Raw genomic sequence first — 60,948 nt, forward strand, 5'->3', positions numbered from 1 at the left:
AGTGCAGTAAAGGATTAAAGTCATAGTAAATAACCAAGGCAGTGATAAGGCTGTGTGACGTCAGCGAGGGAGAGGAAGTGTCGGTCGTTGTTAGGATTTGAACTCAAGTGATGGTTGGTGTGTGGTTAGTTGGATTAGTGACATATATTAGTGAGAACAATCAAGATGACTATGGGCAATGTCCAACCATATCATTACCTCAGCTGGCGATGGCATCCAGCTGATGTCATCGGAGGACGAAAGAGTCCCGTGAACTTTTTTCTTATTATACACAACATCCTATAGCACATTCGACTTTTTCGACGAGATTCAAACTGATCCTACTCTTTACGAGATTCGAAGCACTTTTATTTTGTCTTTACAATCCATTTAAAGTCCCGAGTAAAGTATCTATTGAGAATTAAGTGAAATGTACTTTTAAACAAATTCTTCTTTGTCATTTTAAAGGAACTCTAAACACCCGCACCTGAAGAGAAATCAGAGAATTAATCAAGAAGTCCTCGTTAGCGGTTGTGCTTTCTGGAAACGTTTCACTATAACACAATGCGGATTAAATTTATATTAAAATGCTGTTATTATTGTCTGTCTTCACCTAGTAAGCTTTACATTACTTCAAACAATCCTTTGTAACTTTAAGGCTCCGTATATGTTGTTACTGAAACAGAAGAAATCGCTGACCAAATTCAGGCAAGAACAGTGCCAAAGGTTTTTAAGCTTCACATTTTTTCGGCCAATCAAGACAAAAGAGTGAAACTACAAGAGGCACTAAATAGGTTTGTGGACGGACAAGTTGTGGAAACCAAGGTGCAGGACTCTGATGTATTGCCTCCTGAGAAGGTAAAATGTTTTGTTATTTTTGAGGACACCCAATAGCTAGTCACCTTTTCAACTGTTTTTTTTTTTAAACTAAAAAAATTATATGTAAATCCCCAGTATCATTTTTGTAGTTATTTTAATTTTAGTACAGCTAAATTAACTGAAGCCTTTTGAATAAATATAGTTTCAAAAGTTGTTCACGAAGTAGAATAAGCTACACTTCATGAAACGTCGACTTAAAATGAATAAATGTCTAAACTTTTTTTTCAAAAGACTGTAAGATACTACACTTCGTGGTATGATATATTATGAAAGCAGGCACAGCAATTCTTATCGACTGAAAGTCAAAGGGTAGCATGTTACTCTTGTTGCCTTTCTGTCCTGGACGACAGCTCATGAAGTTATGCCAGAAACACGACGTGCGACTACTTAAGACAGACACAGGCGATACAGTGAAAGGATTGCCGGAAAATGTTCGTCTGCTGCTGACAGAGCAAAGGTTGATGGTAGAGACGAGAAAAAGAGAACAGCAAGAATCTTTGACTGCAAACCTTGTCCAATGGTACTACGCCAAGGTAAACCTTAGTCTTAACAATTTGTTGCAGTATATATATATTTTGGGTGAGAGCCGAAGATGAAAACAAGATTACTACTTTATCTTATGTGTACACAACAATAAATGGTCGATTAGTTGATACTTGACTATTGGTCACGAAATTAAGAAGAATAAGCAATCGTGGGATGTTTTTTTCCCAAACTCCCGGGTATCAAACAGTATCTTGCAAGGACGGAACAAGCATGGAAATAGAAGGAAAGACTTACCTTGGCTCGGATACACATCTTCATCACCTTCATTCATTTCTTTGATCTTTATTGTTCCTTTCTCGTGAATGACTCTCTCTCCCTCCCTCTGTGTGTGAGTGTGAGAGAGAAAGAGAATACTGTTTTATTCCTCTGTGTGTGTGTGTGTGTGAAAGAGAGAGAGAGAAGAATACTGTTTTATTGCTTGTTTTGTCATCATAATGTAAACAGGGTACAGCCACTGGAACTACACGCATACCATACAGAAGTAGAGAAAACCTGATGATAGAGAGTGCTTATCAGGCAAAGAAGAAATTCGTGGAACTCGTGGATGCCAATGGTACTGTATACATCGTCAACTTCGAGAAAAAGAAGGACTATGCCAAGATGGATCCGACAAACAGTGTCAGAATTATGAGGAAAGAAATGGTTGCAGGTATATTTTATGTCAGAATGAAAGTCAACATTTATATGTACAAACATGTTTGTGTCTTTTAGGCATTAATGAACATAACGCGCTTTTTTTTCTCAAACTATTTTAACTCCATACCCCTCAGATATTTGTTTAAATTCATACTAGAATAGACATAAAGTGCAGTTAACGTGTAAATACAAATATTAATATTCATCTGCCAAGTGTCATGTCAATTTGACATCGGTAATGTTCATGGTAACAGTAAACTAGTCCCGTTTTCGAGTCGCTTAGTTCAAGCGATACATATCACCCAAGAATACTTGCAGGCTGGGTAGTAAACCTTTCTAGCTTAATTATCTTTTTATGTATTTTTTAATTCAATAAATTCAGCATTTAACATAACATTTACTAAACAACACAGACTTGTCATTCAAAGACATTTTTCATTCTTAAAAACACAGGTAGGAAGAAATGGCATGCTGGGGGTGGAAGAGAGATGGGAGGATAGAAGTAGTGAGGACATTCCAGTTTCTACTATTTGTGCTTATAATAAAAGTTGAATGTATGGTTTCCATAGTGATTCCCATAGGTTTACCTTATTACTTAATATACTATGATAAATAATTATCGTTGTTTTTATACATCCTGTTCATATGTTGTGACTATTATTTCACTTAGAGAAATAAATAACTTTCTTGCTTGCAGTTATGCAGTTATCACTACCCTATTACTTCTGGAGATTTATTCTTTAAATTTTCTAAAAACTGTTTAGTTGAGGATAAAAATAATGCTTGTCATCCTTATCATCAGACTGGACCAGCAGTGTCACTTATCTGCCTGAGACATGGGAGCCACATGATGAAGGACACTTTTTCAAGCGAGTGGCTCTTGCGAAAGCATCTCTAGAATACAAAAGTGTAGAGGACAACATGACAGAAACTGCAGGAAGAACCTTCACTGTCTTATCTGTATGTAATACAAACCATAGGAAAAGTTTTCACTAGATTATGTGTAAGTAAAGAAGTAATTGCACTTTTGGCCAGCAGCACAAAGACAAAAAAGTCCTTTCCAACTACTAGCATATTAGCTATTATCTCATTCAGATAAAGGTATTATTATTATTATTATTATTATTATTATTATTATTATTATTATTATTTTGTTAGGAGGAAGACAAAGTTTTTAAGTAAAAAGTCTACTCCAAGCCTCACATGAATTCTAACTGAATAATTAAATGCTTTGTGGACTAGATCGAGCGCATCCAGAACCCGAGATTTGTACAAGCAGTATCTTGCTAAGAAGACCCAAATGAACATTCAGAACAAAGAGATGCCGTTGGAGAAAACCTTGTGGCATGGCACTTCTGCAGACACTGTAGATGACATTAACAACTACGGCTTCAACCGCAGCTTTTGTGGGAAAAATGGTAAAGCTTAGCATCTACATATAAAGCTAGATAGATAAGTTAATATCTATGCAGCCAGAAGGCTGGATATTGAGATAGAAAAGAAATGAATACAGACATCCTTTCGGTTCTAATGATGATGACGATGATCATGTGGTTGTTGTAGGTACTGATTGAAAGTATTAGCACATGGCGCTGCAGGCTCATTAAGCTCATCAAGCATCTTGAAAAGTTGAAAGAAAATTTATTATTCTTGATATGATTTTCCTCAGTTCTTCTCGAAAGTTAAAAAAATTCTTTTAATTCATTTCTAATATTTTGGCAAAACAATTTTATGAGTTTCAATTATTTTGCAGTAAATGTCTGTTCATCACTTTGTTTCTCTTTTTAGAATTATTTTCAGTAAAGGGCTGTTTATCATTTTATTTGTTCCTTTTCTCCAGCTACCAATTACGGACAGGGTGTATATTTCGCCGTCAGGTCCTGTTACTCCATGCACGACACCTACTCCACTCAAGGCTTTGAGGGCAGAAAACACATGTACCAGTGCAAGGTGCTGGTGGGGCACTCCACACAGGGAAGTCCGAGCATGAAAGTATTGCCGAAGCGAGATGGAAAAGTCAGATTTGACTCTGCTACAGACGGAGTATTAAATCCGGAGATGTACATCATCTTCAGCGACACCCAGGCCTACCCAGAGTACCTGGTCACCTTTCAGTGGTAGTCTGTGTCAGACCAGCTCAGACCTCATAGAATGGGATAATGTAGCAATTTTTCACACCCCTAAACTTCATAGGCCAAGGGCTAGGTTAAAATACATGTTTTGTTTATCTGTTATCATTGTAAATACAAAACTGTCGTTGTCTAAGCTGCGTGGGAGGGAGAGATGAGATACCATCAAGAAGTGAATTTGACTCGTTATCAAATGGAATCTCACAGGTAGACATTATAACACCAGTTGATTATTTACAGTTTCATCAGTAGCTTTGCACCCTCTGCTTTTTTTCGCTGGCAGTCAGTGCATTCCAAAACTGAAATGACTGGGCTGGTCCTTCAACATTCCATATCATAGTTCTGAGGTCAGACTAGAGAAAACTGCCAGCAGGCTGGAGTCAAGACAAACCTACAGCATTAAACGGGATTCAAGACTTCAGTTAATACAACTGTATGTGAATAGATCATTATATTAAAATTTAGTATTTTTTTAACCACAGTGTTTCCTCAGCTTTACCATTTGTTTGTCCGCCGCTGCTTCTGTGCCTTTAAAAAAAAAGAAGAATTAATGAGGCTTCTACTATGTCACGTGATCGGTCTTCCACGTCCGATAGACATTCACTGATGTCTGATATAGTGCGAGACATTGCACATCGTGACCTGGAGAGTATATACAGAGAAAATATTTTCTTCTTATCTTAATTTTCACATTAATTCAAATATGTACATGAATCGCTTTAAGTATAGTATTTTATAAGCAGGGGGAGGGAATCTTGTATTCCCTCTGCTGTTCCCCACCCCTCGATTTTGTGCTAGTGATGGACTGCTTTTACAACTCTGGAAACCGTATACTTTTTACTGATATTTTTCATTAAATTTTCTGTTTGGTTGATTGTTTGATTAATAAAGTTATTTTATAGCTTTTCGCAAGTCCACACACACGCGCACGCATGCAAGCAACGCTCGCACATTTTCAGTTATATTTATAAATGCTTTCTCTCATTCTCTTGCAAGAACCAAAGTTTTCAGATGCATCAGGCTTTTCCAGTCCTTTCTCCATTTGATACATCTAAGAGAAGACAACACACCAGTTAGTCGTTTCTTTATTCAGTTCACATCATGACAATCAAACATCACATGATGATTAATACTTTAAGTTTACTGAAACATCGCTTCCATTGACCATCACAAGAGACCAAATTGATGAAACAACTTTAAAATAAATTATCAAAAGACATAACATCATATAGTGAAAGAATAAAATCGAAAAGAATTGCTCTGCAGAAGCAGAGAGTGAGAGAGAGAATAAGTAAGGGAAAGAGTAAAACTTTTACGGACAGGGTGTATATTTCGCTGAACAAAAAAAGCTTTCATACCTTATCACACAGAATAGTCTTATCACTTCATAAATATTGGTGAGAAGTAAAGAGAGTCTGTTCGAGGCCCAGTGAGCTATCAATGGCTTTTCCGCCATGGGCCCAGTAGCAGCTGAGACTTGTACCATACAAACATCACACAATCCAATCACCGGAAGGTGATGAGATACTCCGGGTAGGCTTGGCTATCATGGAAGATGACGTACATCGATGGGTTGAGTTCGTTGTCAGTTGCTGAGTCATACTGGACAAGTTTCCATGCCTTGTCGGCAAGACTTTCAAGCCACCGTACCCGTTTGTTGAGTACCCTACCAGGACCTTGCACTGGTACATGTGTTTTGATCCAGCGTAGTCTCTGGTAGAGTAAGTGTCGTTGCATGGAGTACCAGGAGTTCACGGCGAAATATACACCCAGTCCATAGCGAGTAGCTGAGGAAAATACAGACAAAAGAAACGAACTTTTAATTCCTGAACCTCCTTCCTTTTCGATCTGGAATTTTCGATGCAATAACCGTTCAATCTATTAAAGTTTGGGATATAAAAGTATCCTCATATCAGCTAAGGTAAACTAACCCTTGAGTGATTAAAGAGTGAAATATTAGAGATCACACTTTCCTCGGGGCCTGACTTTTGTGATGTGGTTTTACCTCCTCTATATCTCTCTTTCTGCATTTCCTTTCCCAACCCTCTACAGTGTCAGGTACCTACCCATTCGACAGCTTTGCTTCAACTGCAAGTTCTAGACCGAATTGAACTGATTCTGCCTCAAGTATTCAATGTTTCGGTCTCAAAGTCGAGGGCTTACCATTTTTCCCACAGAAGCCGCGGTCGAAACCGTGAAGGTTAATATTCTCTATGGCGTTTGACGAGGTGCCATGCCACAAGGTTTTCTCTGACTGCATTCCGTTGTTTTGTTTGTCCATTTGTGTTTTTCTAGCAAGATACTGCTTGTACAGCTCAGGATTTTGGATCCGCTCAATCTGAAGCAATGATTAACAATTGTAAAGGAAAATCCAAGATAAATTTACACATTTACAGAAAGATGCATAGCTAAGTTACATTTTATAAGACAGCACATCATGTCAACCTATTGACCTTATCAAAGCCAACTCCCAGTAAGTTAAAGAGCCTCGAGCATATGCAAATTAGCCATTGCCCAGTCACCATGATACATTTTGAAGAAAATTGAAATATTTATCTCTTTCCAAGACCCAGTTAAAACCTGAAACATTCACGGGCTTGTCTCTTATGAATGGAGGAGTTTGTCGCACATATATTTAGTGAAATAAGCGAGCCTTAAAAAGAGTAATTGGCGTTTGAGTTGCACTTCAGTGCTTGCTATGTTAAGTGAGAATGAACTTTTGGTCTCTTGATCTTCTTGACTCTGTCTCCGCCACTGTCAAAATGATTGTATTTGTACAATGCATAACACCATGTGGGAGGCAAGCTCAATAAGATGGCACGAATTCTACAGACGAACCGAAAGTGACCACACAACGAAGAAACAAACTGATGACACCGTCTCAAAGATAAATGAAGTGTAAGTCAGGAAGACCAAAAACAGTACATTTTTAAATACTAAAAACTACTAAACAGTTTGGATAGCTCTGCACACTTCTAAAATTTTTCAATTGCCATCAGATGCACGCATTGGTTGAAGATGTTCGTTTAGCCTGCTACTCACAGAAATGATAGTGGAAGAGGTGCTGAAGGGAATAGGCTGTAGTCTTCATCATGTTGGCTTCTACGCTGTTGTACTCTGGACATCCTTTGACCAGAGGCACGCGCTTGACCAGCTCCGCTTTGTCCTGTGGGTCCCATGTCTCAGGCAGGAAAGAGCAGCTGGCCCAGTCTTGTAGATGATGACAGAAACGATAATCATCATCATCGTCGTCGTCGTCGTCATCGTCGTCGTCGTCATCGTCGTCGTCGTCACGATAATATCACAAGTAAATTTCTAATAAAAGTAATAAAATAAGATGTCCATCTGGAAGATTAAGACTAATCCTACTCTTAAAAGTAGGATTAATCACATGATGTATGGACAATACTGGTCGTTAAGTTGTCGACACCAATGAGCTTTAAGGAAGAAGTGTAAGTTGGAATATAAAATCAACTAAGACTTTGATGTACACCTTTCTTTCCTAAAATCTATCCGCTGTGCTGACAATTACATTTGCTACTTACCAACCATCTTTATGAACGACCGACTTGTGAAATATTATCCGATTTCATGTGTTAATGAGGAAATCGAAGCACTGAAGTGGAAGGTATTTTTATTTTACTAAATCACTATTTTTTACACCTAAGTTTACTAAAAGTTTGTTTTGTTTACCGAGTGTAATTGTCATCATGATAATCTTATGGCTGGTTTAATACCTGGTGAAGAACAGGACCTGAAAAAAAATTAAGTCGAAGGGACAAACAACAGACTTGCCATCTGTTGCCCATCAAACTTGTCTTCCGGACCTGCTACTCTTCGAGAAACGTATCTGGATAGATATATTTTTACATCGCTTTTCTTTAACCTAGTTTTATTATGTGTACTACTGACAACTTAAACTTTATGGTTTGTGAATATACCTGTTTTATGATTGGATCTGACAGATGGACCTTCTAGCAAAGTTTGTTGGTATTTGTTCAAACATTATAACAACATTTAGTCTTGATAACACATTTGACGCACGCAGTCTCGGGTAACACTTTATGGTAGAAGGTATATTGTGTACCTGGCTTTTGCAAGGTAGTCTTTACCTGCTTTAACGTTCCTAATGACTTTGACAGTGTCCGCTGGGTTCACCTTTGAACTGCGTGTCATTTCCTTGAGGTTGACGACGTACACAGTACCATTGGCATGAGCAAACTCAACTGTACCCTCGTTTTTCTGGTAGGCGTCTTCTGTCATCAGATTTTCTCTTTCGTTGAACGGGACACGCCACTTTCCAGTGGCTGTTACCTAGTGACAGGGCAAAAGTATCCTGATTTCATTCTCTTTCTGCCTCCCTCATTTCTTCCGACCTCATTTGAATCTTTCCGATATTTCTGACGTCTGAAAACTTTCATCTTTCCCTACTTATTCAAAAGTTCTAAGGTCGTGTCCCATCAAGTTCTGGTAAAATCTGTCCGTCGGAAAGATTAAGTGCTCTTTTTCTTTACTAGTGTATACTCTAAGCTATTAACTGTGTGAAGCTAGAAGCAAACAAATGTGTCGCAGAGAATATTTACCTCAAGAGTGTACCAACAAACCAGGCCTGCAATCCTGCTGGCTTGCTGTTTGCTTTCTATTTCCTTGAGGATGCTTTGTATCTCCTTTTCCATCAGCTGAACATCTTTCGACATGCCTTTCACGGTTATGACGGTATCCATGCTCACTTCCACCTTATGTTTCTTGCATATTTCCATAAGCTATCAGTCCAACCAAAAAATGGACAAATTATAAAGTAATATCCCGTTTTACTTCATCTTTATTTACCTTTCTTAACAAGAAAACATATATATCTATAAAAAATAATTGTAATTAGCAAATGTCAACGTGAGATATTTTCAGTCGTGTGATTGACATCGTAATAAATTGCAAAACGTATTGGAGACTACAAGTAGAAGTCGACATTTTCTGTTATAATTGTAATGACATAATAAAAATAATTTGTTCTTGATTTTTTTCTATTACACACAAAACAAAACAAAACAATAAAATGTTCTGCAGACCCTTGTCTTTCACGAGCTTTCAAAATTTTCTACCTTGTCATGTGACAGTTTGTCAAAGTCTTTCATCTCTGTTTTACAACGTGTTCATCCACAAAATTAGTCAGTTCCTTGAAGAATTCTTCAATCTTTTCCTGGTTTGCTGCATAGATGTATAGCTTACAGACTTCCTGTGGAACCGGAATCGTATCAATCGAAAATACACCAAAATCTGAAAAATGCGAAGACATAATTATAGCCATCAGTAGGTACAAAAACATAATGTGTTTTTTTTTATATAAATAAACAGAAAACATATACATCTTCCTGACAGTGCGCTATACGTACATCTCTCTCAAGAAAAGATATACTATCTTAGTATCTATTTGATTTGTCCAATCTCTATTTGTTTATTAGAAGTGTTTATGTAAATATATTGTATATAAATCTATAAATATAAAATATTTGTGCTCATTCTAAGCAGCTCTGATGTTTTATGTCGGAAGTTCTTTGGAAGCGTCTTCTAGGAACACTGTCACGTATTTGTGCATTATCTGGACTAAAATTCGTAGAAGTATTTTTTTTCTTTTGGAAAAGATAGAAATATAACTTTAGTTGTCCATCTGGGACTTTAGTGTGTTACCTGTAGCCTCCACGATTTCCGCTGTGAAGTTTTTCGAAATTTCCTCAGCGTGAAGGTCGCCAAACTGTCTGGCTTTATCGTGGGCTTTTGTTTTTTTCCGAGACAGGAAAAAGGGCGATCTACCTGAATGCGAACTTTGTAGGTAATCCTAAGCAGAAACAAGTAAAGTTATGTACTCTACAGCAATGTGGTGGCATTAAACATTTTAAACTACTAACAATTTCACCATAACCCACATCCAACATCTTATTAACAAAGCAGAGTTGTCTAGTGTGTCTGCGTGTCGGTGTATGTGGCGGTGAGTGAGAGAGACAGGAGAGAGAAGATAAGGAAGGAGTGAATCACGGGACGAGTTCACACTCGTGCTCTGGCATCATTATCGTCGTCGTAGTCGTCGTCCTCTCTCTCTCACACACACACATACACACGCACACAGATACAGAGGGAGATAGGTTACATCTCAACACATTAGAATTCGTGGCCAATATGATAGAGATTACGGTTATCCCTAAAATAATATGATTGAGGTGCTTTTAAGGCAGAACAACAGTTCATTTCTCTCGTGCTGACTTACCACACGCTGCTTAGAAGTTTCTTCTGCACCTGTAGGTTTTCCACGAAAAAAAAAAAAAACAGATAAATGAAATGAATCATAACAATGTTGAAAACATTCAAAGATATTTTAGTTGTAGATAGGAGGTATCAGTGACAGTAGCAAAATCACTACCAAATAAGCAGTGACTGCAGCCGTAATGAAAATATTAAAACTTAAAATATGAATCGCAATGACTGATATAGTCAATTGTAAGACTAGCCTAAACAAAGAGTTGCACGAAAAATTGAGTTCAAATTTGACAATAACTTACCATTGTATTCAGCAGACGTCTCTCTACACCATTCCATGTCTAAAGCTGTTTGAAAGTGTTGAACTGTGCTAGAACAATATCAACCAGTCTGACATCCCGGATGCTAGTGTCATGGTTGGCACTGAAGAAAGATCTCACAGCCTCAACTATCACACGAGTTGCTAGCCCAACAGGGTATCCAAAATTCCCAGAGCTGATGCTGGAAAGAGCAATGGAAGTGTAGCGTAACCCAGAAGCCGTCTTCAGACATTCCATTACTGTGTTTCGAAGACATTCTTCTTCCCCATTTGTTGCCTCCCTTATACCGAGGTCCCACAGCGTGGATGATGGACTTGCAGGGAAGCTTCCCTGGTCCTGACACCAGCACATCGCCTTCTGATAGCTTGCCTCTGACTCTTAGAATACGAGAACATTCTTCTTGTATTTCTTGACCACCTGTAAAAAGCATCACACACACAGAGAGGGAACATCCTGTAACACGCGCTTTCAAACTTCTCCACTATAAAAAAGAGTACTTAAAAAATTAATATTCCTGTTAAAGTAATGGTATCTGAATTTCTCAGATTGTTTTACATTTTGATTGTTTACCTGCGTCAGAGCATGACAAACACTGAACTGTGTTCTATTAAGATTTAGGGTAATTAAAATTATATGCTTTCTGTTTTGAGAGGTGTCGATTTTTTTATACAAATATAAAAGTGATGAAGAACTTAGGAAAATAGGTAATTAAACTGTACCAGCCACACATGTTTAATTTTCGAGAAACGTTTCTTGAAGATCAAAGATAGACACGGTTGTCTTAAGTCTCGTAATTTCAGGAAATTTCTGTTTAGTCTCCATAAACTGAGAGATAATTTTAGTTCTGTTATGTGCAGTCTTTACCACTGTTGATAGGGGAGTTTTTATATGTTTATGGGCTTCATTATCATCACACACAGAGAACACGTAGAACAGTCAACTCCCGTTATTCCACGTCACACAAACATTTCTATACAAGGGAGACAGCTTTTTTCTATTTCCTAAGTCAAACGAACTGAAGAATGTTGCCACACACAGTTTTCTCAATATAATATCACCTTTAGCAACGACGTGTCCACCCAGTCCTCCGGCATGATTCATTTCTTCATTGGCTGCATTGACAATGGCGTCAACTGACAGCTGAGTGATGTCTGCTATTACAGCTTTTATGTTAGGGCTGTCACATGGCTGATTCGGCGACATTGTCTGTAGATAGATTACAATAATTTCTATTACAATAAATGCATTTTTGCATCATTCATACTCTACTAAAGGCATAATGTATATCGTATTTTCTAGACGACTTATTTTAACTGGAACAGCTAGCAAAACAAAAAAGATTGTAACAAGATGTCTTGTGTAATGAAATCAGATTCCACTTAGACGAGAGGTCGAAAATTTTCCAATTATCATTACAAGAAATATTTACTTGCATTTGGTCCCAGGAAGACTACTATGGAATCTCAAATTTAGAAAGATTGATGTGTAGACAATTGCCCTGCAAATCTTGTAATCGTGAGTCAGGTTTAATGGGATTCCGATAGTATAAAATAAAAGTAAACAGAAGGACGAACGACAGATGGACTCTAGTGAAGAAGACGTGGCGATGAGCGCGTGGAGGTTACTAGCAATTGATACCCTGTTGTATTCTCACTTTTTCCATTCACCCATCCCTCCATCAATCTGTTGGTACAGACGAGTCCAATTCGAAGCATGACCACTATCTACATTACTAATTATACTTAAAACAGCAGCCCTCATAATGTGGACCATACTTTTGTAAGGAATAACTTGCTAGAAAAACTCTGTTTGCACTGTTATCTTTAAACTGTGAGGTATACTGTCTGAGTACAGTTTATTATTTGCTTACTGTAGGCGTCGTGGACATTCCTTCTGTGACAGCATCTCCGATAGTCCAGGAGCTTTGCACACAGAAAGTTGAAACACTTATATCAAAGCTGTGCAAGCTACAAGAGATGGTTTCTGTACTAGTAGCGATAGCAAATATAGGCAGTGATATAATTAGTGGTTTCTGCAATAATGTAATTAGTGGCTGTTAAGATGTATGTACTAATCAAAAGTCTGCGTTAAAAAAAACTATTGCTAAAACCAGTCTACAATATCATATCCTTCAATTAATATTTTAAACGTAAAACCCTCTATGACCTTTATCATCTCTGTCGCGGCTTCACTTCATATTTAAAAAAATAAGTAGTTATTAACAAAATTAAGTCCGTTATTCGTCTATTTTGAAATGGTTTTTGTTATCTTTGAGACTAAAACAAAATGTTATGTTGGTACCGGATACTCTACTTCCCTGAGAACTTACTGTAAAAATGTCCTTAGAGACTTCCCAGATAGAATTAAAAATTTTATAAACGTTTACGAATGATTGAGAACCTTGTAAATGTTTATAGACTGTTAAAGGGTTTCAGGATTAAACATTATCCAAAGAGATATCAATGTATTTTTTAAAGCAAAATTCCTACAGATTTTCGAGAACACAGCAGGGTTGTCCTAATCAACTGAGTAGGTGAACTGCATAATCCAAAAGAAAGGCAAAAATCTGAAACAAGAGGCTTAAAAATTTTACTAATTTTTACCTTTTTGGGCAAGTAAAAACCTGTTTCTTTCTCCCATTGCGTCTAATGCTGTTTGAAAGTGTTGAACTGTGCTGGTGACAATATCAACCAGTCGGACATCCCGGATGCTAGTGTCATGGTTGGCACTGAAGAAAGATGTCACAGCCTCAACTATCACACGAGTTGCTGCCCCAACGGGATATCCGAAATTTCCAGAGCTGATGGCTGGAAAAGCAATGGAAGTGTAGCGTAAATTAGAAGCAGTCTTCAGACATTCCATCACTGTGTCCCCGAAGACATTCTTCTTCCCCTTTGTTGCCTCCCTTATACCGAGGTCCCACAGCGTGGATGATGGACTTGCAGGGAAGCTTCCCTGGTCCTGACACCAGCACATCGCCTTCTGACAGCTTGCCTTTGACTCTTAGAATACGAGAACATTCTTCTTGTATTTCTTGACCACCTGTAAAAAATATCACACACACAGTTTGAAAGTCTTATTTAAACGTTCTGTATATCGTTGTATCCCTAAAACTAAATAATTAATAAATAATAATAAATAATATCATCAGGAAGATTACATATGTAACACGCGATTTTAAACTTTTAACCATAAAGAATAATACTTTTTAAAATTAATATTTATGTTAATCTAAATGGTACCTGAATTTCTCAGATTGCTTTACATTTTAATTGTGTACAGCGTCAGTGCTCAACAAACACGGAACTTCGTACTGTTATAGTTTAGGGTCATTAAATTGAGTCTTTTTTGTTGTTGTTGATTTTTTTTCGTTTTTTTTTATACAAATAAACAAGTGGCGGAACACTTCGGCAAATATGTGACTCCTAAACTGTGCCAGCCACACATGTTTAATTTTTGAGAAACTTTTATATAGTATAGTTAAGATCAAAGATAGACACGGCTGTCTTATGTCTCTCCGTAATTGAGGCAATCTCTGTTCAGTCTACATGAGCTAGGAAATAGTTTTAGTTGATAACCGGTCGGTTCGACTGGTGCCGATTCGTCTACAGATGTCTGCAGCATAGTGCTATCACTATCAGTGGCATACGACACATACAATACTATATACTACAATACTACAATATAATAGAACAATCCACCAGGAATCGTTTTAGTTCTATGATGTGCAGTCTTTACCCTTGTTTGATATAGCGGCATTTCCTTGCCTAGGGTCTCCACTATAGTCATAAACAGAGCACTCGTATAGCTGTCAACTCCCGTTATTCCATGTCACAAAAATAATTTATGAAGAAGGGAAGACAGCTTTTTTCTATTTCCTAAGTCAAACCAACTTAAGAATGTCGCCACACACAGTTTTCTCAATATAATATCACCTTTTGCAACGACTTGTCCAGCCAGTCCTCCGGCATGATTCATTTCTTCATTGGCTGCATTGACAATGGCGTCAACTGACAGCTGAGTGATGTCTGCTATTACAGCTTTTATGTTAGGGCTGTCACATGGCTGATTCGGCGACATCGTCTGTAGAAAGATTACAATAATTTCTATTATAATAAATGCATTTTTACATCATTGGCACTCCCATTCACCCATCCCTCCATCAATCTGTTGGTACAGACGAGTCGAATTCGAAACATGACCACTATCTACATTACTAATTATAATTACAACAGCAGCCCTCATAATGTGGGCCATACTATTGTAAGGAATAACTTGTTAGAAAAACTCTGTTTGTACTGTTATCTTTAAACTGTGAGATGTACTCTCTGAGTACAGTTATTATTTGCTTACTGTAAGCATTCCTTCTGCTACAGCATCTCCGATAGTCCAGGCAGCTTTGCACACAGAAAGTTGAAAGCACAATTATATCAAAGCTGTTCAAAAAGATATGGTTTCTGTAAGTTCTTAGACTCTCATATACTTTAATAACACATACTTGAAAATAATATATTAGACATAAAAACCTTGTATAAATTTTATCATTATGTGAGAGCAATGTCCCTTCGGCCAACTGACTGGGGGGACAAGCTCTCTGTCGTTTTGTTTTCTCAGTGGATTTACTGGAGTATTGTACCGATCTGTGATGTTTGTTGCTTAGTTCTCCTCTGTTGTTGATTGTTCTTCACTGCTTGTGCTGCGTCGTTTCTTCCAGTCAAAACTTTCATCCACTAACGCCTTCGCTTTACACAAATTATTTGGTGTTTTTATTTAGCAGGATTATGAACCTTCATCATTAACATATAAACTTTTCCGATGTTGTAAACCATGCTTCTTTTCATTGTTTAATTGACGGACTGTGCAGATTGCTACATATCAAGTTGACATCTTAGATGTCTGCGCCTCGTAATGTCGTCTGGTGGTGAGATGTGTCACGTGTCATCCTGCATCCTGCTCTGTCCCTGTGTCTGGTTAGTTGTCGTCTTCACTTCATCAGTACCAGGATTGTGATGTTTTCAAATGTGTTGCTCTATAATGTTTCGTGTGCTGAGTTCGTGGTAACTTCACAGGAAAGGCTGGTGTGGTAAGAAGGAAGACCTGTCACTCAGGGCTTCTGCTAAGGCTAAATTCTTTGGGGTCCCAGGGACCCCTTCTTCAGATTTTTAAGGGGACCCTGTTCATCGCCCAAGTTTGAAGGGGACCCCATTGACGAAAATTAAAGGGGCACTCCAAACTTTTAATGCGTACTGTACGCAATTTTGCGTAAGCAGAAGCCCTGGACACTGCTCGCCACACGTGAGAGACAGCCAAGTGTCTCTACTGACGAGTGTGAAGGTGATGAAGACTGTGGCTTTATCTCAACTGTCTTACCTACTCTTCATATTTTCAAATATAAAATAACTACTAGCAAATTCAGTTTTTTATTCGTCTTATTCGTGTTTTTTATGTTGCGACCAAAACAGAATTACTATGTTGGCAGAGACATATTGTATTTCACTGAAAAAGTCTTTCAAAATATTTTAAAAATGGATATCAATATATTTTCTGGACTAAATTGCTACAGATTTCCAAGAACACAAAGGGTTACCTCACCTAACTACGTAGGTGAACACCCATAATACAAAACTAGGAAAAAAACTTACGAAACAAGAGGTTTTGAAATTTTACTTAAAAATTACCTTGCTGATTAGGAAACAACTTGTTTCTTTTCTGTATTGTGTCTAAAGCTGTTTGAAAATGTCGAACTGTGCTGGTGACAATATCAACCAGTCGGACATCCCGGATGCTAGTGTCATGGTTGGCATCCAAGAAAGATGTCACAGCCTCAACTATCACACGAGTTGCCTCCCTAACAGGGTATCCGAAAATCCCAGAGCTGATGGCTGGAAAAGCAATGGAAGTGTAGCGTAAATCAGAAGCCGTCTTCAGACATTCCATCACTGTGGCCTGAAGACATTCTTCTTCCCCTTTGTTGCCTCCCTTATACCGAGGTCCCACAGCGTGGATGATGGACTTGCAGGGAAGTTCCCTGGTCCTGACACCAGTACATCGCCTTCTGACAGCTTGCCTCTGGTTTTGAGAATGTGATAACACTCTTCCTGTATTTCCTGGCCTCCTGGAACAGGTATTCTGGCATAAACGCTGGCAAATTCAAACTGAGAATATGTTAACTCTCTCTCTCTCTCTCACACACACACACAAAAACAAATATTAAATCAGCATCCCAACTCACGATTTGATGTTACTAAAAATAGTTTGCATTAATAACATTTTTATTGTACTGAATCTATAGCCTTTCCCTCTAAATCGTTTTGAAATATTTTCATCATTAGTCAAGTCTTGATAACCATCTGCAATTTGAAAATCTTGCCTTTTATATGGGATCTGTATAGCACAGAGAGAACTAAAATTATGCAGCCCATTGGCTCCCGACTTGTCATAATTCTGTAACACTTGTTACTTATCAATCCGAGTGCAAGGGAAGAAAGTTTATCCTTTGCCATATGAATGTAAAACTAAGAAAGCTTTTATCCAAGACCATTCACCTTTAGCAACGACTTGTCCGGCCAGACCACCGGCATGGTCCATGAGACTGTTGGCTGCATTGACAACTGCGTCCACCGCCAGCTGAGTGATGTCCCCGGTTACTGCGTACACCTGAGGACTGCCAGACGGTTGGTTTGTAGACAAGGTCTGTAATATAATTGCATTACTTCTTGAACATTAAAATATTATTTCTTGCTGCTTAATGGAGTGTTTTAGATGTGTTCTAATCAGCATGAGATCAGAGAGCTTTTCAAAAAAACTATTAACGTTTGTAATCCTTCATTTTTAAACATCCAAACTGCATCAGCCTATATTTTTTTTTTGTCTTGTCCTCCACCTGAAGAAATTTGGCATAGCACAGGATATTCTAGTCTAGTTTTACCGGCCGGTGATTGCGAGTTTAGTAACATTCTCTGCCACTGTCTGGTAGGGTAGTACCACCCAGAAACAGAGAGATCTACTCGACCGGGTGGTGAGTACATCTAGACGATGTGTGGGTTGTGACTTACCGCCTGTGGGCACAATCACAATCTTCGTCTAGCTGTCTGTTCAGGGTGCCCAAGATAACACTAGATATTTCCACCCGGCCAATGGCCTGTTCTTTCTCATGCCCACCTTAGCTCATTTCAGCATTATACTTGTGAATATATCTTTTTGCAGTCTGTGAGGGTCATGTACATTGTCCGTGGGCGACCAAGCATCCATCCATTTGTGCCTGCTGTCGTGTGTGTTTGGTTGACTGTAACGTGTGGATCATGTCTCGTGAATGCGGGCAGTGTGTAATAAAAAGGGAGTGTGGAAGAGAGCAATCGAGGAAGAGGGGTAGTGTGTATATTTGCATATGTATCTGATAGGCCTGATTATTCTTTCTCTTGTTCATTATCGTCATATTCTGAGTGCAATATCACCTACTCAATAAAAAATTCTTCTTATTATTATTCTTAAAGCCATTCATTACATCGTTGACCGAGCTCTTACCTTAATTTCGCATTTCTCTGGGTGAAGGGACACGACACACTTGCAAGTGCAAGCAATTGCTTCCAGTTCCTTTGTGGTCTTTAGAGCAGCAATGTATCTGACGGTTTCTGGTCTCGTGATCGATTCTTCTTTACAGATGATTTGGTCTGAGAGAGAAATGAATTCCTCTTTCACAAGCTCAACACCTTTGTATGTTCCTCTAATGAGAATACTTCTGTTGTCATCTTGGAGTGTGATATGCACTTTATATTGCGCGAACTTCTGAGCAGTAGGTAAGATCTTCTCTTCCCAGAAAAGGGCCAAATATTTCTGTCGACTTGGCGAAAGTTCGAGTACAGCAGTGTAAATCGTATTTTCGGAGATAAAAGCTCTGATTGCGCCTTTGACAGCAGGCATGAATGTCACAGAAAGATGTGATGAAAATGCTGCTCTTTTGTCTGCTGATTCCAGTAGTCCATGATAGTCTCTGTACAAGCATCTTTTTCTGTGAATCCCATTGGGATTCTTCGAAAGCTCTTGAAGATAGTTTATTAAAAAATAAGATTTCGCTCTTAAATGATGTTTCTATTATGCAAGCAGCGGGGTCAAGCCAATGTTTGTTCAGATTGTAGACCACAATTGCTTCACTGTGACATTCCCATGCTGCAGTCAGTCCATTTGCTTCGAGTTTTTTCATGACTGCTTCATGAGATTTCTCAGTGGCCAGAAGGTCTCGTTGAGCTTGAGGAATACTAGTCACCACCTTTGTAGAGAACGAATGAATGAGATCATACATTCTCACCTGTGCGTCTAGTATCGCCATAGGCTGACCTTGCAGAGTGATTTCTCCGTGTTCCAAGCTGATGTCTACCGTGAGACCCGTATGGAGTGTTCTGATGTCTGAAAGAAAGGACGATGACTTCACGAGTTCAAGGTGATGTTTCCTGACCTTTTTGGTGTCACTTACTTCTAGTTTCTTTAGCTCACACTCTTCCGTTTTGACTTTAATAATGCTTTGGATTTGTTCGAATGCAACTGTCTTAGTGTTGCGTCTTCCCAGCACCACAAAGCTATGCTCTTCTACAAAAGTTAAGATGAGATCACTACAGCTGACTTCAGACTCTTCCACAGCCTTCTTTACATTTTCCCATATTTCTGGATGCACTGCTATTCTCTGAAGTCTGATTGAGTCAAAACAAATCGTCAGCTGCCTCTTGACATTTTCCCTCCATCTCCCAGCCATTAGGTCGACTCTGTACATTGATCCTGTGAGGGTACAGTCCACCCTAAGTACATGTCCCTCTACTGTGGCTTGGCCATGAACCTCTGAAAGACTCTCGTTGAAGCTCTGCAATATGTCGGCGCTGTGTCTGAGAAAACAAACTTTCAGATCGTCTGCTTCTGTCACCTCCACAGGAGGGGGAGGGACAAAGATGTAGGGCTCTGTTCTGCCTCCTGAGGGTCCCAGACATTCCAGATAGAGCGAGACCCGCAGCTCCCGGCCTCCAAGTCTGTGAGTTGCCTTCAGGACGCCCTCAGTTGCTGGGACAGACAGGTGCTCTTTTAGTTAGACAAGTCCATTAATTCTTTATAGTCTGATTAACCAGATAAAGCTGTTTGTTTACTGTTTATTCAATGTTGATTTCTCATTAGTCTTAATCATCATTATCATCATCGTTACATCTTTTTTTACTTCTTGTTTTATTGCTAATAATTTTGCTTATACAGTATCTTAAGATAAGAAGGTATAAGTACTTTTGGCATCTTTGAAGACGACGATAAATTTGTTTTCGTCTGGTGTAGGTTTCACTTCAAGTACTGTACCACCGTTGGCCCGCGGGGTTTCAAAGTAGCAAGATACATGTTCAGGATCTGATTCTGGGCTGAGGTTCTCCACGAGGATGCTGTTAGAGACTGGTACCCTCCACACCCCCAACTGTCTTTCATTCAGTAGCTTTGACTGGCATCGTTTCTTTACTTTTTCGAAATCTGTTTCATATGAATTAGACTATGTACACTCAAAGATCACGAGTTTTGACAAATAATAGTTATAATAGTCTTGTAAAACTGTTTTCCTTGCTCTCTCTCACACACATACACAACTAACCCTCTTTCCCATCCACTTACACTATATAGGCAGCTTTATACTCAACTGCATTATTTGATCTCCCTTAATTGCATACATGAACGGTAATGCTTTTAAAATTGACCGAAGACTTTTTCGAGTTTCTTATTCTTTTATTGATAGATATCTTTAAGGAACATATACCGAACAAATCACCAGCAGCCACGAACCCAACGGTTAATAGTTTTTACTCGCCTATTCTCCTTGTAAAGGTGGCGAGGACATCACCAGGCTCATCACTGTACAGTAGGTTGATGTGAGTCTGTCCAGTGACATTCTCCAGGTAGCTCACAAGCAGTTCTCTACTTACACACGGGGCGACATTTCTGATGAACACTTTGTTTGGGTAGAATGTCGTCGAGCTGCTCTCTTGACAGCTAAGTTGACGGTGTTCGGTCGCTGTTTATTTGAGATTACAATCGCATTTATTATTATATAATAATGGATAACACTATGATATTTCAGAATATTGTTTCTTTTTTCATACAGTGTATCAAAGTCTTTGAAATCAATCCCTTTATTTGTGTGTGTGAGAGAGAGAGAGAGCAAGCAAGACAGAGAGAGAGAGTTTGCCCGGTTTTCATTACACTACGAACGACTCAAGAGCGTCATCAAATTCAAACCCTCAGACATGCGCATTAAGACTTCAAGTGACGTCATGTTGGCACGCACCTGTCGTCAAGACTACCGCTAAATCTGAAGGTTGATGAGGGGAGAGTGTGTTGATTATAGTTATTTATGGTTGAATATAAGGTTACATATTCTACGCCAGTCCGTTCCCAGGTGAGATTGCTGATGTTTAAATGTATTTTTTTCCACTTTGTCTCTGGCAGGACTTTAAGGAGATCGAAAGCGCTATATAATGTTTTAAAAAAGTGAGAAATAAAATAGTACTTACCTTGCTCCTCTTTCTCCATACATTTTCTATCTCCATGTCGAGGGGTTATAAAGCCTCGAAACAAAATCAGACGAGGCAACATTTGCAAGACCTAAGTTAGAAATCCCTGTGGCACGAACAAGCAGACAACTATCCCATGATTACCTTATTTGTAAAGTAAGGAATGTTTTGAAGTTATGATATCCCACTAAAAGTTCGAGAAATGGGTCACGGGTAGGCATCTTCAGTTTGTGATCTGTTCACTGGTGTTCACATTAATATCATTCAACGGCGGCGCCGATGCCAGGAGGAAGTTGACCAATTACGTTTCACTACCTGTTCAAGAGAAATCAAAGTGAGTCTGCCCACAAAAACTAATAAATATAGGAATATACATGTGTTGACTATGTGCTTGCTTTACAGAGCTATTATTAGTAGCAGTCTCACACACACGTATCGTGACATCACTGGTCTTCAGGCTTAAGGTAACTGATATGTGTAGTGTAAGTATTATGACATATCTTGAAACCTTTTGGCACGAGACCAATACCTTGCTTTGTCGACAAGGCTCGACATATAGTTTCATGTGTGTTAACTTCACCTGGGTACCTGTGCATACAACACCTGTGGATTTTTTTTTATATCATAGAGGCAAAAAATTTGAAAGGTATTCTCTCATAGGTGGGCCTGGCACCATTCAATACAAAGACTGTCAGTGTGTAGGAAAAGGTCGCTACTTTGTGTGTGTATGTGTACAGAAGTCTTGGCTTGTAGGTAGCAACGATTGGGTAACTAGTGTGTGCATCCTCCTGGTGAGTTCATACTATGACTTCTAGACGTTTGTGATGTCAGATTTTCTTCCTTTTCCACAACATCTGAGTTTGTTTTTAACATTTTTCATTTGAACTTCAGCAGTTCTAATCAAGTGACCGGTTGTATTTTTTAAAAGATATTAACGTCAGAGTCTGAGTGGAAAAGTCGCCTAGAGAGAGATACAAACCTCCGATAGTACACCACCAGCATGTAGGTTAGAAACAACAGTAAGCTAAGGTTATTAGCTGTAATAGCCTAGTGAAATACTTACTTGTTTATTCCTGCGTCTCGCAAAGCCTGCCATTACCATGGCCTCACAAACGGTTTATAATTCTCGTCAGGTCTCGGTAGTAGGACCAGAGAGGCCATCTATTTCTCCTGACGTAAAACATCGAAATATCTTGGACAGTCACAGGCTTTTCCCTTCTCTTCCTACTTTCGATTCCTTTCATGTACAAATTTAGACCTGTCTGTACAATGGTCGGCTGGTCGGAATACACAAATATAATGAAACCGAAAATACACTATTTGTTGCAGAAGGAGAAACTAATACCTCTGATCGTAATGTGAATAGACTTTGTGTTTATTTCACAAGACCAGAGCAAAAGAAAGAAAACATAAATTAAACGGTCTACTTGTTTAAAATAATTTTCACTGAAGCTTATTCTAGAAATGACTGGACAGTAAAATTAAATCAAATAATGCCGAAGAGACACCATTAGAGATTTTTTTTAAAGCGTAGAAAAACCCCGTTTTAGAAGAAGTTTCTCGAGCACGACTCTTACACAGTGTGTAGGTCGTGTGCGGTGAACCACATTTTATTGCAGACACAAACAAACAAAACTACGGGTCACGTGCTGCTCTGTGTAATCTGATCCAATCAGAATGCATGCAAGCTTTAGTCTGTGTAGATGACATGACTCACGGAACAATAATGAAAGGAATCTCTTTATTCACTGCCCCAGAAAAATTTTCTTCACTGCTGAATTCATTGGTTGTTAGTCTTTACCTAGATATACATATATTTGGTTAAGTGCCTTTGTATCAATTACCAGAAAATTTGCCCATTGAAAAGTAAACGTGTAGAGTGTTCTCTAAATGTTTTGTCCATTCATGAAAATTTGATCATCCATTCATGCAGAAACATATTCGTTTATAATAAATCATATATAAATACTCTCATAAGTGAAAGTAAGTCAATTTAATTTGTAACTATTCTTTATGGCATGTTAAACATTTAATTAAGATTTACAATTTTGGAGTTGTATTTGAAAAAAAGACTTTGAAGCATAAACAAGATACGCTAAATGTTTACAGAATTGTATTTAGAGCAGACGACACAGAGCACTCCCTTGGAGTCAACGAAAGGAGGGCACAATGCACCCTGCCGGGGGATATTTCTGATTCTATGTCGTAATTACTGTGACCAATGTTTGGATCTGGCTGATATCACGGACTAATGGGCAGGCTGATGCAATGAAGAGTTTTTGTCTTTTGTTTGTTGACCCCAAGAGAAGCGTTTGATATGTTGAGTAGTGAGGTCGCTCGTACCCACAGACAGACATTTAAAGGATAACGCCTGTCCCCACGTGGAGACGTCAGTTGTGTTTTGTGTGTGTAATTGTTTTTACAATTTCATATAAGCTGTGCGTGTGGAAGATATATATATATATAGATTTATGGAACAAAAGTCCCCAGCGACTGTTGATACAGTGAAAGCAGTGTTGTGCCGGACTTTACACTTTATTATTCCTAAGTTGAACATCAAGAAAAGGAACTTCCTCTCAGGACCGATTTTAGCATTAGATATCATTAATAAGTAATAATAAAATACCTTAGATAGTATCAATGAATGACTGATACATATTTACTAGGAAAATATTTAAATCATTATTTGTGTATTTTAGTTAGTTAAAATTATTAAATATATACAAGACTACAAAAGAGGTAGACTTGTTTGTGTAGAAAAGAACGCACAAATGTCCAGGCGTTTGTGGGAGCGCCAGTGTCTGTGACAAAAAAACAACAACAAACAAACAAAAACTAAACCAACCAAACAAACAAAACAAACAAACAAAAAAAAAAAAACCAACAAACCAAAATTGTGATAAAATAATAAAGTGTGAAAAATTGTGCCAATATATGACTGATTTTCATGTATTTTGTATATCGTTGTTACAGAGAGTGAAACTTACACATATCATAATGATAAGGAACTTACACAATTTACACACAGACAAAGAGACAGCCAGGTAAACAATTATTATGCGTTATCGTGACGATGTCGTCCTTTGAAATTAAACAATAAAAAATATTTTATCATAACATAACATAAAAACAAAATTATTTATTCAAACGTGACTGCTAGATACTTACGACTTGCTATTTGGAGCAGACGACACACGTCACCGTATTGCTGTCAGTGTAAGGAGGACATGGCAAGCTTCCACACACGGTGTAAACATAGTACATGAGCTTCCCGTCTAAATTGGCGTCACTCCCCTGCCGTTCCTCCATCCTGGAGTTCACGCAGATAAATTCGGAGGCAGCAGCGTGCCCCGTACCTCCTGTCATCAGCCACCCGTTGTACTCGGAGGTCCAGCCAGCCGGACAGACAGTCGTCGCCGGAATCATCACGTTAGTGTCACGTGACGATCGACACACCGCGCACACGGGATCTTTATTATTATGTTCGTCATTCGTTTGGTACTCTCCTCCGTAAATATGTGATACGCTATTGTGTGACGTGCTTGCCAATTTGACGTCAGAAAGAGGAAGACAGAGGTAGTTGGCAGCTGCTCCTGCCTCGTTATAGTGAGCTCCACCGACTGCCCCAGTATAGACTAACTCAGATGAGTTTGGACACGCAGAGCTTCCCCAGTTCACGAAGACGGAAGCGGAAGTCTTAGAAAGAGATTCACTGACCTCATTGACATGGTTGGTTAGCGCTTGCAGACCGGCACTGACTTGCTTCACCTTCTCCGTCAGCTGTGTCACCACAGGCACCAGAGGGTCAATGTCATCTGATCGAACCAAAATGGCGTGGTTATGTGTTTCTTTTACAGTAGCTCCTCTCGTCACTTCCGGCTGTTGACCTACACGTACACCATCAAAAGGATAGCACAGTGTCTCCAGGCGTTTGACTGTTAATCGTAGATTAGCCATATCCGTGAGCAGAGTAGTCTTATCCTGCTGCCACTTCTGTTTCTCGACAACAAGATCATGGATGAGTTGAGCTTGAGCTTCCAATTTGCCAGCAAGTTCAGCGTAGCCTTTATCCAACATAGCCTGTTGTCTGGCGAAGAAGCCCTCTAGAGCCTCCATTCTGTCAGCAAGAGCAGGGTGACCTCCGTCAGTCAAATGTTGTTCATCCGCTGCTGTCAAAAGAAACCACGGTAGAGTGGTCAGTAAAATAATGGCAGATACCATCGCTCTGGTTATTACAAGAAGTCAGAGTTAAGTTGTCCTCCTTCCACTTTATAAGCCGCACCCTTACTGAAAATGTTTTGTTTCCAAAAATAAGACTTATCATCTGACCTATCTTTAAAAGATAAGGAGTGAAAGAAAAAGGTAGAAAGATCTGCCTGGCGCAGATTCCCACGTGTGTTTATATATATAATATATGAGACAAAAGTTCTACTCCTAAAATAAAACGTGTCGTATTATTATTTTAATACTCCTGGGTTTTTCTCTTTGCTGTATTTGTTGAAAGTATGTGGCATGAAGTGTCAATGAATGTAGTTAAACAGATAACTGTGTCAAAGATCATATTCTCCTTGGCTGCATATTTGAGTCTTGTGCCCGGAAGTTACAGAGAAATCTCACGGCCGTCACGATTGGACAAAGTCTTTCAGTTTCAAGCAAAATATATAAATTGATATAATCCAGCCGCTGGATTCGTTCTGAGGGGAGTTGGAGCTGTCTGTGTCAACGCAAGGTGACTACAAAGTCTCGGCGATCTGTCACTTTTCCCTCTCCTAAATTTCTCATCACATAGAAGCTACAAACAGACTAAGGACCATTCTGGTTTGCCTTCATCTGCGCGCTGATGGCTGTGAAGAACGGCTTTGTCTTACCGTGCTTCGTTAACGCTTATGGTTGAAGAGAAGGGGAGGGAAGGCATCGTCCGACACGAGTATGTCTGGCTAATAAGTTATTCCCCTTTACTTGCAAGGCGACAGTAGTCTGGTTCTCTTGGCAGTCGATCGACATGATAATTAATAGGTTAAATTTTACAAAGTGACTGAAAAATATCTGTGTCTACAATGTTCCAATAATGAGGTGACAGATCCAGAATACAAAATACAAGATTATCTCCATTTAAAATACAAATACACATACAATGTCCATTCTTAGTGACCTCAATCCATCCTCTCAAATTTCGAATGTATTACTTTGCTTTAAGTAGTTTTCTTCTGCTCATTGCAACTAAACATTTAATAACGAAAAAAAGCTATGTATTTTAATAAACAATGTCCGTTTCTCTAGTCACACTATATTACTACGTTTCGTTGTAAACATGATGCCAGATATTCTTGATCAATTCTTTACACATCTAATTAACACAAATAGATAAAACGGTTCATTTTTTGAAGCTCTTTCACTTAGTAAAGGATTTGATACCAAATTCAGTAGTTAATTCATTTAAAATTTAAGGCAATAAAATGTAAAAAATTTAGTTTTAAAAATGCTACCTTGACTAGAGATGGATAAATGTGTCTTTAATTCCTTCTAACTCACACACACACAATTTAACACAGAGTCTGAACACAGTTTTTCTGCTATGGCAGTAAGATTAGGGAAGGAGAGTACAATGGTCGCTGACAACCAGCACACAGTGTGCTCAGTGTTCTGTTCACACGCAAAGATGAACGTTCTTACTGCACCATCACACACTGCCAAACACATTCACACTACCAAGGGGCTCCAGTTCAACAACCTATTTCTGAAATTGAGATCAATATCATCGGTGTAAACCCTAGGAATTAATTGTTGGTCGGTCCTTTTGGTTTTTTGAAAGCGCGGGATTTTGCGTGACACGAACGCTACAGAAGTCTAAACATTAAAAACTAAAACCCTTCAAAAGACATGCTTCTTAAAAACTGAACTATTTTTAACAACAAAGAATTAAATGAATGTATTGTGAAAAGATCTAGCAATATTTACCAAATATGTATATTTCAGTCCATTGTTACACAGCGCAAAGTGAAAGTTGAAAAACCGAAAGTAGACAATTCCCGAAAATGTGGCTCAGTTATTTTTCCTTGAACCACTCGGAGTTCGACTGGTCGGACAAAGATTAGATATTTCAACACAACCACGACTGCTCGCTCATTCATCGAATGTTGAGAGTACTGTGATGTTCACGTGATCTAATCAGATACCGGAAGCTGTCTGCTTGTCACCTGGAAAGCGGTGAGTGTAAATAATGTAAATAATGCTGCTCTGTGTATTTCCAACATGGCTCTGTGTGTGTGTGAGAGAGAGTCATGTGAGTTGGTGTGTGTAGTAGAAAGAGACTCCGCTCACGTTCTTCACTCTGCTCATAATAATTGTAGTGAGAAGAAAAGTTACACTTTCGAGTGTGCCTGGAAGTTCAGTTTTTGTGTCCGATGTGTAGCACCTCTGCTCAGCATCCATCGTTGTAAGAATTTGGTGCTAAAATTAAAAAAAAAAATACACATTCATCAACAAAAGGGAAAATCATCATATGAGTCGGGATGAGCTTTGATGACTCAGAAGGTCGTCTGCACTAGGCAGGCTGGGAATTTCCAGGCTGCAAAAGCGTTAAGTGTTAACATGATAGAGTCAAAGATACTAAATACGAATAATATTTAGAATATTTGATGCAGTGAAACAAATGATTGGCCAAATATAGAAGGTTAATTTTTCAGTTGATGATTTTGTAAGGCTCACAAATGATGTTATAAATATTTTAAAAATGGCCCTTGAAGGATGAAAAAGATTCCTCACCACTACCGTATGCAATCACTAGTACAATCACACACACACTCACAGGTCCATGCAATACAAACTGTTGTCTCGGCGAACAGTTTATGACATCAATGGCTATTGTTCCTCTTTCCTGACATTTGATTATTTTTTTATCCCTACAACAAGATCAAAAGGCGATCCAGTAAGTGTCTTTAAGGTAGTATTAAAACACTTTCCATGGCACATCATCATCATCATCATCATCATCATCATCATCATCATCATCATCATCATCTACAAAACTTGTCGTATATCTGTCGTGATCTCCGGGGAATGAGCACGTGAAGATGGTCGCAGGTTGCGATTGCCACTGCCTCGGGCTAACCACACTCTCGACACCTCTACCAACTCACGCCGACAAGTGTACTCGCACACTTACAATAAATTGCTGTGATTGACTCCGAGTCCCCAGTGCCCTTCCCCAATCAACAACATAAGGCAGTTTAGTGTGATAAAGGAAGTTATTAAAAATCGAGAGTATTTCACACAATTTACATTATGATACAATTTTAGATATGGCCGTTCCCTAAGTATCCCGTTACTCCTCTATCCCTAGTCCAGATATCGTGAGCACTAATTATCTTGACTACTTTATACAGCACACTACACTCGTGTAACACACACTCGCCACTTATCGCTTCACCCTAATAATTTAACTTGCAGGTCTGCCAAGATTTTGTCAATATTGTTTAGCTTCTTATCAACTGGATACAAGACCTCCTGCTGAGTGCTTCTGTTATAGCCCATTCCTCTCCCACCCTGAGAGTCTGCCAGGAAGGTGATGAAATTCAATTTACATAAACGATAGGAAAGACTGGATGCTGTAAAATCAGACCGAATCACAGAAAACCAGATTAAAAAAGGCCAATAGGCGGGAAAACTATAATAATGTAGACATTAGATTTAACAAGATATTTGTCTCCTGTCTTATCCACCCCTGTATATCTAAACAGTCAAATACAATAGTGTTACACCACATGTCTTGTATGTCTCACAGTTCCAAGACAAATACCATTGACTGCAACATTTCAAAGAGCTGTTATGTAACAGCACAAAATATTGATCATAGAGAACAAATTGTCTTAAGCTCACCAGACAAAGAGATGTTTCCGGCAGGTAGGAATCCGCCAGGTACTCCCGTCACGAAAAATCACGTGACCTGTATGCCTCCGCCTGCTTTCTTTTTACCCAGTCAGTGTGTAGAAATGCAGTCGAGTCAGTTGTACACTCATCACTAGCCTTATATCCTGCCTGGCACAATTACTCGCCTGGATACAATATTGACAGACTGTCGACTGCTCAAGGTCTCTTCCAGAATGGTTTGTCATATGCTTTATATGTTTTACCTATTATTTTGAATCAGTTTGAAAAGGGAAAATGACTTCTGCTTAGTAAAGAGATAGTAAGAAAAAAATCTATGCTTGCCACATTAATTGCAACAGAGAAAAAATTAAAAGCAAGAATATATAATTATTTACAGATCGATGAAAAGACCACCCTTCCTTCAATAAAAAATAAGGAAACAAGGAAACGGCAAGAAAGAGAGAGTGGGGAAAAAATGAGAGAAAGAAATAATGGGTATATTATGATGCCAGTGGTGTTAGCGATTTCAAATAAATATAAAGCTAGTCTTCACAAATCTATCAACTCATTCAATGAATTCTGTTCCTGTCTCTGTGACCACAGACAATGTGACAACCATTGCTGAAACACCGACAAAACTACAAGCCAGTGACAACAGCGGAAAGAAGCAGGGTCAAAAGATGTCTATGCATGCTTACTCTAAAAGGTCCAAGAAGACTTTGACAAAAGGTAAAATCTTATACACGTGTTTTACTATCTTATGCTTTACACACATGCTTTAGCTACAATATTCTTGTCGCCTACGTTTTGACGGCGGCTATTCCAGCTGATGAATGACAATTGATAATCTTTGTAACAGTTGCAAAACAACTCTAATGCTTGTGGAACGGATAAGTACATAGTAGACGGGGTATGGCGGGAAGGTAGACAACCGTGGTTGACCTGATCTAGGGTAGTGGGAAGTCCTTGAGCAAATGACATAAGTTGTGACGTCAAAATAACGTGACGACAAAATTGAAGGAGAATAACGTTAGGAAGAACGGCAGGCGGCAAGAAAACAGCGGAACACAATTTGGTGGATTTGTGGTTTTTCTGCACCAACTCACTGCTGCTGCGATCCTTGTGGACGTAAGACTGTGTATGTATTACGGGAGATGTACTTTGTGGATGTACTATCTCTGTGAACGTACTACTGTGGATGCAATACGGGGGAGAGCAAGGGGGGTAGGCTACACTGCCTTTCTTTACGCTTGCGCACCAACCACCATCCGTCATCCGGAAGGGAGAGTACCACAGCAGCCCGAGTTTAAACTGCCGGTGGAGGGAAGGCTTCTCTCAGCCTCCAACTCACCTACCCTCATCCTGCCAACCACCTGGGAGGCAAACACATGCGCAGGACAGAGACTTTCTGCCAGCGACCTTTGGGTATTGTGGAACACTCGTTTATATGATAAATCGAATTATAGGAAAGAAAAGTAGTGTTTACCCATAAGACCAGAGGACTGGGGAGGGTTGTGGTAACTAAGTTATAATAACGTATATATTTCGTCAAGGAAATACAGCATCGGAGACAACTGAATACCTTTCAAGTGACATTATTTGTGTGAAACAGCTTTATTGTTGTCTCTGTCAGTGCGTGGATTATTGATGTACTATACTGGTATTATATCTTGTATGACGAAAGAGGGAGTGGTTCACTGATTATTGATACATTGTTTTAGTTATTTGTTTGTACCCAATAATTATTGGTGCATCTAAGGAGGGACGCCCACCCTCAAGCGATCTGGTTATATTTGTTTGTGGAAAGAATGCGCGTGTCTGCGGACGGTCCGTGACAGCTTGATACATATTTTTTTTCAAAGCGTGCTAAATAATGAGATAATTTTACTAGTATAATTTCTAAAAAGCTTTCACATTAAAATGTTTATTTGATTATCATTTTAAGTCTGATTCAATATGTGTAGATATAATTTAAAGCCGATTTCTGTGCTGACTCATGACAATAATGATAAAAAATTAAAAATAATAAATATTGTGGTATACCTTCCTTTCTTTTGTAGTACACAGGCCATAATAAAACGTTTATTAGTTCTTTTTATTAAGTATCAAATGTTTTATAATTTGTACATTAAACGAAATTGTCTCTGTATGACATTGAATAATTTATATAGGAATATTCTATTCATGCTTGTTACTCTTTTGTAACTATACACATGTGTAGTCAAACCTGAAGTATAACAATTAAAATAAGCTAAATTCTCAGACCTCCGCAAATTGTTTCAGCTTTACAGAAATTGGCTGGAAGAGGATCCCACAGAAAGCTCAGACTCTGAGCGATAATGATGAAGAGCCAACGACTGACACGATAAAAATTAGAGGAGTCACAAATGCATTGACTGCTGCAAAGTGTAAATACTTCTTTCAGAACCCAGACAAAGGTGGTGGTCCTATTGAAGAATCCAAATGGGACAATGGTGAACAGATATTGTATATCAAATTCAAAGATGCAAAAGGTAACAACTAATGATGTGTGCTGGGCTGTTTGAATAATCGTATCTTTTTTCATACGTGAAAGTGTTCATAGCGTCGTTCCAAACGGGATAAAATGAATACTTTCAGGTATAGGAAGGATTTGAGTAGCAACCCTGCAGCCTAGTCCTTCAATTTTACACTCGATAGTGAGTGATGAAAGAGATAAACTAAAATTATTAAAACACCACATTTGTGAAGTACTTAAAGAACTTGTCGGGTGAATTTTTTTCTAGAGATCGGTTCAAAATCAGTGAAATATGCTGTTTCCCCTAATTCGTGTTAACACACCCCTTCCATTTCGAGAGAAACGGCTACAAACATTAACATTCACAGAGAGAGGTCATCAACGCACGTCAGAGTTGGTCATGGTTTCGTTTACACTGTGAGACCATTGTGAGAATATTTGTTCTATAAGCTAATTGCGTACAAACAATATTTACCTCTTTATGTGCGTCATATTGATTGTCGGCGTGTTTCTTTAATACCATTGTGTCTAGTGGCAAGGAGAGCTGCTTCATCTCTTCATGTGATAGACGGAGGGGATGTGGAGGTCAGTCTTGCCCCGAGAGGAATTCCTGGCCCGGTGGGCATGAGAACTGTTGGTATTAGCGGATGTGACCTGGAGTTCAAGGGCATGTATATCCTTTACTTCGAAAATCCAATCAATGGCGGTGGAGCTATCAATAGTGTGAGTGTAGACAAACATCATGACAAGCTGTTCATCACCTTTGAGGATGCTGCTGGTATGTTTAAAACCTACTTTATAATGAAAGTCTATGCTGATGACGTTGAAGATGTTCATATAATCACAATAAAAAATATTATCATATTTTATAAAAATATAAATGGAAATGGAGCTCAAAATGATAAAGATTATCTTGAAATTTGATGTATGTCTATAACTTGTTTTTCAAATATATTTCTGTTCGCACAGTTGCGGAAACAGTGTGCAGCAGACGACATAAAGTAGAAGATCGTGAGCTAGAGGTTAGGCTCGCCAGTTTGGAGCAGACGACAAATGTAACACGTTTGTTAGATCAAGACTTTGACGACTGTTTGAAGACTTTGGAGGTGACAAATGGTCAACATTTGAAAACAGAAGACGAGTACCTCAGTTACTTCCAGCACTGCGGGCACAAGTACGGTGGCAAGGTGGAGGACTTCGCCCTGGACAAAGAGAACGGAAAACTACTGGTCACATTCGATACTACTGAAGGTTTGACTTACACAGTAAATTTAGTCCTCTAGTTCTCTGTGTCATCAAGCTGGTATAACCAATGTTAATTTAAAGTAAGAAATGGAATAAACGTCAATTGCTTACGAAGAACTGTGTGTGTGTGTGTGCTCTGTGTCCGTGTATTCACCATATTCATGTGTTATTGCCTTTATCTGTCTGCTGATATCAGCAAATAACTGAGTAAAATAAAGAGATAAAAAATTCTTCAGTTTTAGTATTAGAATGTCTATAACAAGTAGAACGAATATTCTGACGACGACGACTGTTTGCTGCTGCTGCTGCTGCTGCTGCTGCTGCTGCTGCTGCTGCTGCTGCTGATGATGATGATGATGATGATGAATGATGATGATGATTATTATTATCAGTGGCTAAGCGTGTGGCAGAACATACAAACAGGATCAAAGGCCAGAAATCAGAGGTGAATTTTTCAAAAGAGCCCCCCTACGATTCGAACAAACTACTGTTTAAAAATGTCGCTGAAGTCACCACTAAAGAACATCTCTTGACATATGTGGAAAATGTCAGTGGCACAGAGAGGCTGCAGCTCATCTACAGCGATGACCAAGGAGTTGTTCTCGTAATATTTCAAGAAAAGGCAGGCAAGTAGCTTTCAAAAATGTTTCTAAGTGTCCTCATTGTTTTAAACAACTTTTAAAAATATGTGTGGTAGTGTCCAAAGATTGAATGTCCATGACTTAATTCTTGCAGACGTTCAGAGAATAAAAGACAAATGCTCAAGAAAAACTCTTGATGGAAGACATCCTCAGGTCTGCAGGGTGCCAGTGTCGAACTGCATCCTAGTGGAGAACCTCAGTCCAGTCACGACTGACGACGAAGTGGCTCAGTATTTTGAAAGTCCACGGGCAAATGGAAGCACAGTGCTCCGTGTAAAGCGAACAACCGCAAACAGCAACTGTTTGGTCTTTTTTGAAGACTCCAAAGGTACTTATCTTCGTAATATGACTAACATTACTATATAGTAGTAATGTATTTTTCAAACGTAACTCATCGTCATACATACAGAAGAAGATGGTTATCACAATTTTGGACAGAAAAGAAAAAGCTGGCAAGTCATTTTCTGAATTTTTTAATTTTCCTTGATATGAAGTTCACAAACGTTAATCAATCAATAAGTAATGGTAGGTAATTTTTATAAAATGTTGTTGTGGTATATTTAAGTGATTGAAGGGCTGGTGAGGACGAAGCACAGGATAGCAGGGAAAGAGATCAAGGTCAGGCTATATTTAGAGTGCCTAGGTCCATCAGGAGGAAGCCCAGACCCCTTTGCCTTCCTCCTCCCGGAGCCCTTGATAGTAACGAGCAAAGAAAACAGAAAAGTTTGCTTCGTTGAACGGTGCGGGGCGACACTCAAGCTGTTCAACCAACACCTCGCAGGTGTTCATGCACGTGCAAAAGTCGCAGAGGACGTTCTAACGACCGAGTGCACTGTCGCAAAATCGACTCCAGGAGTTCGAGCCTTGCTTCGAACGTGGAGCGACGATGTGAAGCAAACATTAAACACATGTTTTGAGACAGTCAGTCTGAGAAGACTCGATGTAACACCGGAAATATGGCCGACGTTGAAGCTGGCAGTGGAAAAGGCTTCAACCTCATTCCAAACCGGCGCTCTGGTATCATCACTAGACGAGGAACATACCTATTTGGTGATGGGCAGAAAAAGAAGCACAGAAGAGGTTTTTCAGCAAATCTGCTCTATGAATCAAGCCATCCAGAGCGATGTGGACCGCAAGGAGCGTGAGGTGGTGCAGTCTGAAGCTCTTCAGAAATTTGAACTCGATCTCCTGCAGTTATTGCCCCTGTTTACACAAGATGAGCAGCCTGGAGGCCTAGTAGTGGACATAAGACCCCAGAAGGGTGAGATTTATTTCCGTGGACTTCAGGAGGAAATATTGGAGGTGCAAGTTAAAATGTTTCGCGCACTTCGCGAGACTGCATCACAGAAGGTGGAAAGTTTGGAAGAAAGCAAGTGTCAGATTCTGAGCAGCGAAGAATCACGAGATGCCATTGGCAAAGACCTCCAAGCAGCAGGTCTCAAGGCCACATGGGAGCATACAGATAAAGGAGTGATTACTGTCTATTGTCTGAACAAATCTGAACTTCCACAAGCAGTCCATATTATCGACACCTCTGTTATAGATGACGTCCTTCATTTGAACGAATTGTCTCTCGTCGTGCTGACTACGCATGGATGGAAAAGCCTGGAAGCGAGCCTTTTGAAGAAAAATCATGGCGTCCTTAGAATCCAGACAGATGACAACTCAATACACATCACATCTTTACAGAAAATAATGCCAACTGTGAAGAGGAGGCTTATAGAATTTATTTCGGAACACACAGTCTATTCAACTAGCTTTCGCTTTTCTCATACCCGGCACAAGTTCATGGAGATCATTTGGATGGAAAAATTTTCAGAGCTGACGAACAGGCTATCGAAACAGAAAGTTCAAATTACACTGGAAAACAATAAAAAAGAAATTAATGTGCAGGGAACCAGCAGAGGGCTAAAATGGCAAGAGAGGAGCTGGAAAAACTGGAGGCTTCAATTACATGTTCCGAGAAGGTCGTCAACAGAAAAGAAGACATCCTGTACCTTACTCGTCTTAAAAACATGGAGGGCTTGACGCGTTTGCGTGTTGGCATCGATGTGTGATATCACTTTTTCCAGAAAAGAACGGTTTGCAGGTAAGATATACACGTGTATGTGTGAATGTTTAGAGTCAGCTGTCCTGTTTCGTAAACTTTTAATTGTGATTGTAATCTCACGCCACATAGCATGCTATTCTTTAGTTCTCTGTTCACCACTTTCCATTTATATCATTGTTAAAAGTGTTTGGGGCTGGCGAGGCCTTTATGACGATTAAAAATATAGATGTAGTTAGGATAATCTTGACGATAACGATGACAATGATACTAAAATCTTAAGTACACACTATGACTATAAATCAAAATACAAAGCGTATTTATCAACCATTTTGGGGGATACTAAAGACTTAATAGTATCTTAATAGTAATAAAATAAAAGTAAGGCCTCTTGCAGAGTGCCAATGTACAGAAAACTGGAAATAAAATCATCAGAAATACGCATAAACTTAGGTCCATTAGCCAGGTATTAATGCTGATAAATAGACAACTGTACATTTCTTTTCAATTAAAACATTCAAAGGTCTTGTTTCTTCAGATGATCTCCACAAATGAGCCAGGCGAGCATGAAGTTGTGGTAGGGGGTAACCACACCGTGTCTGCTGTGGCAGAAGACATCACGACATTGGAAGTCGACGCCATTGTGAATGCAGCCAACGAAAACATGCAACACATCGGTGGAGTGGCCAAGAGGATTGTTTCCAGAGGTAAAATTCTTTGCCTAAAAACAAACAAACAAACAAACAAACAAACAAAAAACAAAACAAAAACCGCAGGCTGTGGTCGACATGTGCAGACGTAAACAAGACATCGTGCATATACTTATATTCCTGTTTTTCGTGTGTGTGCATGTGGTTATTGTTTTAAAGTATAAATTATTTCCATTTAAGATTTAACCTCATGAGACTAAAGAAATAGTCAACGAACAAATTTACATGTGACAAGCCAATAAAGAGCAATACTTTTTTTACCATGCTTTTCTTTTTTTGAGATTTTCTCTTCTTGTGTTTTATATTTTCTCCATGAGTCTTTTATTCCGAGAAAAGAAAGATTACAGCAGTTCATTAACTATACAAGTTGCACACATAGGCTTTGCGATTTAAACAGATTTGCTTCTTTCACTCTTCAACTGACAATGAAGAGTAAAGGATATCAGTCAAATTATGTTTCTTGTTACAAAACAGAACACATTTCAGAAGCAAATGCACAGGAGAGTGAAGCAGTATTCACAATAAGATGAAAGGGAAACAACTAGGAACACCTATAGTTATTTAAAGCAGCCACTGATATCAATCAAGTTTTTTATACGGCAATCAAAGAATGCCATATTTGTATCGCCCTTATTTTTATTCAGTTTCGTTTTAATAGACTTAATTATATTGATTTTATTGTTTGCTTTTGTTTTGAATATAGGTTTATGAATAAAAATAAATCATATTTTTGTATTTTTGTGCCCAATCTGATTTGAGTTATCTATTGTAACTAAATAATGCAAAACATTAATTTAACGAAAGATTATATATCTTTCGACATCAAGGAGTAACTGCTAAAATAGATTACAAAAATTATGTTTTTATATATCTTTAAAGTTTTTTTTATATTTCCTTAAGTCTTTGTTCATTAAATTCTCATAACGGTTCCACTTACGTGTTTTGGTTGGTTGCACGTACGTGTGTCTTGCAGGAGGTCAAGAGATACAGAGCGAGTGCTACAATATTCTCAAAGCCAGAGGCAAGCTGTCTGAAGGAGATGTGCTGGTGTCAGGCCCAGGAAAGCTTCCCTGCAAGTCCATCATCCATGCAGTTGGGCCTCGGTATAAGGGAGGCAACAAAGGCGAGGAGCAATGTCTGCAGGCTACAGTGTTACAGTGTCTGAAGACTGCCTCTGACCTGGACTACACCTCCATTGCCCTCCCAGCCATCAGTTCCGGAGTTTTTGGCTACCCTGTTGAAGAGGCCACTCGTGTTATTGTGGAGGCTGTTCAGCTTTTCTTTGATACCAATCCCAACAGCAGCATCAGGAATGTTCTACTTTGCGATATTTTGCAAAATACTGTAAAAAGTTTCCAGTTGGCTCTGACTATGGCCTCTTATCACAAGGTGCCAACCACCGCGACACGGGATGCAGGTAAGATTATGAGAATATTGCCTTAGAGATTTCGAATTTGTAGCATAAAAATTAGGAAAATGAGATTATTTCGTTATGTTTAGCTATTGTCTAGTACAGTGGTTCTCAAAGTGTGGTCCGCGGACCACTAGTGGTCCGTGGGCATAAGTCAGGTGGTCCGCGACTGACAGTCGTCATATGTCAGCAAAGTGATGTTTAAAGTTATGCATTCCTCACATTAACATTTTAATTACAAATAAGGAGTAGTTTTATGTTAACTGCAATTTGAAATAATACTTTTTACTTCATAGCTTTTACTTAAGTAAAGTGGTCCGCGGTCCCGAAAAACTTTGAGAACCACTGGTCTAGTATGTCAAACTTAAGGTTTCTTTATTTTTATATACTTTCTATAGAGTTGAAGAGCATCCAGCGAATTGCAATGCAAGAGGTAACAAGAAAAATAGCTTTAAAAGATAGTCGTTCATAACTTGCTGGAAACTTTTAAAAGAGGAATCTATATGAGTAGTGTGTGTATGAAAAAGGAGAAAAAATATTTAAGATTAAAAACGAAATATATACTAGAAAAAGAGTACTATGTAAGCGAAGTGTTACTGATGTTGAAGGTTTAACAAAAATAACGATGCTACATATATTATTCTGCACAATAAACAGAAGCAGCAAAACAAGAAACCAACTGTCCTTTATATCACTGTTTCATTTCTTTCTACTTTTCATCGTTTTAAATTAGGTAATTTTAGACATTTAATATCGTGATAATTTATGTGACTACATTGTAGGTATATCTCGCAGGTCGATGTCATTGTAAACTCGGCAGCTGCCAGCTTGAGTCTGAATAAAGGTGCCATTTCTTCATCCATTGCAACTGCTGCCGGTCCTGATCTTCAGAAAGAATGCCATTTGAAATACCCTAAGGGCATTGCTGAAGGAGATATGGCATGTACTGGGGGACACAACCTTGCCTGCAAGACAATATTGCACCTTGCTCTCAGCCATTGGACCCCTGACAAAGCCGCACAGGTTTCTTACTTTTAAAAAGTGTAATTAAGAAAGTGTATGTCTTAGCAAAAACATCTAATAATAATTTTAAAAGCTTATTGTATTAACAGATTTTAACAGAAGGCAAATTAACTTGTATATGTGGTTCTATAATTATTATTATTTACGATTTATATCAGCAGCTGGAGTCTCAGTTGAAATGTGTCTGAAAGAGGCCAGCATCCACCAGTTCTCCACCATCGCCATCCCTGCTCTGGGTACAGGAAACCTTGGCTTTCCTCGCGATGTGGTGGCCCGCACTATGCTCACCACTGTCAGCCGATTTCCACAGAAGTTTCCCAACACAAGTTTGAAAGAAGTGCGGGTTGTGCTTTTCAAGGACCCAGAAACAATGCAGGTAAATGTCACAACCTTTTTCAAAGAAAGAATTATGACGATGATGACGATGATTAAGATTGATGATTGAGGATGATGCTACTTCTTTTCTGTTGTTTAGGCTTTCCGCACGGAACAGAAGAGAATGGCTGGTGAAGAAATCGAAAACATTCTCCCCCAAAAAATTGAAACAAGTGAAGTTTAAATCCCATAACTACTTTTATAAACTGGTGGTATCCAGTAGGCTGGGGTTAGTAGCCACACCTCTAACTGCTTGTAGCAACACTGCCTTCTCTCCCGAAAATCTGCGTTTTATCTGTTCACCCCTACTCTAGATAAGTCTAGAAACTTTGTAAATAGTATATTTTCTACTTAATAACATTGTTAATATTGTGAGTGAAACACCCCTTGAAACTGTTTCTTTATTTTTTCCTACTTTGGCCAGTTTGTGGATTTTCATAAAACTACAAATCCAGTCTCGCAGAAGATCTGTTTCCTGGTGACTAATGTGTTCACTTTCAAAGGGATAAGTCCTGGCACATACTGAATACGGCCAACCACTTGACTGTCCCCATTTTCGTTGACCTACAATTTCATGGACAGCAATATGCAAGACATCTGTGGACATAAATGCTGTTTAAGACTAACAATAAAATACACATAAGTATTTACAAATTTCTCTTGGCACGTTTTCTCAGAGCCTCCAGTTTAGCTGCTCAGTCATTATTTGAGCTCTTCGTGTAATTTTTCATTTCTTTTAAAATTGCTACAACCTCTCTACACTGACATGTCGCTGGTAATTGTCTGTCAGATCTTAGTCCCGCACAAAATTTACTTGCTAAGAATCACAGAGAATTATTTTTTTAACCACACTACCAATCAAAATAAATTTCAGGTAAAAAGTCTCGAAAGAAAACTTTGTGACAGTCATTCTAACAAACATGATGCAGCAGACATGTACTTTACATACTTTGCGTTCATCAATAGGTATTCCAGATGCTTTCTGTGGTGACCAGTCTGATGAGGATACAACTGATTGCTCAGAGGTACTTCTTTCAATGTATTTGATATGATTGATATAATTTGTATCATTCACAAGACAAAATATGAAAAGTGCCTTTGCTGAAGTAATTGTCGCAAATATCAATTAAAAATAATTTACTTTTCACAAAGATATGGGTTTCCTTTTTTTCAAGTATAGAGGCATAAGAGGTTTTTATAATGTATGTGTAATGTCAGAAACTCCTAACAAATGATGAGTTTATTTCTTTGCTGTCAAACTCCAGGACGAAGTATGGGATTCTCTTGAAACAGCTCCTCCCAAGGGTTCGGGTAAGTTGTAAAAGTTTGAATGATGTGTTTTACGAATGTGAGAGGCGAAAGTGTAAAAGCTTGTGTATCTTTTCGTTTTATTATACATATGCCAACACCAAGACTTTGTTTCTGCTTAAAATTTGACTGGCATTACGACGACAAATTTCTATACTGTACACACCAGCAAATGTCTGAAAAGATTCATAATGAATTTTTTTCAGAAAAGTCAAAGGTTGCTGCTCGGAAACAACCGATACCCGAGGCTGTGACACTGTACATCTATGCAGCTGACAGTAAAAGAGTAGCAAATATTATGAAAGAATTTACGATTTTCGTGAATGGAAAGTTCATTACCAAGTCAGTAGAGCACATGAACAAACTGTCCGATGAAGAGGTAACTAGGAAATGTAGAAAGATGTTATTTAGAATTTATCATTACACGATGTACTTTGAAAAGGAATGAAGACGACGACGACGCTTGTAAGTTAGTGTGACTTTTTTTTACTAGAATCGAATGATCTGTAAAGAGTTAATAGGACATTCTCTTGTTCTTGCCCAATATTTCTTTTATATTATATTGTGAAATGTTTGTTGTCAGTTGCCTAACGTCCGTAGAAAAATTCTGTCAAAAAGGAAACAGAATACCACATTTTGTTTTGCAGTTCAAACAAATCGAAAGCTTTTGCTCCCATTACGATGTTGAGCTGCGAAAGGATATTTTTTTGTAAAGCTGAAGGGGATGCGAGAAGATGTTGATATGGCAACCAGAGAAATTTTCAGGATCCAGAACATGGCTGAACAGAAGAAGCAGGAAACTCTGACAGCCAACTTGGTCCAGTGGTACTACATCAAGGTACAGAAGTCGCTGCTACTAGACTATTATCTATTCTCTATGTAATGTCTCAAGAAAATGCTGTTGAAGTTCTTCTCCCAAATCTTCGAAATACTTTGGTTGAGCGGGGAGAACAAGAGCAGTCATGATTACCATACTTGCAGTTTAAAGGTAAACAAGGAAATAAGCTTTTCTCTCATTTCAATCTCTAGGAAGCAGACACAATGGCGGGTGGACATGGATAAGCGAGTCTAGCGAGAGACGAGACTATCACTGAACATTGACTATTGTCATCGTCCGTGTGTAGTTTGCAGATAAGAAATGTGTAAACAGTGGATCGGTCCGTTTTGCTTTGAAAAAGGTAGATGAGTGTAGCGCGGGTGTGGTCACACATTCATGTCTATGCACACCCTGTAAAACATTACCATGCTCAGCTGCTTTTAGTTTCTTGTAAAATAGATATGTGACTAAAAAGTTTGATTAAGAAAGAATAGCTATAAAAGAGAAAAAATGATTTCTCATTTGTTGCAATACTGCCGTTATCTATTGTGTTATTAAATGTTTTTGCAAGTTTGTGGCTGTTTACTGTAAATTTTTCTACTGTCAGGAGACATCTACAGGAGTTGAGCGAAAATCATTTGACAAGAGCGATAATATGGTGATAGAGCATGCCTATCAAAGCAAGAAGACAAGTGTTTACCTTTACCGCGGCAGTACATTTGAAGTCGATTTCACAGAGATGGAGGTGAACCCCAGAGATAATCCAGAGAATAAGCTAAAAGTCATGAGAAAAGAAATAATTGAAGGTACTGGGTCCATTGATGGTTATCTTTTAATTTGTTGTTCACACTATACTATTTAATTTATAAAATATAAAATATTGATTAACTGAACATTATTGTTACAACTAATCTAATACAAGTAGTTTCATTCAAACACTTTGGACTGTGCTATACCTCGTCTGTACTTAGGTCAGGGTTAAACATATTTCCTCATCCATTTTCTGTTGTATGTGGTATATTGGTAGATATTTTTTCCTCCATAACCCCACTATTTTTCACGTTTTCTCTTTTACGATCTTTGTTTTTATCATTTGTCCGTTCAGTTCTTGTTGCATGTCTAGTTCATTGCTTTTTGCGTGTTCCATCTATCGTTGTGTGGATGCTGCTCCTGATGCCGACGACTGTCGTGCTGGTGTCATGGTGTTCCAGACATTGCCAGTAGTATGAGCATGCTGCCTGAGACGTGGGAACTACATGCAAAGAGTGAAACTACCAAACTAGTTACCCTCAACAAATCGAGTCCTGAATATATCAGTGTTTGTGACGGGATGCTACGCACAAGCGGAGGACCGATACATGTCCTTCAGGTATGGGCAGACATTACAAATCTTTTTCAAGTTACATCCAAATTTTAACTGAAAAACAATCCTCCTGCTATAGCACATGGTCGTCAAACACACACACACGATGGATTTATAAACACGAAAACTCAAAATGATAAACCCATCTGAGAATTCCAGAAATATTTACTTACAATTCACCTTTTTCTATATTAAGCAAGTAGTTGTAATTTTTTTTTACAGATTCAGCGCGTGCAGAACCCTGAACTTTACCAGCAGTACATGGCAAAGAAAGCTCGTATGAGTAAAGATAACAGGGCGGTAGAGCTGGAAAGGACATTGTGGCATGGAACATCAGGTGATAACACCAGGAACATTAACCTGTATGGCTTCAACCGCAGCTACTGTGGCAAAAATGGTGAGTTGTTGTCACATTTACAATAAATCTTTCAACACGAGTTTATATCTCTCATTTAATTCAAGCCACTCTGTCATTAAAACTCATCAGAATTTATTCCAGTGAGGATAACCAAACAGACCAACGGAGTCCAGCAGTGAGAGTGAGGAAACTTACGGAAGACTTTAGAAAAATTAAATTGCAAAGACTTAATTTTACCTTTTAGTTGACTTTTACTTTTGTACGAGAGATGGGCATTCTTTGTTACCAGCTGCAACTCACATACACAATTAACTCATGGATAGGACACGCTCCTGAAAGGATATTTGTGTACCACTTGCTCCTATTTTTGTGTCCTTTTTGTAAACTTTTTGTTTGATGTTTTACTGGATTCTTTGCTTTCCTATTTTTAGTGGCAATATGAATGTCTGCGACTTTTCAATACTTGTGAAATAAGCGCCAGAGTAATGATAACATTGGGAGAACTAGAATTTAATGTAGAAAGTTTGCTCTCTTTTTAGTCTGATGTAGTTTTATGTAAAATGATATTCTAATGTTACTGTTACACAACAATTTGCCAAACAAGGATTTTATAAAGTTGTTTTGTGTTGTGTTTAAGTAGAATTCATGAAAAGAACAGATACATCAAGCAATTTGCAATTTGTGGCCTTTGCTAAATAAATTTTGAGTTTGCTTGTAGAATCCATTGATACTTTCATAATTATTTTTAAAGGCTGATTTCGGTGTCCTCTAAATTTAAAGAAAATAAGCTTTTCCAAAAGACTACAAAATTCTTCTGTTTGCAGCTACATGCTTTGGAGATGGCGTGTATTTCGCCGTTGAGGCTTCCTACTCGTTACAAACAACATATTCTCCAAAAGATATCACTGGAAAAAGATTTCTGTATCAGTGCAAAGTTCTGACGGGATCCTACACAAAAGGGCATTCAGGCATGAAAGTCCTCCCTGTACGAGCAGGAGAGGAGAGGTATGACTCTGCCACCAATAGTACGATCAGCCCTTCCATGTTTGTCATCTTCCACGATGCCCAAGCTTACCCGGAGTATCTGATTACCTTCCGGTAATAGTCCATGGGATCATAGTCCCTTGTTGAAAAAATAGAAGAAATCCTTAATGCCAAAGTCAGAGGTCCACAGAACTCTTTTCTTTTGTAACTGTCAACAGTCATTACTTGGATTTTGTGGTGCATAAGCTGCTAACTCTTTTACAAAACATTTTGTTACTAATGTAATCCATTAAATGTTGGCAAAGTCCTCTTTAAAGCTCAGCTTTGAAAAGTACACAGACACAACAGTTTCTTCCGTTTGCTGCCCCTCTAGAAGCCCTGAAACACACAGCTAAAAGAAAGAAAAAAAAATTTGAAAGAAAAAATACAGTCCTTAGAAGCTAAAAATCATATTAGCTATTAAAAAAGTCATCAACAGCTGCTAAATTCATTAGTTACAGCAAAAACACCAAGCTTCCAAAATCAGCTGACTTATTTATACCATCTTCCTATATGTGTAGTCATGAACAAACGCTAAATAATAAACAAGAAGGTAACAATGGCAGTGACAGTGGCAGTGACAGTGGCAGTCCTGCTGTTAGCTGTTCTCAACAAGTAGTCTTAGACTGTCTCTAGTACTGCTACTCCAAACCAAATGATCTGTGATACGGACGAGTGCTAATTTGAATTAAAATGTCTGAATACATCAGGAAAAGTGACTACCCTACATCACGTGACCCCGACTTGTAGCAGCGCCTCTACAGGTCACACAGTGCAATACCTGTAGGTCACATGTGGGAGGCTGGCTCACCTTTTCCGCACAGCGCACTTTGCCGTTTATTTAAATCAAAACTTAGTACAGGAGAACCTCACTGCCAAGGTACTCGAACACTTGACTGTATAACACTTACACTGGCTTTTTACCCACCTGTGTTTATGCCCACCGTTTATTAAAAGGCAGAAAATTACTATCGCTCAAAATCTCATTCAAGATGATAAAATATAAATAAACTAAGTGTGACAATATGTGTGTTGATGTGTGAGAGTGAATGAGTGAGCCATGAATACTTCATATATGTTTGATGTGTCGTTTATTCACAGATAATAAAAAGGTTTTAAGACACAGCTGATAACTATATAAATCACCACCAGATGTTTCTTTCCGTTTGGATGTCTCATAACCACAGACGGCGACGCCAGAGATTCGTTTTGGTTTGTAGCTTAACAGACAGTACGTGCCTGAGTATGTGAGCCTCACTTTCTATCTTTTGTTTAGCAGGCCACGAATACATTCTAGGTGTGTATGTGTGTCTGTCATTAAGATAAAATCAGTGAAAGTAGAAATAAACATTGGTCAAGGGGAGTTCACTCTAGCGACATAAAAACACGCAGACGACACTGGCGGACATGACAACAGAGGGAAGCTGACGTGTGTGTTTAGAGAACAAGTTCAGAAGTCAGCGAGTAATCCATTGCATCGCCAAAGTAACATACGTGAACATATTCATTGTTTACTTTATTCTGCTCCTGTGTTTTATTTTTGGCTTTGCCAACGATTAGGTGTGTGGAGAGATGTGTGAAGCGATGAGACAGTTGCCTCAGTTTACCGGTGCGTGAGATCGAAGCAGTTGAGAGCAGCACGAACGAGAAGGAAATAGTAAACATAGAGAATTACTGAATGTCTTAGGAATTATTTAGGAGGAGGAACAAGGAGCTGAAGCAACCCTGGCGGGTCGGACGCTTGTCGAGAGGCACTGACACTGTCAGCTGATCAACGATGGAAGACGACATCGTCTGGTAACAAGGATTGTCTCCCCTGTCAGTCAATCTGCCGACTGTTAACGGAACTACACACGTGGTCAGTCGTATTTCGTGAAAAATCTCCAAGTATCAGGTGCCAAGGTGTTTTCCTCCAGCGGACTACCTACGGCGAGAAGGATTCCGGGCGGAAGGATACTCCGCGGGTGCAAACACAACGTAAGGGAAAAGTAATCCTCCTTTGCTGATTTCCTCTGAGTGTTGAACCACAGACCTGTGAATCACTTTAAGTATTAATTACAAATTCAATAATCTACGGACTGAGTTCTGAGGGCTAGAAACAAAGTGTTATATGAATGGCAAGCGAAGAGGAGATTTTCGTTGAGACTTTGGTCTGCAGGAGCTAGAACCCGACTTGAGAAGTTTGAATTTTAGTGGAAATCTTTGTGTTTAAATGTTATTTGCACATCTGTTATCTGGTATATATGTTATATGTGGCTAATGGTATGTTTTTGTTCGGACCATTTAGAGTAACAGCAAGGAAGGAACTAAGAAACCTAAAGAAGTATTCAATCGGTATTTAGACCACGACAGCTTTCAATATATTATCTACGGGATACCCACAGACAGATATTTTTTATATGTGGAATGAAGAAACATGAGCCAGTGCCTATGTCTTAGTCTGTGTGCTGAATTCTGACATAGCAGATGATATTATTTTTGCACCTGAGGAAATCGAAAGAAGGAATGCTTCCATAAGCATGCTGTTTTTCTGTAAACAATGTCGCCCTTAGTAACAGCTTGGAATATTGATTGAAGGTTACACTGGAAAAGTGACACAGCAGTTCTTGTTATCTGTTGGCTGTCACTCATTAGTGTTGGCATTTCACACCGAGGATCCTCCGAGGTCCACATGGGTTACATTTTGTGTTTGTCATTACATTTGTGTTTGTCACGTGTACAACGTGGTTTTACAGCCGGCAGGTGTGCTTACAAGGTGTGGCTGCCTTAATGGGTCAATCCATGACACAAATAAATTATCAACTTGAATAAGGTCATCGCCTCTCTTTAAGTGCTGTTTCTCCATAGTTGTGCCAGACTACAACTTGAACCTCGACGTCTACATAGACGAAGGTATAGTAAGCCATTAACTCATTTTATACTATGAGTAATTCATTCTGTTTTATTAGAATTTATTTTGTGACATTTTCCATTCATGGCTGTCAGGCTGCTGCGGCCTGTCGTTTCGATAAAGAAGTCGCTTGATCAATAAACTTCTGTTGAAGGGATATTCAGTAATCGCGATATTCTTTATATAGTTTGACATGTTTATTTATATGTGCTTGTTCATAAGATAAACGATAATACTCTCTATAAATCTTTCAGAAGCCCAAGTCTTACACCCAGCTGTCTTTAAAATTTCACCTGAAGGTTCACAGACACACGGACGTGCACACACGTGTACAACTATTACATGTTTTTCTTATTAATCACTTTGTTTCTCCACTTCCTACCTTATCATTTTCTTTCTCCCATTTCTCTCCGTCTAGCACACACACTAACAACATTCACCTACAGCAACTACAGGTAAATGCTACTTTCAGTTTCGGGTTTTCCAGGAAAATTGTCCCGTCAATGCTACTTTCTGTTTCGATTTTGTACATTCATCTTTCATTACAGTCGCTGTAATATTTCAATCAATAATATCTGACATTAAACAATGTCTTTATCCACAAGTAGCCCGAATTTTTCCATTTCCTACCAATTTAATAAGACTGGAATTAGTTTGTGGAGCATTAAGGAGGATTTGTATATGGTGGCTGTTGTACTTCACCATCAAGTACAAAGATCGATGACTGCTTAGGCCCATGACTACTCAATTTCCCACGCACACTCAGCAACTTGCTAAGAATGTAGGGACAGAGGAAGGATATGAAATATTTGTTTTATTTATGAATCAAACAGAATAACTAACCATATGTATTATTAGTTGTCGTCTAATTTTAGTCTGCTTTATACTTATTATCATCTTCTATATCAGTGTCGTCTGTTTTTCCGTTATTTTCTATGTTATCGAGACTTATCGCCTAGTCGTTTGTTATCTTAATAATAATTATGATAGGTACATCTACATCGTGCTCTACATGTCTGAACGCTGATCCATTAATATGGCAAAAACACCTAAAGATTAGTCACACATCAAGCAAGACAAAAATTTAGGCAAAAGAGATTGAAAATGTTTTCAAACAGCATCCCAGGCAAAAGGTACTTCTTAATATCTTTAGATGCTTCTTGAAAAAAATATGTCATGATTATCATCTGCTGGCTGGAGGAATTGAGTTCCAAAAGGCTGATGCAGAATGAATAAACAATGTACTAGAAGTCACATTGTCCTCGCAAAATGCTGATTTGCCTGCTTGGAATGAACTGACAGAATGTGTCAGAAAAAAACCATGTAAAAATAATCTAAAGCAAAGTGTAGAAAATTTAGATTGTATGTGAACCCTGACGGGAAGTCAGTGGGAAATACTAAAAAGATGACTTCCATGACCTCGCTTTTGCGAGGATTTGCTTGACCCCTGGATTGCTCGCTTGGACTATGAGTCGTGCTGCAGACTTCTGAAGCTTCTCGAGTTTATTGATGAGGTACCGAGGACACCAAGACAAGAGAAAATTATAATTTTAAAGTTTTGATGAAAAAAAGACACAGACGAGAGTACAGGCAATTGGAGTAGAAATATGCAGAAGCATGGTGATTGTAGAAAAGCAAAAAAAGGAGACGGGGTCAAAGGGCTGGGATTATCGCCGACAAACATGGTCGCTTCACTCACCATCACATAGCACACTGCAGCGACTATACATGCAGAAATAGTAAGATTTTCCAGCAACACGTTATCAAAATCTATTTAAAAAGACACCATGGAGACTTTTGTCATGGAGTAGGGAATGTCATGTTAGAGACAAAGGATCCAACATCAAGATGGCATACAAATAAAAACACCAAAACAAACAAACAAACAAAAAAAAAAACCGAAAAAAAACTTAAAAATACAAAGTGAGTCAGACCGTCGCTAGTACAGAATTCGTACTGGATGTTGAGTAGTGTTTTAGTGCACATTTGTTGTTTTTTTTGATCACTGTGTTACCTATGGTCTATAATCCATGTTTACACCATAAATATGGAAATTGCTTGGGGATTTGATATAATCTCTTCTCGGATTTACATTCTTCTAGAGGCAGACCGTGAGAGCCCTGCTCACGACTCTATCATGTACGCCTTTCAAAGCATATTTAGATACTTTCGTGGATACTGGTCACAAGGCACACCACAGGATGAAAGTAGGTATAGCCTTGTCTTTATTGTTTGTGTCAGTGGACTTGCCTCCAATATGCGCGAGGCTGCTGTCATTCTCATAGCTAGCTAGACAAGAAGATAATACATTTCTGTAGTAGTGAAACGATGTTTACACACTTTTATTCCATTAACTATGTTTGTTTGTCTCTCATGCTCAGATTTAGTAATTTTTTTTCAATCATCGTCCTAAAGGTCTAAAATGGTCACCGGTTACTCACCTCCGGTGACAATGCAATATTAAATCATTTTCAGCAGTCCACAAGTAGTACAATAATTTTATTTAATGTTTTCTTCAGAAAAGTAACATTTCAATAAATGTAACCTGGGAAGACTTGATTCTGCTTTATTATTAAGCAATGGATTCTTCCCTTATTTTCGCTTCATATTGCAGAAGAACAACTGGAGGAGGAAACTTTCTATGACACACCGAGGATCTCTTGAAGATGAGTCTGATGAAGGTGAGAATCGTTTTGTCTAAGAACACACGACATGTGGTTAACTCCCTTTAAAATTAGGCCCCTGCAATGAAGACGACAAAGTCTTTTTGAATAGGTAATTGTGTGTTTATAGTGCTAAAAATTGATATGATTTAAATGAGCACACATTTCTGGTCTAGTTATATATGAATGAAAATCATATTTATGCAGGCTCAGTTTTCTTTCCTGTGGATTTCCAAACCAACACTTTTACAAACTTCTTTTTGAATTAAGCTGCTGTAGAAAAAAAATCCTAACTGTATTAGGGAATGAATAGTTGGATAGTTATACTTGTGATGTATGCACATTATGTTAAAACAGAGACACAACTGCCAAAGAGACAAGAAGTAAAATATCAGGAATGGTTAAGCCGCCTGGAGACAGGACCCTTTTACCCTCACAAATTGTTCTTCAGAAATGTTAGTCCGGATTTCCAAAGAGATGCTCATGAACTTCCTAAAAATCGTCACTGGACAGGAGGACATAGAAACTCTGTATTGTGACAGACCTGGTGATGTTCTGGTCACCTTCAAAACAGAAGTTGGTGAGCAAAAAACAATAGGCTTTTAAAATAGTTGATATTTGTGGTTTCAATGTGGTTAGTTTGGTTTCAATTATGACTGGATTAATGGGTAAAATAGGTTAAAGGTTAAAGTAGTTCTCCAATACAAAATACTTGAATACAATATTCTGATTATTGTTGGTAGGAGCACTATTTAATTGCCCCTTGGGATCGATAAAGTTTCATTGTTTGGATTCAGAGCGAAAATATAATGGTTTGCGTTTTGAGTGTGTGTTTTTAATAGAGAGTATGTAGTTGTATAACTAGTTAAATTAATTGTGGAATTTCTACTGTTTGGTTCTTGGAACTGTTCACAGATTTTTGAAAGTGAAGAACAAATGCCAGACAAAGTTGCTAAATAAAAGACAGCTGGAAGTCTTGAGGTATCTGTCTCGAACAGCATCCTTGTGGAGAACCTCCGCCAAAACACAGATCTTGAGCTTGTATCTTGCTACTTTGAAACCCAGCGTGCTAAGGGGGGACCAGTGCTTAAAGTACAACCAGTAAAGGACCAACAGACATGTGTCGTCTGCTTTGAAGATGCTAGCGGTAAGAAGGACTAGGGGATGTCAATATAGACCAATAAACAGAAATGGAGACTATTTAAATACACCGCTAGCCCTTAATCGTTGGTGCTGGCTGGAATTTTGTATACTAGAGCTTATTATCATTTTAGAAGGTTGCTAGCATCCACTTATTTCACTGGTGGAGCAAAATGTGCCATGGAGTTTCTGATCTTTCTGTTTACTTTAAACTCACTTGACAAACAAGCATGTCATAGGCAGAGACAGTTACATTAGGTGTGAACAGCTAAAGCAGCAACTTACCATTAGTCTTACAGCTTAGTCCCCATGGGAATTAATGAGCTGTAAGTGGTTCACCGTCTCTGTTACATGGAAGAAAAAAAGGGAAATTTTTATTACATAAAGGTTAAATATTAGCACATCAACACGCTAAAACGAGCAGGCACTAGGAGAATCAGTCTCAAACTACAGTGGCGATGTGAATGTCTGTTCCAGTGGTTGACGAGGTCCTGAAGGTGCCCCACAGACTCGGAGGACGGGAGCTGCGGGTCTCGCTGTATGTGGAATGTCTGGGACCCTCAGGAGGTAGAACAGAGCCCCACATCTTTGTTTGTTCCCCGCCTGTTGAGTTGACAGACGAAAACAATCTGAAAGTTGCCTTCCTCAGACACAATTCCGAAATGTTGCAGATGTTCAACCTCTACCTGTCAAAGGTCCATGCCAATGCCACTGTTGTGGGTAATGTGCTCATTGTGAGTTGTACCCTCACAGGATCAATGGACAGAGTAGATTTACTGGTGAAAAATGGAGAGATAATGTAAACAAGCAACTGGAGCATTGTTTTGGCTTCATAAGACTTCAAAGATTAGAAGTGCAGCCAGAAATTTGGTGGGATGTCAGAAACACCATCAGTCAATCTGAGCTCAACACTGACGATTTAGTGTTATCACATGATGAAGAGTACACCTTCTCAGTTCTGGACAGAAGCTTTGATGAAGGAGGCACATTTGCTCACATTCAAAATATTGCTAGTGTTAAACAGAAAAAGTCTCTTAAGCCGAAAGTGTTTGACTCTGAAAAACTAAAGAAATTTCAACTTGATCTTTTGATGTTATCCACTTTTATCTCGGACACACAGTCGCATCACAAAGATCTCAAAGTAGACATTAAACTTGAAAACAGAGAAGTCGTTTTTAACGGTCCGCTGTTGATGGTAAGAAAAGCACGATTGAGGATGTATGAAATCCTTCAGTCAGCCTCATCAACAGTGGTGACTGATGTACCTCATGTTCATGTCTCCCTTCTTGCCACTGACGAAGCTCGCGATGCTGTGAACAATCGTCTCAGACAAGCTGGACTTGCTGCCACATGGGAATGCTGCGGTAATGTAGTTGTTGTCTACAGTTTACACCAAACTGCTCTTCCTCTGGCTGTGAATGTAATTAAAACCTCGTTTAAAAGTGAACGTATCGTTTTGGATAAATCGTCCTCCAGTCTACACACTACAGCAGAATGGAAAGACAATGTAGAGAAACTCCTAAAAAAACACCTCGGACTTCTCAAAATCAGCACGGATCACCGTACTATCCTTGTAACAGCTTTTTGTGACATAATGTCGACTGTCAAAGAAAATATCAACAAATGTGCTTTAGAAAGTAGTATGTCTTCTGCTGCTTTTCAACTTTCCCCAAGTCGACTGAAATTTGTGACCCTTTTCTGGGAAGAAAAAGTTTCAAGCATCGCAGTAAAGTTGAAAGGGTACAAAATAAATATCACACTACAAAGTGATAGGGTTCTGGTTGGGGGAACAAAGCAAGGAATTGAGCTTGTGAGAAAGGAGCTGAATTCCTTGTCAGAACAAATTATTTGTACAGAAGAACTGATCATAAGAAAAGAAACCATCAGGTGTCTTTCTACACTTCGCAACAATAACGAACTGCAAGCCATTGCTTTCACCTGTAAATGTGTCTTGTCTCTTCATCCAGAGAATGTCAGTGTTGAGGTAAGTGACCAATATGAGATCGTTTTCCTTGAAGAACGATCTACTGGTGACTGTGGGTAGAGGTAATAAAATGGCTAATGGTATAAGGGTTGGCACTTTGTTTCAAATTAACTTGCACGTTCGTAAAGGGAATTTTTTCTTCCTGAGCGAAAATAAACTTAAGTGAGGGAAGCTCGAAACCACTCAACCACAAGGGCATGTGGTAATTTGCGGACAATTTTAGATACAAATAAACATCTATAACCTCAGTTCAATCCCTTCTCCGCATTGAACACTGTTTTTATAATTTATTGGTAGCCTACTTATTTTAGAAGAACTTCTAGATAAGCTAAAAACAGAAATGTGAAGATCAGACAGGGTTAGTGTTCACATCTGTTTAAATAGACATGTGCCTTTAATGGCGAAATTATATTTGTAGGGACCACAGAAAACATGCTGCATGAAGCATCATTGGGTGTAAACGCTTGTTTTGGCAGATGAGCGCCACCAACCTGCCTGCTGAAGGCCCTCGGGTACATGCTGTGCAAGGGGACATCACTCAACTGCCAGTTGACGTCATTGTGAATGCAGCCAATGAGCTCATGGACCGCGCTGGGGGCTTTGCAGGAGGTATTGCTTTGAAAGGTTAGAACGTGGAATTTGAAAGTTTGTTTTCATATGAACAAGTCAGATCACCACGATTTTTTAACACCTGATGTCGACCTCAGATAAAACTCATCTTTCTGGAGGAGATAATGATTTGAAATACTGATGGTTGTGTTTGTCAGTATGTAAACTAGAATTTAAAAAAGTATTTCTTTCTGGATGAGAAACAGTTTGATGAGAAGGATACAATTGTAAATAAGAGCCCTCTTTCCTTGCACCTGTCATTGCTATTAGTCTGAAGGTAGAACGACCTTTTCCCATATACCAATTGGTTTCGTGCGTTTTGATATGAATTTTTGTTTTTGTATCTTTCATTCCTTTCTATTCAGTATTCATCTCTCGGGTGTGATTGTGAACGTACATGTGAGACAGTAATGATGATGATGATGATGATAATGGATGATGGTGGATGACGGTGGATGGATGGATGGATGATGATGATGATGATGATGATGATGATGATGGTGCACGATGATGATGATGATGATGATGATGATGATGATGATGATGATGATGATGATAAGGATTATGAAGTACAAAAACAGTGTTATCGCAATCTAAGATCCAAAGGCTCGCTGTCACCAGGCAATGTGCTGGTGTCAGGACCAGGAAAGCTTCCCTGCAAGGCCATTATCCACGCTGGCGGACCTCGGTATAAGGGAGGCAACAAAGGGGAAGAAGAATGTCTTCGAGACACAGTGATGGAATGTCTGAAGACTGCCTCCGACCGCAGATACACTTCTATTGCCATTCCTGCCATCAGTTCCGGTATTTTTGGCTACCCCGTCAAAGAGGCCACCCGGGTCATAGTGCAGGCTGTGAAACTTTTCTTCGAGACCAATCGGGACAGCAGCATCACAGACGTCCAGCTCGCTGACATTCGAATAGACACCGTTCAAGAGTTCCAGAAAGCACTTAAGGCAATATATAGCAATTATACTCCGATTACTAAACAAGGTAATATTTTTTTAAGATTAAAATTTGGCAAAAGTTTCTTAAATCCGGAAGTTTCGTTTTCTTAGACTTCAACATAGTAATAAAAACACACTAGCGTTTGATGCAGTGTTACCAAAACATTTACTGATAGTCTTTATTTTAAGAAGCCTGCAATTATAGTCCATTTATATATTTTTGGACTAGTTTGCAATAGAAAAGCGTATAAAAATATCTAATACTTTGTAATTTTTGAAAAAGTTAGCGGTGGTGTCGTAGTTATAATGGTGATAATCGTGGGAAGAATTTTTGCATTAGGCATGAGACCTATCTAGCCAAGGTAGATTTTGTAGCTGCCTAGCCTTGTTCTGTCAAACTAACCTGCTTTCTGATTGGCAACACCCTTTGTACTCCAAGGTCTTTCTGGAAAAGAACAGTCGCCAACGATAGGGGTAAGCCAGATGTGTCCTGACTCATAGTCATGCTTTGCTTACTTTACAGCCTTCATGCAGCACTGATGTAATGACCACGACTATAAAGATGAATTTATTGTCTCTTAGCAGTGACAAGTCATGTACATGTTCTAAAAGTAATCCTCTGTTACCCTACTAACAAATGTCTGATGATTAATATCAACTTTGTTTTTATTTTTGTATTAGCCAGTGTTTTCGTGTATGGCGATAAAATTGTTGTGTCTCTTTACTTGCACTCTGCACCTACAATGTTTTTATTTTTAGACCATATCTGCCATACAAGGGGACATCACCCAAATGACGGTGGATGTCATAGTGAATGCCGCTAATGAAAGGATGACCCATGATAATGGACTGGCAGGATACATTGTTAGGAAAGGCAAGTTAGTAGTAACTGAAAGTTCATGAAATAAATAGTCTACAGTGTGCGTTTTGCAGAGAAAATTACTAAGATAATTAATGAACTAACTGTCTTTATATTTTTCGTTTGGGTTTATCTGTTCTGCAGGAGGGGACACAATCCAAGAGGAATGTTATCGCATTCTCAGAACGAGAGGCAAGCTGTCAGAAGGCGATGTGCTGGTGTCAGGACCAGGGAAGCTTCCATTCAAGGCCATCATCCACGCTGTGGGACCTGCGTATCGAGGAGGCACCCGCGGAGAAGAGGAATGTCTGCGGGGTACAGTGCTGAAATGTTTAATGACTGCCTCTCACCAAGGTTACACTTCTATTGCCATTCCTGCCATCAGTACTGGGAGTCTTCGCTACCCCGCTGAGGAGGCCACCCGTGTTATAGTACAAGCTGTGAGGGTTTTTTTTGATACGAGTCCAAAAAGCAGCATTAAAGATGTTCGACTCTGTGATATTTCAAGAAGCACAGTGGAAGATTTTAAGGGCGCGATACAAGCAGCTTCGGAGGAGATGGATTTGTCATCAGCTTCATCTCAAGCCACTTCACAAACTGAAATGTCGTCACCTTCTCGATGGTTCAGACTTTCTCCAAGAATGACTCAACCGAGGAACACATTTTCTTCAGAAAAAGGCAAGATATTAAAATTAGCAAGTCTATGGCTAGAAGACTCAGTTTCAGTAATATCTGAAAATGATTTTTATTTTGACAACCAAACGTAATGCATGCGGAAACTTTATATTGAAGAAATCAATATTTAAGTCATAAAGCACGATCTTTTATCTCCAGAAAACACCAGTAGAAAGTAATACATTTACGTGTGCTTTAATATGTGTGTATGGGCAAACGTGCGTATGCGTGCACAGGTCAGTTTGTATGTGATATATATATGTGTGTGTGGAGCGGTGTGTTTTAGGTGATGTGTATGTGATTGTCCGAATGAAAGAGAGTGTATGAAAAAAATGTATTTTGACAACATTTGAAAGTGATATGTGTAACAAAAGTCACGAAAAGAACTTTTGCAGACCTACTTAATTAAAGCATTATGCAAATTGGTATAAACAGATTTGTTGTTATCATCTTTGCCTCTGAAAGCGAATTTTACTGTTTCTTAGTATTTGGGATTTCTAAAATATTATTTGCATCAAATTATCAAGCGCAAATATTTCTTTGAAGTACTCGTAGGATTAAAAGCTCCTAGTCAATCAGTTGTCAGAGCAGGTCTTGTAGAGGGTGACTAGTCCAGTCTGTCTGTGAGCCAGTTCTTTCTTTGGCCACCGCGGTGTCGACTGACCCCCAAGGTACCTTGAAGGATAGTCTTTGACAAGGTGCCGGGTCACATGAACAAAGAAGATCAGCTTAGGTTTCTTGGCTGTTGAAAGTAAAGGTTGAGATAAATTGTATCCTGCTCTATCGCCAAACAAAAGAGTTAAGAAAGAATGGATATGTTTATAACAGATGCATTGGTAGTAGAAACATATGGCAGCACCAAGAACTTCTTTCCTAATAATTCCTCTGTGTGTTTTTCTCTAAAGCCCCATCTTAAGGAAAATAATAAGAGAAATGATTTAATTAATTTGTTCTTATCTTTGGTGACTTTTTTCTCCTTTTTTTCAGGAGTTGATAAAGGGACTAGGAAACCTAAGGCGCTATCGCCACCCGAGACCTTGAAATTGTACATCTTCACGGCAGATCCTCAGAGAAAAGAGCATTTCTTAAAAGCATTGGATGAGTTTGTGGATAGCAAATTTGTGGAGCAGGAGATCGAGGACTTTGATCAAATATCGCCTGACATGGTAATGATACTAAATAGTTCAAGCTGAAGATCCGAATCATTTTATTTCTGTTTATGTATTCATGGGCTAAAATGGTCTTGAAACTATTAATGCAGTCACATAAAAACCCAGGATTTGGTCAGATGATGTATCTGTTGTAACGATGATGTATCTGTTGTGACAATGATGTATCTGTTGTGACAATGATGTGTGTTGGCAGCTGGAAGACGCGTGTAAGAAGTACAACGTGGAGCTGCTCCTGTGGGACTCGGGCGCCACCGTGGGAGGCATGTCAGAAGATGTTCAGAAGCTCAAAGAGGAGATAAGCAGCATGATAAAGACAGCAGAAAGACAGCAACAAGAAAGTATGATTGCGAACCTTGTTCAGTGGTACTATTTTGATGTGAGTATTAAAGCAAGTGTTTAATCACAAGCCTCATTGAGTAGCACAAGTTTTAGGTAGCTTTTACAGATAGAAAGGATTATTGCAAACTTCATTCAATGATAGCTATTATGCTCATATGACAGTCATTTGTAATAATAATAATGTGAGCTTTTGCCGCGCGGTATCCCAGCCAAAGCCAGTTTCTTCGCGCATTGCAAACATAAAAACCGAAGACAGAAAACATTCCTGTGGCTCTGTAAAGTTAATGGAATGCCAAATCGTTCTTCTGCCGGGTGACATTTATAGACCAAGATGAGAGAGATCGACAGTCATTGGACTGGAGCAGAACAGATTAATAGTCAAACATGTCGATCAAATAGTCAGGAGATAACCTCTTGCGTTAGCAGTTTGCATTTTTGCTCGGTGCTAGTGAAACAACAACAATAACAACATTAACAATAACAACAATAATATAATGCATTATATCATTTCATTTATTAGTATAATTAATATAATATATTTCCTCATTTTGCTTACCCGATTTGTTTTTCTTTTCACTTTCACTTTTATGAGAAGAAAACTGCTAGCTTTATTACTAAGCTTTTTAAAGTTTAGGGACACAGCTCATGATGGTCTTTCATTTATTTGTCTATTTCTTCTTCATCGTGCCCCTAGACAACAAGTATCCCCAGCAAACGAGTTCCGTTTGAAAGAAGAGAAAATCATCAGTTAGAGAATGCCTATCAGATGAAGAGGGATACAGTGAAACTGAGAGATTCAGAAGGTTCTGTCTATGTTTGCAACTTCAAGAACATGACATGTACCGCTGAATTTAACTTGGCCATCGCTGGTAAGATTATGAGAAAAGAAAAATCAGAAGGTAAGCTTTATTTTGTATTTTTGCTTCTGTAATCAATCGTTCATTATAAAAAGCAAAGAAAGCAATCACATCGCTTTTTATTACCATGTAGCTTTTTATAGAACATATTTAGATATTAACATTTAATATGGTTTTCATATCTGCCCAAAGCCCCTCACTTCATCGCCAGCATAAGCCGCTCTTGATCCTTCTGCTTCTTCTTTGAAATTTGTCCTTCTGTCACACATTTCCTCTTTTCTCTCCCCCACCCCACCTTTCTCCAACTTCGAGACCCCATGCTCTAACTCTTCCACCATCTTCCTCACACACTTTTCTCGTCCTTCTCCTTCGTAATGTTTGTCCTTACTTTCACCCTTCTCGCTTTGTATCTTCTTGTCTTCTCCCTTCCTCATCTTCTTTTGTGTAGTGCGGTATGACAATGCACGAGCGACGCGTGCAGAGACTAACTCACCACGTCCTTGCTTAACTTGATTTAGAGTAAACACCAACAGTTTTTCGTCTTTTCGTTTTGTTTGCTTTTTTTCTTTTAATGTGTCCTTTAATCTTGCTGCTGCTGCTGCTGCTGCTAATGATGATGATGATGATGATGATGATGATGATGATGATGATGACGACGACGACTAACGACGACGACGATGATGATTATTTTTATTTTTTTATTAGACTTGGCCTGTCCTCTGCCCGAAACATGGGAGCCCTTGTGTAACGAGCCTGTTAAGCGAGTGCTACTTGTGGCTGGATGCCCCGAGTACAACAGCGTGAAGGCAAATATGTCCCGGACTGCAAACAACCCTTTTACCATTATATCAGTTAGTAGCAATTTCAAATTATACAAGCTAGCTATCGATACATGCACATTAGTAAACGTTTCAGGCCAGCGACTGCTACAGAAAACACATTTTACATAGAGTGGCTATGTGTGCTCTCCAAATATTTACAAATTTATCAATCGAAAGACACTGGGCAAACGTACAGATGGATGAATAGATAAATGGATAGACATAGACATTTATAGAGACAGTATATAGACAAACCAGGTAGTCTACTGACTGTATTGTCACGTGAGCATCTTTGGTAAACGATCCTCACTGTTTCAGATCGAGCGGATTCAGAATGGTGATTTATACAGGCAGTATGTTGCCAAAAAGGCGCAGATAGACAGGCAGAACAACGGGATGTCCTCAGAGAAAACCTTGTGGCATGGCACCTCGTTACAGGCCATAGACAATATTAACCTCTACGGCTTCAACCGCAGCTTTTGTGGAAGAAATGGTAAGGCTTGGAAGGGGGGGGGGGCACATTTGTTACTCGTGTTTGCATAAATACCAGCGTGTCTATTTTACTTAAACTTCCAGTTATCTTTTCTGTGAGATGGCCCCAATTAGTAATTTCTTAAGTTCTCAGTAAGCAGAAATCCAAAAATTCATTCTTTTAGCAAATTAGCACCAAATTATCACGTGTCAGAATTAATGTGGTTTTTTTTTCTTTCTCAGCTACGGCTTACGGACAAGGTGTGTATTTCGCGGTCAACTCCAGCTACTCCATGAGCGACACCTACTCTGTGAGAGATCAGTCAGGGAACAAACACATGTACCAGTGCAAGGTGTTGGTCGGGTGTCCCACAGTCGGGAATAGTGATATGAAATTCTTGCCCACTCGACGAGGAAAGATAAGATACGATTCTGCCACCGACAGCACATCTCAACCAAGCCAGTACGTCATCTTTAACGACACCCAGGCGTACCCTGAGTACCTCATTACTTTCCAATATATCTGGGGCGAGGGTTATATGCCCTGACTTCTCAACAATGTATAGTCTATGTGTGAGTGAGCGGATGGAGGGGTGAAATAAATGATCACGGGACTGAGTAGTGCTGAGTGAAAATTGTGGTATTTCCGGAAAGAAGGGTGTAGAGGTAGGAGCTATTCCGGGTGTGAAAGAGATTCTATGCCAAGACAAGGTATAGAGCACCAACTTGTATCACTGGACTGCTGGCAGACGAATTTTTCAGTTAACTGATATTTTTCAGCTACTTCATATAACACTTCAAATCAAATCAAATCAAATTAGACTTTATTGTCTGTCGAGGAGTGGACAAAGTTTAGTTACGAAGGTACGAATAAAAATACCCGCGCTTGTTTTTTGTCCTTTCTTCAAGCTCACTTCTAATTGGTGTTGTTTAAAATAAACACGTGATATGATTTCAGTGAGTGTTTGACTGCTGTCACCTATGATGTGTCACTGACTGACCGAGTGTGTCATTCTCCCCTTCTGCATGTAGTCAGGTAGTACCGCTATGTTATGCACTACAACAAAATGCTACACAGTAAAATATAAATCATCATTCACACATAGAAAGCAAACTTAGATAACTCGCACGTTTATAAAATACGAACTACTGGCATAGACTTATTCAGGAGTATTTATTTATTTGGTTTATTTGGTGACATCGCCACTGGACGATGTCCAGGTGTCAACTCAGAAGAAGGATGTTGGCGGCGATTTGTCTACCCAACGGTGGATTTAAGTGCGGAGGCGGAAAGACGTTTTCCGGGGCCTGGCGCCTCACCTGCTGCTTCCTGTGATGTCTGCTGTTGGCTGCCCATCGCTTCCGCCTCTGACACCCCTCTAGGAATCTGGTCTGAAATAACCACATTATTACCAACCATCTTAGCACGGGTGGCTCTTAAGCACATACACAAAAATTATACTGGTTTCTAAAGAAAAGGGTTGCTTTACAACAAAATCTAAAATATATCGAAATAGAAATACTTCTATGACAAAACTCTACATTATTAATTAATCTTTACCACGAAGAA

At 38.9% G+C, this 60,948-nt stretch overlaps 5 protein-coding genes and 1 long non-coding RNA gene across 10 annotated transcripts; 5 read left to right on the top strand and 1 right to left on the bottom strand.

The window, feature by feature from the left end:
• Positions 1-3,325: 3,325 nt before the first annotated feature.
• Positions 3,326-5,043, top strand: LOC112564374 (poly [ADP-ribose] polymerase 15-like). Its single transcript, XM_025239143.1, has 2 exons — positions 3,326-3,458; positions 3,881-5,043. The coding sequence occupies exons 1-2, from the start codon at positions 3,341-3,343 to the stop codon at positions 4,159-4,161; spliced, it is 399 nt and encodes a 132-aa protein (XP_025094928.1). The 5' UTR covers positions 3,326-3,340; the 3' UTR covers positions 4,162-5,043.
• Positions 5,044-5,219: 176 nt separating this feature from the next.
• On the bottom strand, positions 5,220-27,277 carry LOC112564363. Of its 3 annotated transcripts, XM_025239127.1 has the most exons (21): positions 22,328-24,008; positions 21,265-21,579; positions 20,562-20,765; positions 19,997-20,230; positions 18,263-19,783; positions 17,284-17,431; positions 16,417-16,853; positions 15,092-15,135; positions 14,674-14,821; positions 13,342-13,780; positions 12,609-12,660; positions 11,797-11,944; positions 10,721-11,155; positions 10,429-10,457; positions 9,855-10,002; positions 9,269-9,443; positions 8,753-8,932; positions 8,282-8,483; positions 7,212-7,379; positions 6,333-6,507; positions 5,220-5,956 (listed from the first exon to the last, which is right to left on the bottom strand). In XM_025239127.1, exons 2-5 carry the CDS (start codon positions 21,344-21,346, stop codon positions 18,507-18,509), a joined length of 1,797 nt encoding a protein of 598 aa, XP_025094912.1. In that variant the 5' UTR covers positions 21,347-21,579; positions 22,328-24,008; the 3' UTR covers positions 5,220-5,956; positions 6,333-6,507; positions 7,212-7,379; positions 8,282-8,483; positions 8,753-8,932; positions 9,269-9,443; positions 9,855-10,002; positions 10,429-10,457; positions 10,721-11,155; positions 11,797-11,944; positions 12,609-12,660; positions 13,342-13,780; positions 14,674-14,821; positions 15,092-15,135; positions 16,417-16,853; positions 17,284-17,431; positions 18,263-18,506. The 3 variants fall into 3 exon arrangements, with proteins under 3 accessions (XP_025094912.1, XP_025094915.1, XP_025094913.1); XM_025239130.1 differs by lacking the exons at positions 5,220-5,956; positions 6,333-6,507; positions 7,212-7,379; ... (13 more) ...; positions 18,263-19,783; positions 19,997-20,230 and adding exons at positions 24,433-25,433; positions 27,223-27,277 and having other exon boundaries at positions 20,563-20,765; positions 22,328-24,065; XM_025239128.1 differs by lacking the exons at positions 5,220-5,956; positions 6,333-6,507; positions 7,212-7,379; ... (13 more) ...; positions 18,263-19,783; positions 19,997-20,230 and adding an exon at positions 24,433-25,704 and having other exon boundaries at positions 20,563-20,765; positions 22,328-24,065.
• Positions 27,278-27,310: 33 nt separating this feature from the next.
• LOC112564362 (poly [ADP-ribose] polymerase 14-like) lies at positions 27,311-37,684 on the top strand. Of its 2 annotated transcripts, none has more exons than XM_025239125.1 (10): positions 27,311-27,471; positions 29,737-29,862; positions 31,417-31,646; positions 32,163-32,408; positions 32,600-32,881; positions 33,268-33,501; positions 33,611-33,844; positions 34,082-35,605; positions 36,102-36,270; positions 37,247-37,684. In XM_025239125.1, the coding sequence occupies exons 4-8, from the start codon at positions 32,255-32,257 to the stop codon at positions 35,542-35,544; spliced, it is 2,367 nt and encodes a 788-aa protein (XP_025094910.1). In that variant the 5' UTR covers positions 27,311-27,471; positions 29,737-29,862; positions 31,417-31,646; positions 32,163-32,254; the 3' UTR covers positions 35,545-35,605; positions 36,102-36,270; positions 37,247-37,684. The 2 variants fall into 2 exon arrangements, with proteins under 2 accessions (XP_025094910.1, XP_025094911.1); XM_025239126.1 differs by having other exon boundaries at positions 35,410-35,605.
• Positions 36,102-44,932, top strand: LOC112563907 (poly [ADP-ribose] polymerase 14-like). The gene is made up of 15 exons (XM_025238379.1): positions 36,102-36,270; positions 37,247-37,690; positions 38,083-38,117; positions 38,480-38,707; positions 38,797-38,809; positions 38,869-39,083; positions 39,183-39,255; positions 40,049-40,107; positions 40,348-40,393; positions 40,597-40,782; positions 41,080-41,228; positions 41,815-42,013; positions 42,419-42,576; positions 42,793-42,967; positions 43,753-44,932. The coding sequence occupies exons 1-15, from the start codon at positions 36,102-36,104 to the stop codon at positions 44,028-44,030; spliced, it is 2,427 nt and encodes an 808-aa protein (XP_025094164.1). The 3' UTR covers positions 44,031-44,932.
• A 1,606-nt stretch (positions 44,933-46,538) lies between these two features.
• Positions 46,539-49,522, top strand: LOC112564376. Its single transcript, XR_003099203.1, has 3 exons — positions 46,539-46,843; positions 48,944-49,048; positions 49,456-49,522. It is a non-coding gene; the product is annotated as an uncharacterized LOC112564376 (long non-coding RNA).
• A 347-nt stretch (positions 49,523-49,869) lies between these two features.
• LOC112564361 (poly [ADP-ribose] polymerase 14-like) lies at positions 49,870-60,737 on the top strand. Of its 2 annotated transcripts, XM_025239123.1 has the most exons (16): positions 49,870-50,084; positions 50,420-50,651; positions 51,122-52,628; positions 53,105-53,252; positions 53,859-54,230; positions 54,624-54,658; positions 54,944-55,058; positions 55,188-55,721; positions 56,706-56,884; positions 57,084-57,266; positions 57,924-58,128; positions 58,792-58,937; positions 59,226-59,400; positions 59,622-59,841; positions 60,337-60,414; positions 60,600-60,737. In XM_025239123.1, the coding sequence occupies exons 3-16, from the start codon at positions 51,735-51,737 to the stop codon at positions 60,712-60,714; spliced, it is 3,399 nt and encodes a 1,132-aa protein (XP_025094908.1). In that variant the 5' UTR covers positions 49,870-50,084; positions 50,420-50,651; positions 51,122-51,734; the 3' UTR covers positions 60,715-60,737. The 2 variants fall into 2 exon arrangements, with proteins under 2 accessions (XP_025094908.1, XP_025094909.1); XM_025239124.1 differs by lacking the exons at positions 60,337-60,414; positions 60,600-60,737 and having other exon boundaries at positions 59,622-60,335.
• The last annotated feature ends 211 nt before the right edge of the window (positions 60,738-60,948 follow it).

This window comes from Pomacea canaliculata, linkage group LG5 (genome assembly GCF_003073045.1).
Source record: "Pomacea canaliculata isolate SZHN2017 linkage group LG5, ASM307304v1, whole genome shotgun sequence".
NCBI classification, from domain to species: domain Eukaryota; kingdom Metazoa; phylum Mollusca; class Gastropoda; order Architaenioglossa; family Ampullariidae; genus Pomacea; species Pomacea canaliculata.

Coding starts and splice junctions, on each gene's coding strand:
- LOC112564374 (XM_025239143.1), top strand. CDS start 3,341: ATGAACATTCAGAACAAAGAGATGCCGTTGGAGAAAACCTTGTGGCAT. Junction 3,459..3,880: donor CAGCTTTTGTGGGAAAAATG/GTAAAGCTTAGC, acceptor CCTTTTCTCCAG/CTACCAATTACGGACAGGGT.
- LOC112564363 (XM_025239127.1), bottom strand. CDS start 21,346: ATGTTGCCTCGTCTGATTTTGTTTCGAGGCTTTATAACCCCTCGACAT. Junction 20,231..20,561: donor CACCTTTACAAGGAGAATAG/GCGAGTAAAAAC, acceptor CATATGAAACAG/ATTTCGAAAAAGTAAAGAAA. Junction 19,784..19,996: donor CGTCTTCAAAGATGCCAAAA/GTACTTATACCT, acceptor TGTCTGTCCCAG/CAACTGAGGGCGTCCTGAAG.
- LOC112564362 (XM_025239125.1), top strand. CDS start 32,255: ATGAGAACTGTTGGTATTAGCGGATGTGACCTGGAGTTCAAGGGCATG. Junction 32,409..32,599: donor CACCTTTGAGGATGCTGCTG/GTATGTTTAAAA, acceptor CTGTTCGCACAG/TTGCGGAAACAGTGTGCAGC. Junction 32,882..33,267: donor CACATTCGATACTACTGAAG/GTTTGACTTACA, acceptor TATTATTATCAG/TGGCTAAGCGTGTGGCAGAA.
- LOC112563907 (XM_025238379.1), top strand. CDS start 36,102: ATGATCTCCACAAATGAGCCAGGCGAGCATGAAGTTGTGGTAGGGGGT. Junction 40,394..40,596: donor AGCTCCTCCCAAGGGTTCGG/GTAAGTTGTAAA, acceptor AATTTTTTTCAG/AAAAGTCAAAGGTTGCTGCT. Junction 42,014..42,418: donor GAGAAAAGAAATAATTGAAG/GTACTGGGTCCA, acceptor ATGGTGTTCCAG/ACATTGCCAGTAGTATGAGC.
- LOC112564361 (XM_025239123.1), top strand. CDS start 51,735: ATGTTATCCACTTTTATCTCGGACACACAGTCGCATCACAAAGATCTC. Junction 55,722..56,705: donor CACATTTTCTTCAGAAAAAG/GCAAGATATTAA, acceptor CCTTTTTTTCAG/GAGTTGATAAAGGGACTAGG. Junction 60,415..60,599: donor CCCCTTCTGCATGTAGTCAG/GTAGTACCGCTA, acceptor GACGATGTCCAG/GTGTCAACTCAGAAGAAGGA.